Here is a 72,089-nt window from a genome sequence, read left to right as displayed (position 1 = left end):
GAAATGACTGTTGAGAAAGGCAAGAGAGGTCGCCCGAAAAGCAAAGCAATAGAAATGGTTTCCGAGAAAAGCAAGACAAATCTCCAAGTTAGTGATTTAGTAGAAACAGATGTTGAGAAAAGCAAGAGACGCCGCCGGAAAAGCAAGGCTGGAGAAATGAGTATTGAGAAGATTGGTCTCCCGGGAAGCAAGACAACAGAAATGTCTGTGGAGAAAAAGGCAGGTCGTCCAAAAAGTAAAGTAATAGAAATGGCTCTTAGGACGCGAGGGAATGTAGAACTAATGCAAGCTATATTGAGAGGAGACCTCAAAGAGACCAAAGTCAACGCTTTTAATGGTTCGAGAAGTCCAGCTATGTTGCAGATGGAATCAGTGAGGCAACAAGCAGATGATTTGATTGATGTCCTTGGAAGTCTTGCTGTCGATCTTAATGAACTCACCAATATGGTCCGAGAACGAGGTCAGTTACTCAATAATCAGGATGGTAACTAATCTTGTCTTTCACTAGTGTAAATTGTAGAGATAGTACTTGTTCTGATATCTTATTATGGATGATGTGGGTAGGTCAAACCATTATAGATACCATTCCATCTATAATGGTTTTCTTCTCATAACTTGTGGAAAACTATTTTATTTGAAGCTAGAGTTGGCCTGAACAACAATTTTATCCTCTTATTCTTTCTTTATTTGGTTTAGGAAATCGACCGTTTTCTCTCCACGAGGGAGCGCTAATATCATTTGTGGTGTATTTGAATGAAGGAATCGTGAATCCACTTATTTATGAGTCCAAATGAGTTTTTTTTTGTTTACTAGGTTCCCTCCCCGTACTACGAACGGGGAAGATCCCTCTTGGCTAACGCCTTCGAGGAGAAGAAAATAAATTTAAATCACAACATAAATCAGATAAAATTACAGGGGAGAGTGATAACCATGTGTTTGAAGAGTAGAGAGGGAGAACCGTATTTATACAATTTTGAACTGACTTACAAGTCTAACCGAATCACTAAAATTAAGGGGAAAGTGGATGTGCAATCGTGAGTGAGAAGATGCCCAAGATATAGTTATTTTAGGGAGATTGTATCCGAATATTCAAAATAATTAATTGTTTACACTAATACCCTTATTTTTTAAGTCAAATTACATTAAAAAGGATTTTATATCAGTCGTTCGATCTAATTAAAGGTAAATCTCGTAAAGAAAATGAACGGTTAGACTTATCCCCTGGATAACCGACTGAGCTGTTTTAATATAATAGATTTGGTAACTAGTAAAAATCCTAAGATTTATAATTTGTGTTATAAGATGGTGCGGACCAAATTTGCTAGTGATATTGTCCGTTTAGTTCAACTAGGCCTCACTGTTTTAAAAGGCCTCGCCAGGGAATGGTGCCTAACCTCTAAAAAGGAGTACCACAATCTGTTTCACATCGATGTGGGCTTGCTTTACAACACACCTTCCCAAAACCACATCGGAGACAATGTCTTAAAAAGTGAGTGATGCGTGCGCATCAAGACGGGCTTCGCCTCGATGCAGACACGCTTCGAGACAAGGCGTACGCTTTGTGCATGACTTTTGAAGCGTGTGCCTTTAGACACCGACTCGTATGAGTTGGGCCGTAACGCCTCAAAGTGTACGAGTTGAAATAGTTAGGTGCCTTTAACTTTTTAACTTCAAATTAAAACAAAAGGGAGAAAATGAGTTTCGTGCTTAGGGTTTGTGCTAGTTCTCCCAATCTCTCTAGCCTCATTTTCCGTTCTACAACAGATAATCCCTCAGTCTCTCTTTCTTAACTTCATCTTTTTCACTGTTTTTTTCTCTTTCTAGCCTCCATCCAGGGCCGTGCCTGGCAATTTAGGGGCCCAGTGCCAAACTTAATTTGCGCCCTATATAGATTGGTCTAATATTTTTCAGATAAAATTTTTCTTGATTTATATAGATTTTTAATCAAAATTAAGAACCTAGTTTCTTTCTAACACGTTAATCCAAAATTAGATCATAGAGAGATATCAACGGCATATATATATATATATATATATATATATATATATATATATACATAGAGAGAGAGAGAGAGAGAGAGATAGAGAGAGAGATAGAGATAAAATTTTGTAAGAGAAGAATGTTTAGAGAAATGTATTGAATATTGCAAGATAAAGCTTTGCATGAAAGGAATGAGAAAGTGAACAGAAAAATTAAATAGTAATTGCTCTCCATTGAGTTCGAAAGTAACATCTTTATTTACTGCGCTACCTAGGTTTGTTGTTCAAAAGTAACATCTTTATTTACTAGTAATAACTAGATCCAAGCAAAGAACATATGAAAATCTAAAGTAGGCCCCTTGTGGTGGGGGGCCCTGTGCGGGCGCACGGCCCGCACCCCCCACCCCCCACCACACGGCCCTGCCTCCATCTTCGTTTTACAACATGTACCTTCCTCTCTCTCTTTCTGAACTCTGTTGTTCTCTCTTTCTGAACTCTGTTTTTCTCTCTTCCTCTCTCTGCACTCCAACTTACTGTTTATTTCTTATCATCGTCTGTAATATGTACGTTGTTAAATAACATCATCAAGGACGTTTATACTATGCTTTTCTCTCTTTTTGTATCTACCTTCCATCATCTTTATGACTGTATTTACACACTGTCATACACTAGTAGTGTATAACATACAGTGTATATATACAAGGTATAAATAGTGTATAATTGTATAATAATGCAAATCATACATTGTTATAAAGCGTATAAACAGTGTATGTTATACTGCGTATTTAACGCGTCGAGGCATACGCCTAAAGGCACCGCTTCGCTTTTTGAGAGCACACTGCATTGAGGCTTAAAAACGTATTGTAAAACAAAGATCACAGTAGAGCGAATCGTGTTGATAACGTGTTATAGGATGGTGCGGACCTGGGCCTCACAGTTTTAAAAGTCTCATTAGGAAGGGTGCAAGGGTGCTTAACCTCTTAAGAGGAACACCACACTCCGTCTCACCACCGTGGGATTGTTTTACGACAATTTGAATTTTTTTTACAAAGTTTCTTTAAAATTATTTTGTAATAACCATTTTCTTCGAAAATAGCTTTTTCTCGAAAAACTATCCGTTTTGTTTTTGTTCCGAAATTTTTTTTATTTAAACGTTTTTCTCGAAAACCATTTTCCTGAAAACATTCTTTTCTCGAGAGTTTTTTTTTCATGAAAACGATTTTTTTTGTGAAAACTGTTTTTTCACGAAACCGTTTTTTGGCACGAAAATTATTGTTTTTCACAAAAATCATTTTGCTTTTTCACAAAGTTTTTTTGGAGAATTTTTCTGTTTAAGTGATATGGAAAAACTAGTTTTCATGAAAAAAGCGTTACACAAAAAAAAATGACTTACGTGGAAAAAATTTTTGAAAAAGAAAATAATGGTTTGTGAAAAACAGTTTTCGAGAAATAAGGTTTCAAAAAGAAATTTGTTCATAAAAAAAACTGTTCCTAGAAAACGTATTTTGAAAACAAAAATTTCTGTAGAAAATAATTGTTCTTAAAGAAATATTTTTTTTTGGTTGGTTTTAAGTTTGAAATATGGGTCTAATAATCTAAAAATGCTACCAAATCTTAGGGGTAAAGTGGAATTTCATGTATGAATTTTTAGAGTTTTTGTTAAAGAACCTTCTCAATGGGCAGGTCGGCCCTAGGTTCCTATGGACCTAAAGCGAACAGATGGACCAAAATCATAAGTTATTCTCTTCCTCCACGATTTGTGATGCATAAAGTACTTAACGAAATTGTTAATCTCCGCGCCGGAGGCACATGCCCAGTAAAATTACATGGTGAATTTATAGACATCGATCAAAAAGTTATTTTACATGATTTGTTCCAGTTTTATGCGATGTCGAGATCGACAGGGATTTACTCCAAACGTCATTTTAAACGAGTTTTCTTTAAAATGCGATTTTGCATGTCTGAGCAATGTAATTAGCCCATAAAATTACAGTGTGAGTTTATGGATAATGATCTAAAAGTCATTTTACATGATTGGTCCTAATATCATGCAATTTCGACCTCGACAGAAACTCACTCCAGGCATCATCTTGCACAAGTTTTCTTCAAAATGTGATTTTGAATGTCTAAGCAATGTAATCAACCAATCAAATTACATGGTGAATCTATAGACATTGATCGAAAAGTCATTTTACATGATTTGTTCCAATTTTATGCGATATCGAGATTGACTGAGATTTACTCCAAACGTCATTTTATCCGAGTTTTCTTCAAAATGCTATTTTGAATGTCCCAGCATTGGTATAATCTTACATGGTGAATCTTTGTATATTGATCGAAAAGTCATTTTACATGATTAGTCCTAATTTCATTCGATTTCGAGACTGGTGGAAATTTACTGCAAACGTCATTTTATACGAGTTCTTTTTTTAAATGCGATTTTGCATGTCTGAGCAATGTAATTAGCCCATAAAATTACATGGTGAATTTATGGATATTGATCGGAAAGTCATTTCACTTGATTGGTCCTAATATCATTTGATTTCGAGATCGACAGAAATTCACTCTAGGCGTTCTCTTACACGAGTTTTCTTTAAAATGCGATTTGAATGTCTAAGCGATGTAATTAGCCAAAAATACTACATGTTGAATCTATAAATATCAATTGAAAATTTATTTTACATGATTCGTCTTAATTTTATGCGATATTCAAATCGACATAAATTTACTCCAGACGTCACTTTAACGAGTTTTCTTCAAAATGCGATTTTTAACGTCTAAGTAATGGTATTAGCCCATAAAATTACATGTTAAATCTGCATATATTGATCGAAAAATCAATTTACATGATTGGTCCTAACTTCATGCGATTTCGAGATCGGTGGAAATTTACTCCAAACTTCATTTGATACGAGTTTTATGTGATTTTGCATATCTAAGCAATGTAACTAGCCCACAAACACTCTTTAGTTGAAAGTAGAGAAACTAAGGAGTAGAATACTCAGAAGCCCTCAATTATAATTAACCACCACACGGAAAACCACCCCACGACCAATGCTATAACAAAAATCCTAGGCATAAAATAGAGAATCAGTAAACGTCAGTCTTTCTAGCGCTAGAAGGGCCTGAACCACCAACAAGTATTAATAATTGAGAAAGAAAGAAACATTACTAGAGAATTATAGTTTAGAGAGAGAAAGAGGAATTATAAGCTAAAAACCAATAAATTTTTTGTAAAAGTTCCTGAATCTCCATAACTATCATGCTTCATTTCTCTGCACTCACAGGTAGATGCTTTCCAAATGAATGATAAGTGGGATGCAACTTTGATATTGGTCAAATGTTATTGGGTTGCGCAAACGTTGTTCATCAGGTGTAAATTATGATGATAAGTCTTTCCTTAATAAAGTTTTGCTTTGCTCGAATTATTAGCCTTGTTTGTTAAAAATTCTAGTCATTCACATAGAGGAAACCGCGATCTATAAGCATCCATTCTTTTGTTTTAATATCTTGTGATTGCCTTGGTTGCTGAAAATGCTTTGCCGGTGACTTTTATTTGGCGAAGCTTTAGTGGAACTTTGATTATGGAAGGGTAAAATGAGATTTTCTTTAAGTAGAACTTTAGAGATGGAATATTCTGTAAATATGTCAAATGAGAGTCCAAAGTGGATACTGGAAAAAGGGGACCAAAAGAGCAAGTCAATTATATAGAAAAGGGGTCCAAACAACAAATCTCCCAAGAACTTAAACAGATTATTAAACAAAGCATCAAAGTTTCCAGTATACCTGAACTAATACTGTGTCTCGTGGAGCTCTATTATTTTTCGTGTAACTTGAATAATTTGCCAGCGCTCCTTACGAGGTCTGCGTCGTGGAGTTATTTCTCTTGAGCTGCATTGTCGGGTTGTTTTGCCGAGCTTGATTTTTCCGAGCTCATTCGCGTGTCTGTTCGCATGATATGATCATCAAAATAATTACTTCAAAGGGCGAGTTTTATTCCTTTATTCTTTGATTTTATGACGTCAGACGCTTTATCTTCTGATCACTTATTTTTTGAGTTTATCTTTTGGGTAAGTGACCACGGTACCTTCCTTTGACAATCATGGAGTGCTTGTCTTCCTTCTTTTGGCACATGACCTTAATCGTTTCTGATGATGCATAAATTGTCTAGACATTGACTAACGTCAAAGAGTCAAGAACAGACCTGAAGTCTAACGGGTCAACCCGGCTTAAGGCAACAGAACAGCTAAACCCTCAAAAACTCCGCTACCTTCACCCTTAACTGGGAGGTCAGCTAGAGGGAACAACTCTATTTCGCCCTCGGCACAAATAGATCAGCTCTAGAGTCTCCAAAGGAATGAGGGGGGTCCACTTAAGTTAGGCCGATGCCTCACACCCTAAATTAGGGAGGCAGAAGCGCACCAACAACTTACTGACTCAATATCGGAATCGCCTTAAAGATTTCAATCGGCTACAGATCTTAAGTGTTTAAGCAAGTTTGGACTTCAAGAGTCTCAAAGGAGGAAGCATCTTTTAGAAGATCTATCACCTCGGCAAGATATCTACGAAGGGTCCTTGAACTTAGGAACTTTTATTTATCCTAGATACGAGATAAGCATTAAGGGACAAATTTCCCTCGACAGCGAATCACGACCGCCTTGTTGGGGTCCCTCCTTATAATAAAAGGACTCCTAGTTGGAATAGGATTTCCCTTATTCCTTGTTTGGGGAAAAAATAGAAGTTTCTATTTTTTCAAGCCTAAAAAGGAATTCCTATTTCTATTGGTAAACCTCCCTATTTATCATTATAAAAGGGAATGAAAGGGAAGAGATTTTACACAACAACTTCCAGAACAAAGAGAAGTCAGAGAAAGAGAGATTTCTGAAGTGGTTCTTTCAAGAGAGATTGAAAGAGCAGAATATTGGTTTGAAGAAAAGAAAATTATTAATCTTGTGAAGCAATTTAGTTTGTGGTTATCTTCTTTAACCTTTAGTAATCTTGGATTTGTTCAAATCCTAAGGAGTAAGAGATTTATATTTCTTTGTTTCTTTGTCCAGTTTATCCACCATAGGTTTGGTGAAGAGTTGTGTAACCCATTATTATCATTATAGTGGAAGATTTCTGGACTAGGTCCCGTGGTTTTTTACCTTCTATCTTGGAGGGGTTTGTTGCCACGTTAAATAATCTTGGTGTCTCTACTTTTACTTTCGCATCGTTTATCTTCATATTCCTGAACAAGTTAATTAGGTTATTTTTCCTAACAAGTGGTACCAGAGCTTAGGTTGGATTTATTGTTCAGAAATATGGAAGTGAATACTAATCGCATGATTAGTTTAGATGGAGAAAACTACTTGATGTGGAAAGCAAAAATGGAAGATTTGTTATACTGCAAAGACCTAGCTGCACCCATTGAAAATCACGGTACAAAACCGATGAAGATAGATGAAGAAGACTGGAAGGTATTAGATCGTAAGGTTGTTGGATTTATTCGACAATGGGTAGAACCCAGTGTTTTTCATCATGTATCGACGGAGACTTCCGCTTTTAGTCTATGGAGGAAATTAGAAGAATTGTATGATCAGAAGACAGCTGCCAAAAAGGCTTACTTGTTCAGAAAGCTAGGAAAATTACAATATAAAGAAGAAACCTCAATTGCTCAACACTTGAATGAGATGAAAAGTTTAGTAAATCAGCTTTCTGCAATGAAGTTAGTTTTGGATGATGAGTTGCAGGCCTTACTTCTTCTAAATTCTTTACCAGATAGTTGGGAGACATTGGTGGTGTCTCTTAGCAATTCTGCTCCTGATGGCATAATGCGTATGAATCACGTAACAGGTAGTTTGTTGAATGAAGAAACAAGAAGGAAATCATCGTCTGACGAGTCTCATTCAGAGGCACTTGTTCCAGAAAGACGGGGGAGAGGTAAAAGTAGAAAACCTCATAACCGTGATAAGTCAAGGGGTAGATCAAAACCAAAGAAAGAAGTTAGATGTTTTGGTTGTGGAAAAATGGGTCATTACAAGAGTGATTGCAGGAAACCAAAGAAGGAAAATAAAAAGGATGATGAAAAACAAGATAATGTTGCGGCAGTTGCCTCAAGTGATGACATTATCTTACTCTCAGGTTGTGGAGACACTTGCTTAAGTATGACTGAGTCAGAACCAAAAACAACATGGTTGGTTGACTCAGGTGCTTCGTATCATGCTATTCCATGTAAGGATTTCTTTAACTCTTACAGAACTGGTGACCTTGGCAAAGTCAAGATGGGAAACTTAGGTTTCTCAAAAATCGTAGGAATTGGAGAAGTGAAAATTGAGACGAGCACAGGAAGTACATTGATTCTTAAGAATGTGAGGCATATACCAGATCTTCGATATAACCTAATCTCTACCGGAGTATTAGATAATGAAGGGTACCACAGTCACTTTGGTGATGGAAAGTGGAAGCTCACAAAAGGGTCAATGGTGATAGCAAGGGGGAAGAAGTGTTGTACTTTATACAGGACTCAAGTAAAACTGTGTAAAGGAGAATTGAATGCAGTTGAAAAAGATTCTTCCACTGATCTTTGGCATAGAAGACTCGGGCACATGAGCGAGAAGGGACTTCAAATCCTTGCTAAACGACAAGACTTACCGAACACAAAAGGTATAAATTTAAACACTTGTTCTCATTGTTTAGTAGGAAAACAACATAGAGTTTCCTTTCAAAGGAATGCATCTGAAAGAAAATCCAGTGTTTTGGAGCTCGTTTATTCTGACGTTTGTGGACCTTTAAAGGTCAAAACACTTGGTGGTGCTTTGTATTTCGTTACTTTTATAGATGATGCTTCCAGGAAAGTTTGGACATATGCCATAAAGACCAAAGATCAGGTACTTGCAGTTTTCAAGAATTTCCACAACATGGTAGAACGGGAGACAGGAAAATCATTGAAGTGCATTCGCACTGACAATGGAGGAGAATACATCGGGTCGGTTGAATAGTATTGCAAAACCCATAGTATTCGACATGAACAGACAGTTCCTAAAACTCTACAACAAAATGGTGTAGCAGAACGCATGAACCGCACTATTGTGGAGAGGATCAGATGTATGCTCTCAGAAGAAAAGCTGCCTAAAAGCTTCTGGGGTGAGGCAATGCATACTGCATGTTATCTGATCAATTTATCACCTTCAACACCATTAGATGGAGATGTAGCTGAGAGAGTGTGGGCTGGGAAAGAAGTCAATTATGAACACTTAAGGGTGTTTGGTTGCGGGGCTTTTGTGCATATACCTAAAGATCAAAGAGCAAAGCTTGATGATAAAGCCAAGCAATGCATCTTTTTAGGATATGCAGGTGAGAAATGCGGATACAGGTTATGGGATCCAGTCGATATAAAGATTATTAGAAGTAGAGATGTGGTCTTTCTTGAAAATCAAACTATTGAGGACTTCGGGAAAGTTGAGAAGCATGAGAATCATAGTAATGATCTCATTGATCTAGATCCACATATCTCTTCTAAGGTTATGCATGATAATGCAGGTGAAGAACAAAATCATGAAGATGAAGCTCATGAAGATGTTCCTATGGGTGATGATGTTGAGCAGAAAGTGGAAGTTCAACATGAATCACCAGTTGAATTGAGAAGATCGACTAGAGAGAGAGCACCATCTACCAAGTATCCTCCACACGAGTATGTGATTGTTACAGATAGTGGAGAACCACAATGTTATGAAGAAGCCATAGATGATGAACACAAGGAGTGGTTGAAAGCTATGCAAGATGAGATTGAATCATTGCATAAGAACAACACTTTTAAGTTGGTTGAAAAACCTAAGAATAAGAAAATTCTTGAAAATAAGTGGGTGTTCAAAATCAAGACCGAAGAAAGAAATTCACAACCACGGTATAAGGCACGCCTAGTGGTGAAAGGATTTGGGCAAAAGAAGGGTATTGATTTTGATGAGATTTTCTCCCCGGTGGTGAAGATGTCCTCTATACGGTTAGTATTGGGATTGGCTGCAAGTATGAACCTAGAAATTGAACAACTAGATGTCAAGACCGCTTTCCTTCATGGTGACTTGGAGGAAGATGTGTATATGGAACAACCAACAGGGTTTGAAGTTAAAGGTAAGGAACACTAGGTTTGTAAGTTAGAGAAGAGTTTATATGGGCTGAAACAAGCACCAAGATAGTGGTACAAAAAGTTTGAATCATTCATGAAGGATCAAGGGTATCACAAGACGGCTTCAGATCATTGTGTTTTCGTTCATAAATTTCCTGATGGAGATTTGATTATACTTCTACTTTATGTTGATGATATGTTGATTGTTGGTCAGGATGCTAATAAAATTAGCAGGTTAAAGAAGGAACTAAACAAATATTTCGAGATGAAAGACTTGGGTCCAGCAAAACAAATTCTTGGCATGCATATCTCTCGTGATAGGAAAGCTGGAAAACTTTGGCTATCACAAGAAAGATATATTGAGAAGGTTCTAGATAGGTTCAATATGGACAAGACAAAACCAGTGAGTTGTCTATTAGCCAGTCACTTCAAGTTGACTCGTGATCAGTGTCCATCAACTAGAAGTGAGAAAGAAGAAATGGAGAAAATTCCTTATGCTTCAGCTGTAGGAAGCTTGATGTATGCAATGGTGTGTACAAGACCGGACATTGCATTTGCAGTTGGAGTAGTAAGCAGATTTCTTGCTAATCCTGGCAAAGAGCATTGGTTAGCAGTGAAGTGGATTCTGAAGTATCTTAGAGGTACGTCTAAAGCTCGTATATGTTTTGGTAATGATAAGCCAGTATTAGTCGGTTACACAGATGCAGACATGGCAGGAGATGTAGAATCTAAAAGGTCCACATCAGTCTACCTATTTACTTTTTCAGGGGGAGCAGTGTCATGGCAATCTAAATTACAAAAGTGTGTAGCTTTATCTACTACAGAGGCAGAATATATTGCCATTACAGAATGTTGCAAGGAGATGTTATGGATGAAGAGACTGTTAGAAGAACTTGGTATGAAACAAGATAATTATGTTATTCATTGCGACAGTCAAAGTGCCATCCACCTCAGTAAGAATTCTAGTTTCCATTCCAAGTCCAAGCATATAAATGTGAGATACTAGTGGATCCAAGATGTTCTTGAAGAAAAGGTGTTGAAGATCGAGAAAATCCATACTGACGACAATGGTTCAGATATGATGACAAAACCATTACCCAAAGGCAAACATGAGCTATGTAGCAATGTTGCAGGTTTGGGGATGGTAGGTCCCTCTTCATAAGTCGGGAGGGGGAATTTGTTGGGGTCCCTCCTTATAATAAAAGGACTCCTAGTTGGAATAGGATTTCCCTTATTCCCTGTTTGGGGAAAAAATAGAAGTTTCTATTTTTTCAAGCCTAAAAAGGAATTCCTATTTCTATTGGTAAACCTCCCTATTTATCATTATAAAAGGGAATGAAAGGGAAGAGATTATACACAACAACTTCCAGAACAATGAGAAGTCAGAGAAAGAGAGATTTCTGAAGTGGTTCATTCAAGAGAGATTGAAAGAGCAGAATATTGGTTTGAAGAAAAGAAGATTATTAATCTTGTGAAGCAATTTAGTTTGTGGTTATCTTCTTCAACCTTTAGTAATCTAGGATTTGTTCAAATCCTAAGGAGTAAGAGATTTTTATTTCTTTGTTTCTTTGTTCAGTTTATCCACCATAGGTTTGGTGAAGAGTTGTGTAACCCATTATTATCATTATAGTGGAAGATTTCTGGTCTAGGTCCCGTGGTTTTTTACCTTCTATCTTGGAGGGGTTTTTTGCCACGTTAAATAATCTTGGTGTCTCTACTTTTACTTTCGCATCGTTTATCTTCATATTCCTGAACAAGTTAATTAGGTTATTTTTCCTAACACGCCTCACAGGCCTACAAAAGGCTCCTCCCATCATCCTCTACAGGACAAACTTTTCATATTCTCGACAAGCTTTAACACGATCTCTCAACCAGAAAGGTCACCACTTACACTGAGTTCCCATAACTCGCCCCCCAAAAGGTACAATCAATATTCAATCTTTCACTGGAAAGAGCAACCTAACGATCTTGAGCGTCGGAGCGGTTTTCGAACCCTTTGCAGGTGCCCCCCCCCCCCCAAGAATCTGGAGCAAGGAACAGGAGCTAGAGCTAGAAGCAGAAGGTAGGATCAGGTGAAAGGAATCTCAATCAACTTAACAGAATATTCGATCATAACGGACGTTGTCATGCATCAAGTCCCTGTTTCATGCTGATATAACGGAAGGCCATTTTTTGACATCAGCATTTGGCGCTAGAAGGAGGCCATTACTCCAGCAATATCACCAATTCAGTAACCTGAATTCTCTCTCAAACGCAAAACTAATTGTTTTCTTAAGCCCTTCAGGAAACTATGTCTTCAGACGAACACACTCTTCAAGGGTCTCAGGCCAGGCTTCCTGATCAGGTTGTACTCATTGCCGAAATCGAGCAACTAAAGGCTGACCAGTCACAGAAAGGGGAAGAGGTGAAACAACGACAGAAAAGCCTCCGCAAAGAAGAGGCGGCCAGGAAAGAGACCACAACCAAAGAAAGAATGGAAGCAATCAAGAGTCGAGCTCGCCAACTCTTCTCCACGCCGACTAATGTTTTTTTCGCTTGGACAGGCCGCCAAACAATCTGTGCCCAGCGAACAGATGTATCTGGAGAAGACATTAGACGATGCCGGAGTACTTAACACGAACCGACCGTATATCCCAAAACCTTCAGGGACCGGTGGATGCACAAATGATCCAACCATCAACGAAATACTTATACACCAGGTAGCAGAACTGACCAGGATGAGGGAGAAAGAAAAGATGTCATCAAGAGCCATAATCAACCAGCCCCCTCTCAGCAAGGAAATATTGGAGGATGAAAAGCCCATGAATTTCAAGTGTCCGCGCTCGAACATTATCACAGTCTGGAAGATCCAGTGGTATTTGTTAACAACTACGTCGTGGTAATGAATCTCTGCACGACCAGCGCATGACCAAACTCGAAGAGTTACTTCTACTCCTCAGTCTGTCTACTTTCGACTAAGGAGTGGCGGGACTCATGATCATGCATAAATTGTCCAGACGTTGACTAACGTCAAAGAGTCAAGAACGAACATGAAGTCCAACGGCTAAACCCCCAACACTCCGCTACCTACACCCCTAACTAGGATATCAGCTTGGAATGTCAGCCCTGTTTCGCCCTCGGCACAAACATATCTGCTTTGGGATCTCCAAAGGAATGAGTGGGGTCCACGTAGGCTATGCCACAGTCGCACACCCTAAACTAGGGAGGCTGGAACGAGCTGCAGGCTTATCGACTCAATCCCGGAATGTTCTTAAAGATCTCAGTCGACCACAAATCTTAAGTGTTTAAGCAAGTTTGGACTTCAAAGAGTCCCATGGTAGGAACCATCTCCCAGAAGATCTATCACCTCGACAGGATATCTACGAACTATCCTTGAAGTTACGAACTTCTATTTATCCTAGATACGAGATAACTACAAGGGAAATCCTAACAACGAATAGTGAGAAACTTCCTTAAACGGTGGATCATCACCGCCCAATCTAGACCGTTTAAACACAGTCGGTCTACTTAAGCCTATAAAAGGGCCCCCCATCGTCCTCTACAAGACACGAGCTTTTTACACAAGCTTTTTACCGAAACACATGCTTTTTTCCCACTAGACAAGCTTCCTTCACTCACTCACACACGATCTCTCAAACCAGAGAGATCCCTCATTCAAACAAAGTCCCATAACTCGCCCCCAAAAGAATCAATCAATATTCATTCTTTTACTGCGAAGAGAAACCTGATTGTCTTGAGGGTCGAAGCGGTTTTCGAGCCCTTTGCCGGTTTCCCCCCAGGAATCAAGGAGCATGAGCAAGGAGCAGAAGCAAGGAACCAGAGCAAGAGCGAGGAACATGAGCAGGAACCAGGAACCACAACCCACTTAACAGAATCTTTAACCTTGACTGGCGTTGTAATGCATCAAGTCCATTTTTCATGTTGATATAATGCAAGACCATTTTTTGACATCAGCAAAATCTGTGTCTAATTCTCACGAATCTCTTGTGTAACTTGTTTGCTTATCATATGTCTCACCAACCGTACAACGTAAATCTCTTGTTTTCCGTGTGATTGTTCTTTATTTCCTATTGCTTTTCTTGGATTACTTGGTTTTAATCATATTAAACCCCAATTGTCATAACAAACTGGTATCAGAGCTTTGCTTTTGAGGTTTCTATGATGGCCAAATACGAGATAGAGAAGTTCGATGGAAGTAATGATTTTAATCTTTGGAATATTAAGATGCGAGCAGTATTAGCAGGGTGTGCTGAAAACGTTAAATGGGCTCTCTCCATCAGATCTTCTTTCTCTGCTTCTGATAATGATTCAGCGAGTGTAGCCTTCCCATTCAACGTTTTCAGCAAACCTAGATTCCAACCTTAGAGACGAATCTAGAATTCGTACTTTATTATATTATGAAGGTCATATTATTGTGTATGTATGTTTGTGAATGCGGAAACTAGTATGACCTTAGAAGATTGCCTTTTGTTCTTGTTTTAAGCACAAATGTGTGCACGATGTAATTAATTTCAAGTTTTATGCGATCCGCGAGTCGTTGAGTCTTGTAATTAGAGTTTAGGGTCATAAGTATCCATTGAAGAACCAAAGGATGAGATCATGGTTCAAGTGGAAGAAACCAATGCAGGTTCGAGGATGGAGATCCCGCCAGACGAACCAAAGACGAAACAAGAAGAAATCGAACAAGATTAGATCTTTAGGTTAGGGGCCATACTAGGATCCTTATGTGATTAATTTACTTTCTCATGCATTTACTTATTTATTTATGTTTTATGTCGTGAATGGTTATGTTAGAGTTTGCAGTAATGCATGTATGATAAAAAAAAAGAATTTTGAGTAAAGCCTACCCAGATTAAGACACCTTTTGCCCCCTTGTTCATCGATGGTGGGTCTGCCTCCGCAGGGTGCCATCTTTTACCTCGGGACAACACGGGTAGACCTATGGCAGAGTTTTACACGTCTAAATGGTTATTCTGAACGAGTCAGTAAAAGGGTTTTCAATTTCGAGGCAAAAGATGAGTTTAACACACTACAGTGTAACTGATCAACCAAGAGTCATAGAGTATGTTATGACAAAACCAAGTAATCAAAGAAAAGCAATAGGAAATAAAGGACAATCACACAGAACAAAAGAGATTTACGTGGTTCAGTGGGTGAAACCTACTCCACGACGACAACGGCGCAATGATTTCCACTATGATAAGCAAACAAGTTACACAAGAGATTCTTGAGAATTCGACACAGATATCTCCTCGGGTTTTAGTTTATATAGCCACTAAAATCCTAATCCTACCGACTCAGTCCTTTTAAATCCGAAAGACACATGGATACGATAACACTAATAACCGACATAAGCTCTGCTATGCATTCCACCTCTATCTCAGAGTCCAGCTCTGCCTTGGAGCCCTGATTCACATACCAGTCTTGTCTCAGTAGTCAACTTTGCTAACAAGTCCACAATTTCGTGCCGAAAACGAAGGTTTCGGCAGGCAATTACCATTGCCTTGTAAACGGGTCGGCAGATCGTAAATCGGGTTCGATATCAACCCATATTCAAGACACTTTCAATAGTCCTCTATTCAGGGTTATGCGGATGACTTTGGAATCCTGATGGGGTATTTGGACCACCCTATTTCGAAACTTTCGCCAGTAGATGTCCAACGATTCACCCTTTCCTTGAACATGTTGAACAAATCCTGGTCAGTTTTGTCCATCACATAGCTGAACAAGCCACTTATAAACGACTCGTATTCTTATCCTGTCACTGTAGTGAAGAACTCAGCTTCTCCTGCCAGAATATGCCACAACAGATATGCCAGAATAAAAGCAGCTCAGGTATGGCGAACGGCTACTACATCATCCTATTTTATTTTTAATTCATTTTACAAATAAAGCCGTTAGGCGAGAGAGTAGCACTACAAGCTAGAGTTTTCTTTCAATAAATGGTATTTTTTTTTTTTTAAATACAACTCGATAAAGGACAAGCCCTAAGTAAACCAGTCGTCCTCTAGCCGACGAAAACAAGTAGCTCTGGTAGCCCAAGCTACGACCAGAGGCCTCAAGGAGAAGTCCTAACGAAACTAGTTGAGCTCAAGCCAACAAAAATAGCTCTGGTTGCCAAAGCCACGACCAGAGGCCTCAAGGAGAAGTCCTAACGAAACTAGTTGAGCTCAAGCCAACGAAAATAGCTCTGGTAGCCCAAGCCACGACCAGAGGCCTCAAGGAGAAGACCTAACGAAACTAGTTGAGCTCAAGCCAACGAAAATAGCTCTAGTAGCCCAAGCTACGACCAAAGGCCTCAAGGCGAAGTCCTAGCGAAACTAGTTGAGCTCAGCCGACGAAAACAACCCTGGTAGCGAAAGCAACGACCAGGGGCCTAAGGAGAAGTCCTAACGAAACTAGTCGAGCTCAAGCCAACGAAAACATCCTTGGTAGCGAAAGCAACAACCAGGGACCTAAGGAGAAGTCCTAGCAAAACTAGTCGTGCTCAAGCCGACGAAGCAGCCCTGGTAGCTAAGGCCACGACCAAGGGCAGAATTCAGATCTGAATATAATTCGAAAACAATTAAAAAGGTCTAATTTGGGCTTTATTTTGCAGAGGGAATTAGTCAGTTAGGTCATGTTAGAAGAATTGCATTATTAGATTAGGGCTAATCAACTATAATGTGTATTTGTTCCATGATCTTTTTATACAGAAGCAAACAATAGAGAGACAAACAAGTAAAAGGAATAAAGGTGACAACCATTGACGTAAGATCACTAAAAACAGCAGAAAGCTATAATAATTACACATCGGAAGAAGAGGAAGGAGCAGCAGGAGGGCCGCTGATGTCCACCGAGGCCTTGACAATTACAGCAAGCAGCCGACTTACTCCACGACGGCAAACCAGAAATCCGACTGATGGGTTTCGCCGGAAGCGTGAGTACTAAGTGAAGGTAAAATCGTAACAAGTAACTAGGAAGATCCGGATCACCACACTTGATAAAGTTGCCACCACAAAGTGATAAAGAAACCGGTTGAGCTAACACCACACCTAGATAAAGTTTCCACCACCAAATGATAAAGAAGCTCGAAATCCACCACCAATGGCTCTTCCAAAACTAGAGGATAAAGGAAATGATCTAAACAGATCCAAACTCACAAAAGACTCTATGTTTTCTCAAATTCGTTTTCTGATTTTTCCATTGATAATAAGCCTCATTAGATAGAGGAGAATACATTAAATGGGGCAATAAAAGATAGTCTAAATGCATAGAAACTAGATACAATGGAAACAACTTAGTTTAAATGGATGAATATAGAAAGACTAGATTAAACTTAATGTTGATTAACAAAACGAAAATGACTCTTCAAGTCTTCGAGAATCTTCTTTAAAGACCATAAATATCCATTTGATTGGTCCAGCTTCAGTAAAGTAACGCTCGGACCGCGGGTAGGAATATCGTCGTATCCCAGCGCTGCTTATTCCAGACCTATTTCATGATCCAGAACTATTTGCGTCAGCTCGGGTTGATCTAGCTCCGATGCTCCCGCATCAGGCTCTCCAGGTTGCAAAGGATTTGTCCTCAAATCTGATAGCACCTCGTCTTCAAGATAGGGAGAAATATCACCCACATTGAAAGTACCCGAAACACCATAGTCACCCGGAAGCTCTAGTTTGTAAGCGTTATCACCAAACTTCTCAAGTATCTTAAAAGAAGCCTCTCCTTTCTTAGGTGTATTGGTTCAAAAGACTTAGCACATCTGTTTTAATTTGTTGGTATTTTTCTTGTACTTCTCATTGGCTCTTTCAATTTCTGCCCGAACATTCTAATGTAGCTTCTTCATTGTAGTAGCCCTTGTCTTTGCTTCGAAATCTGCCTTAAACCCCTAAAGGTAGTGAAATCAAGTCAATAGGAGTAAGTGGATTAAGACCATACACAATCTCAAAGGGTGAATGTCTTGTAGTGTAGCTTGTTGACCTATTATAAGCAAACTCAGCCTGAGCTAGCTTCAGATCCCATTCCTTCAAGTTCTTCTTTATCAAGCCTCTCAAAAGAGTAGTTAAGGTTCTATTTGTCACCTCTGTTTGACCATCAGTTTGTGGATGCCAAGAAGTACTAAAAAGGAGCTTAGTATCCAGTAATCTCCACAAAGTCTTCCAGAAATAGCTCTAAAACTTTGAATCACGATCAGAAACAATGGTCGTAGGAATACCATGAAGGCGTACAACCTCCTTAAAATACAAGTCAGCAACCATACTAGCATCATCAGTCTTGTGACAAGGAATAAAATGGGCCATTTTGTTGAACCTGTTAACTACCACCATGATAGAATCTTTACCCCTCTGAGTTCTCGGTAGTCCCACAATAAAGTCCATGCTCACATCATCCCAGGGCTGTATTGGAACATATAAAGGAGTGTACAGACCTGGTTGGAAATGACTTTTCATTCTTTGACACGTGGCACATCGTTCTATGATTGAATGAACATCTCGTACCATCTTGGGCCAGAAGAAATGCTCCTGAAGCATGTCCACTGTTTTGTTGATCCCAAAATGACCAGAAAGACCTCCGCCATGTGCTTCACGAATCAGCAACTCCCGAACATAACTCCTTGGCACGCAGAGCTGGTTTCCTTCAAAAAGAAATCCATCTTGCAAATGGTATTGATTTGTAACTCCCTTTTTGCACTCATTATAGACTTCAGTAAAGTCTAGGTCTTCATCATATAAAGTCTACAACAAATCAAATCCCATAATCCGAGAATCCAGAATAGAGATTAAACCATACCTTTTTGAGAGTGCATCAGCAACAATATTCGTTTTTCCAGCCTTGTACTTTGACACAAATGAGAAGGATTGCTGAAATTCTACCCAATTAGCATGTCGGTTGTTCAACCTGTGCTGGTCATTTATGAACTTCAGTGCCTCATGATCAGAATGCAAAACGAACTGACCTAGCCTTAAATAATGCTCCCAATGAGTCAAAGCTCTCACAATAGCATAAAACTCCTTATCATAGGTTGAGTAGTTTTTCTGTGCCCCTATAAGTTTCTCACTAAAATAAGCAATGGGACGTTGTCCTTGGATTAAAACAACTCCTATACCAACTCCACTAGCATCACACTCGATTTAAACACATGATTAAAATCTAGAAGTGCTAAAATAGGTGATTCGCATAGCTTCTGTTTCACCACTTCAAATGCCTTTTGGGCAGCACTGCTCCATTCGAACTTGTCCATCTTCAAGCATTCAGTTAGTGGTGTCACGACAGTGCTGAAATTCTTCACAAAGCATCTACAGAATGAGGCAAGTCCATGAAAGCTTCTACTGAAATGCCCTTATCTGAAACAATATAACCAAGAAACACAATGCTTGTTTTTTCTCAACACCTTGAAAACTTCCCTGAGGTGTATAGCATGTTCTTCTTCAGTTTTGCTGTAGACAAGAATATCATCAAAATAAACCACCACAAACTTTCCAATTAGATCACGCAGAACCTGATTCATAAGTCTCATGAAAGTGCTGGGTGCATTGGATAATCCAAATGACATGACTAACCATTCAAACAGTCCATTCTTCGTCTTGAATGCAGTCTTCCACTCATCACCTTCCTTCATTCTGATCTGGTGATATCCACTCCTTAGGTCAATTTTTGAGAATACCTTTGATCCATTCAGCTCATTTAGCATGTCATCCAACCTAGGTATAGGATAACGATACTTGATGGTTATCTTGTTAATAGCTTGACTGTCTACACACATCCTCATCGAACCATCTTTCTTTGGTACAAACAGAGCTGGTACAGAACATGGACTTGTGCTCTCTCTGACATACCCTCGATCAATCAACTCTTGCACTTATTTCTGCAACTCCTTAGCTTCTTCTGGATTGCATCTATAAGTTGAACGATTTGGCAAAGGTGCACCTAGAAATAAATCAATTTGATGCTCAATACCTCTGTTTGGAGGTAGACCAGGTGGTAAATCTTTAGGGAAAACATCACTGAACTCACTCATCAATTTCTGCATCAATGGATGAGAAATCACTTCAGCTCCGCCATTCTTTTCAACCACCAGCAAAGCAAAGACCTCCTTGCCTTTACCCATCTTCTTCATGATTTTGGTTTCACCCAAAAACATGTTCTCTTTGGGTTTCTCTGCTGCAGATTTAGCACACATAGTAGGTGATAATGGTGCCAATGTAATGTGCTTCTTATCCTTATAAAAAGAATAAGTGTTCTTGTACCCATCATGTACAACTCTTCTATCAAACTCCCAAGGTCTGCCAAGCAATAGATGACAAGCATCCATTGGAATAACATCACAGACCACCTTATCATGGTAGTTTCCCAATAGAAAAGGAAATTGCTACCTGTTTAGAAACCTGCAACTTGCTTCCATCAGTCAACCACTTCAGCTTGTAAGGTTGTTGATGCTTTGTAGTTGGCAAACTCAGCTTTTCCACAAGTGTACTAGATGGCACATTAGTATAACTTCCACTATCAATGATCAAACGGCTGACTTTTCCTTTGATTGTGTACCGGCTTTGGAAAATAGCTTCTCGTTGCTCTTCTTCTGTATTAGGAACAGAATGCAACACCTTTCGAATCACCAACAATTCTCCTCGATCAGGTTGCTCAATGACTTCATCATCTTCCTCGTGAACTTTCTGATTAGCAACTTCTAAATCATGATATTCCTGCCTTAGCTCTTCCTTAATCTCCTCAATCTCTTGAGTTGTCATAACTCTTCGATTAGGACATTCAGCCTGAAAATGCCCAAATCCTTGACACTTAAAGCACTTCTTCTTTAAATTCAAGTCCATAGGTTTTGCTGAATTCTGAATTTTTGGCTTTTTGCTGCTGCTACTAACATTAGTCTTCACAGTTCCTTTTGGAATCAAAGAAGAAACTGGATTGTAAGGTCTGGTATATGGCCTTTTGCTCGTTTTTATCTGCTTCTCCACCTTGATAGCAAGCTTCTTAACGTTAGCAAGAGTTCAGAAAGGTTGCAGCTCTACCTTGGTTGCAATCTCATCATTCAAACCATGTACAAAGCGTACAATAGTCATCTGTTGTGGTTCTTGAACATCACACCGTAATTGCAGAAGATCAAACTCTCTTGTATACTCTTCTACAGTCCTCTTCTCTTGCTGCAAGTGTGTAAGCTTTAGGTACAAATTGTTACTTGTAATCATCGGGTTAAAATCTCCTATTCATAAGTTGTTTCAGCTTCTCCCAAGACCTGATTCTAGTCTTGCCTTCTCTTAAACGTTGCGACTTAAGAGTATCCCACCAAAGGCTAGCATAACCCTTCAGCCTTAATGTTGTTATCTTATACTTCTTCTCATCGTCATATGTATTATACTCAAATACCCTCTCCATTGATCTTAACCAATCAAGAAAGTCATCTGGATTTAGATTACCTTCAAAATCAGGAAAATCAACTTTGAATTCTTCTTGACGATGTTGTTGTTGTGGACGATTGTCTCTTCTCCTTATCCCATGTCCAGACCTAACACTAAGATCAAAATCAGAACTAAGAGAAACACGTTCGTCGTTGCTAGAAGATGAACGGTCATCGTCTCCTCGTTGCCTCCTATGCGGTACTTGCATATTCATGCCATTAAAAGCCTGAACCATTTGCTGCATTTGCTGCCTCATTTCCTCCATTTCTCTACCAATACGCTCAGCGTGTGCTTGGTCGAAAGTCGATCCTCTTGGAAATTCCATTTTCGATAAAACAGGGTAAATAACGTCACTCCACCAACCAGAATTATAGCCCTGATACCAGTTGATGCGTTTTGCCCGAAGCGTGAGTACTAAGTGAAGGTAAAATCGTAACAAGTAACTAGGAAGACCCAGATCACCACACTTTGATAAAGTTGCCACCACAAAGTGATAAAAAAACCGGTTGAGCTAACACCACACCTGGATAAAGTTTCCACCACCAGATGATAAAGACGCTCGAAATCCACCACCAATGGCTCTTCCAAAACCGGAGGATAAAGGAAATGATCTAAACAGATCCAAAGTCACAAAGACTCTATGTTTTCTCAAATTCGTTTTCTGATGTTTCCATTTATAATAAGTCTCATTATATAGAGGAGAATACATTAAATTGGGAAATAAAAGCTAGTCTAAATGCATATAAACTAGATACATTGGAAACATCTTAGTTTAAATGCATGAATATAGAAAGACTAGACTAAACTTAATGCTGATAATAAAACAAAAATGACTCTTCCAGTATTCGAGAATCTTCTTTAAAGACCATAATTATCCATTTGATTGGTCCAGCTTCAGTAAAGTAACGCTCGGACCCCGGGTAGGAATATCTTCGTATCCCAACGTTGCTTGTTCCAGACCTGTTTCATGATCCAGAACTATTTGGGTCAGCTCGGGTTGATCTAGCTCCGATGCTCCCGCATCACCGACGACCGAAAAAGGGCAGGTTCGGATGCGCTCGTGGAAGAGTCACCGTCGTTGAGAGACATGTAGAAGGTCACCCTTATGTCACCAACAGGAAGAGTCCCATTAACCATCAGGATATCCATAGCAAAAATCACAGAGCATTCGTACTGCACTCGCAGGCTTATTTATAAGACACAACGGCAGTCATGAACAGAGCACGACCATCGAAGAGTCGCGGTAAACTGAAACGGATGGAAAATAGAAGATTAATAGACTTACGCGCAAAAAAGTAAGGGGACAGCAGAAAATGAAAAAGGTGATTCTATTTAATTCTCAAAGCAGGACCTATTACAGAAGAAATTGCAACCAAAATATATCAAGAAGAGTGTGACCATTCAAATCTATTACAAAAGAAATTGCAAAAGAAAAAAAATAAGGTGGATATAAAACCCACAAAACGAAGAGACAGGGCAAGAAAAAAAACCAAAAAACGCGAAAGGCTAGAAGAACAGTCACATAATTCAGTTAAAAAGAGCTGAGAGGCCATCTAGAGTCACCTTCCAAAGGACTGCCAAAGAGAAAAGACAACCAAGGAAGAAATAACCCTCTTTCCACCTCCGTCACCTTCTCTGCATCCCAGTTGGAGGTGGCACTGGTTACCACACACCTCTGTGGAACTCCCCAATATGGCAGATAGGGTTACCACGACCATTATTGGAAAAGTTACCCTTTAACTATCTCCATCATCAGAAAAACATCACCAAAGAGAACACCAAGCATAAACTGGAACAATGGCCTCATCTGAAAATTCCAGTAATTGAAAACAGAGATTAGAAAGTTTAGTAAAACAAGAGAAGAATACAAGGGGAAAGCGTTGATGAGACATCAGGAACTAGAAGATTTTATTTATAGTCACAAAGGGATCTCCCCAACGAACGAAAATCATTAAGACAGAAGAATAAACGCATCTCGGGAACACGCAGAGTCATAATGACTAAGAGAAACTCGCGGCTCGAAACGGTCAATTCGAATGAGGCGTTAGAAGAGCTCGAGGAGACGCGCTGGTTTCTCCACACCAAAACGCCACGTGTCCACACATGGCAACAGAGCTATTGTGCGCAATTGTCCAAAAGATTATCATAAAAAATGCGCGATCAGAAGATCAAACCTATGACGTCACAGAATCACGCATGGAAGGAAAATTGATTCGCTCTAGCAGAGCCCGAGACGTGTCACACAAGAAAAAAGACGTGTACCTCGTCTAAGAAAAAACAAATACCTTTTGAGATCAGCTCTGGCCAAAAATAGCCAAGTAAAGAAGACCTTATCAGTACTGATTAGAAACAAGATTTTAGAAAGCACCCTGAGCGGCTCGGTACAAATCAGCTCGGGAATGTGTAGCTCCGGAAAACCAAAAGGAAAGACCAAGCTTCTCAAAACAGCTCTGGTCCAGGTAAACCCTCTGGCTGCAGGATCTTCAATGTTTAAAAACATAGGTTACTTCTACTCCTCAGTCTTATTACTTTCGACTAAGGAGTGGTGAGACTCGTGATGATGCATAAAATGTCAAGACGTTGACTAACGTCTGAAGAGTCAAGATTATAACTGAAGTCCATCGGGTCAACCCGGCTTAAGGTAACAGGTCAGCTGAACCCTTGACGATCCTTCACGTACTCCTCTAACTAGGAGGTCGGCTAGAGGAAACCAGCCCTGTAACGCCCTTGCCATGAACGGATCAACCCTGTGGTTTCTAAAGAAATGAGGGGGGTCCACGTAGGTTTGGTCAATGCCTTAGGCCCAGAACTGGGAAGCAAAGCTCACCAGCAACCTACCGACTTAATCCCAGAATCTCCACAGAGATCTCAGTCGGTTACAAATCTCTAAGTATTTAAGCAAGTTTGGACTTCACGCATCCAAGAGAGGAAACTTCTCCCCAAAGATCTACGACATCGGCAGCATATCTACCAAAGATCCTTGAACTTAAGAACTTTCATCTATCCTGGATACGAGATAAACACAAAGGGAAAACTTCCCTCCACGGAAATCACTGATGCCTCTTAAGCCTATAAAAGGCCCTCAAATCGTCCTTCAAAGGACACGATCTAAAAACCCTAAAAGATCACAAGGAACTTTGAGTTCTCACAACTCGCCCCCAAAAGGATCAATCAATATTCATTATTTTACTGCAAAGAGCACCCTGGCTGTCTTGAGCGTCGGAGCGGTTTTCGAACCCTTTGCAGGTTTCCCGCCCCTTGGGAACAGACGAACGGGAGGAAGGAGCAGGAGCAAGAAGCTAGGAACAGGAGCAAAGGAGCGAGGAGTAGGAGCAAAGAAGCAGAGAATCATAACTGCAGACAGAGACACTCGGCAGAATCTCACTTAACTTAACAGAATATTCATCACAACGGAGGTTGTCATGCATCAACTCCCTGTTTCATGCTGATATAACGGAATGCACATTTTTTGACATCAGCAGATACATCTTTCAGTCTTCCAATAGTGTTGATGTCACCAACATATATTACAATGATAACAAATCCAGTGTATGACTTTTTAATAAAAACGCATGCACAAATAGGATCATTTATATATTCTTGTTTGATTAAGTATTCATCACAACGGAGGTTGTCATGCATCAACTCCCTGTTTCATGCTGATATAACGGAATGCACATTTTTTGACATCAGCAGATACATCTTTCAGTCTTGTTTGATTAAGTATTCATCACAACGGAGGTTGTCATGCATCAACTCCCTGTTTCATGCTGATATAACGGAATATTCATCACAACGGAGGTTGTCATGCATCAACTCCCTGTTTCATGCTGATATAACGGAATGCACATTTTTTGACATCAGCAGATACATCTTTCAGTCTTCCAATAATGTTGATGTCATCAACATATATTACAATGATAACAAATCCAGTGTATGACTTTTTAATAAAAACGCATGCACAAATAGGATCATTTATATATTCTTGTTTGATTAAGTATTCATCACAACGGAGGTTGTCATGCATCAACTCCCTGTTTCATGCTGATATAACGGAATGCACATTTTTTGACATCACCAGATACATCTTTCAGTCTTGTTTGATTAAGTATTCATCACAACGGAGGTTGTCATGCATCAACTCCCTGTTTCATGCTGATATAACGGAATATTCATCACAACGGAGGTTGTCATGCATCAACTCCCTGTTTCATGCTGATATAACGGAATGCACATTTTTTGACATCAGCAGATACATCTTTCAGTCTTCCAATAATGTTGATGTCATCAACATATATTACAATGATAACAAATCCAGTGTATGACTTTTTAATAAAAACGCATGCACAAATAGGATCATTTATATATTCTTGTTTGATTAAGTATTCACTTAGGCTATTGTACGACATTCGTCATTTATATAAATCACGAGTTAATTTAAGTGAATACATAGTGCATGGTTTTTCTGAAGGTAATTTAAAACCATCAGGGACTTTCATGTAAATTTCATTATCCAGACTGCCATATAGATATGCGGTAGACATATAGTAGATGCATATCGAGTTCTTCTTGAGTTGCTAGACTGATTAAATATCTAAATGTAATTACATCCATAAAAGGTTTCTTCATAGTCGAATCCAGGCTATTGGAAGACACCTTATGCCACAAGTCGCGCTTTATATCAGACAACTTCATTATTTTCATTACACTTTCTAACAAACACCCATTTGTAACCAACAGAATTCACATCCTTGGTTGTCAAAACTACGGGTTCGAAAACACTTGTTTGTTAAGAGAGTTTGATTCTGCTTGAATTACTTCTCTCCATTTTCACTAATCAAATATTTGTGGACATTCCTCAATAGAGTGTGGTTCAAAATCATCAGACTCTTTGAGAATCTAAGTGGCCACAGTAAATGAAAATATATCGTTCATGGTTGTTCCATATTTATTCCACACAACTCTCGTGCATGCAAAGTTTATAGAAATTTCTTCATTATTATGTTTTATAGCTTCTTCAGAGGCTTCACCCTCATCAAGGGTGTCATCATCTTTAGCTGGTTTTGGTTCAGTGGGTGTAGATTTTTCTTTACTAGTCTTTTCTTGAGTACTATTACTCTATAATTTATTCTTCCCTTTCCTAAGAACAATATCTTTGGATACAATGGGTCGTCCACGTTTCGGACATGTCTTAGAAGATTCATTTGCTATAACATTTTCACTTGTTCCTCCCATATGAAATATCAATCAGTGCATGAGCATTTGCAACAAGTATATATGATTCAGTTAACCTTCGTGCATCATTAAATGCAGCTGGTTGCAATGCCTTGCAAATGTATTATTCTTTCCACTTCTAGCTCAGACTGATTTGTATAAGGATTGAGATGAGATAAACTTTGTGTACTCCAACATAATTCAATTTGTTTATTTTTCACTGTGGACAAATTTTCTCCCCCTAATGGTGAAAAAGTTGTCTCGCCAAAATGACAATCTGCAAATCTTGCAGTAAAAGTATCATTTGTCATAAGTTCTAGATATCTGAAAATAGATGGTGAATCAAAACCAACATATATCTCCAAACGTCGTTGTCCGAATTTTGTCTGTTTAGGATGTGTAATTGGCACATGCACTGCACATCCAAAAATACGCAAATTCGCAATGTTTGGTTGATGACCCAAAACAAGTTGCAAAGGAGAATGTTGACGTCATAGGTTGTAGGCGGATTAAAGCAGCAGCATGTAATACTGCAGATCCCCATGTAGAAACAGGCAACTTGGTTCTCATCAACATTAGTCGTGCAATCGATTGTATGTGTATTATGAATGATTCTGCTAGACCATTTTAAGTATTAACATAAGCTACAAGATGTTCAACATAAATATCAATTGTCATACAGTACGCATCAAAAGCCTTTGATGTAAATTCACCTGCTCCATCAAGGTGTATGGATTTAATCGAAAAATCAGGAAAATGAGCTCGTAATCGAATAATTTGGGCAAGTAACCTTGCAAATGCATTATTTCGAGTAGACAGAAGATTAACATATGACCATCTCGGAGAGGCATCAATCAATATCATAAAATATCGAAAGGATCCACATGGTGGGTGAATAGGACCATATATATCTTCTTGGATCCTTTAAAAAAATTTAGTAGATTCAATACGAACTTTTGCATGAGATGGTCTTAAATTAATTTCCCGGCGAGCAAGGTGTACAAGCAAACTCCCATCTTTCCAGAAACTTTTGATTCTGTTATGGGTGTCCCTAAAAATTTTGAACTATTCTATTCATCATGGTAGATCCTGGGTGTCCCAACCCGTTATGTCAAAGTGTCGTCACACTTGGATCATAAAAATTTTGGTTTATGCATGACAACATAAGATTCAATCGTTTTCATCCTTGTAATATACAATCCTGAACAGAGAGTCGCCAGTCTCTCTAAATCGTGCTTCCAGCCCGAAACAATTGAAGTAAAATGGGAAATTTGGCCAAAACTCCCTAAAAAATTTGAGTTTTGGTTAAAAAGGATTTATCAACTTTTTGTAGGCTTCAGCTCCCTATGGCATTTTTGTAAATAATCTAATGTAGGAAAAAGACGAAACTGACCTTATTGCAAACCAGTTTGCAAACGAGTGTACAAACCAGTTTGCAAACCAGATTGCAAACCAGTTTGCAAACGAGATTGCAAACTAGTTTGCAAAGCTTTGCAAGACAAATCAAATTGCAAAGTAGTGCAAACTAGTTTGCAAAGCTCTGCAAATCAGATTGCAAAGTGATTGCAAAGTGTGTGCAAAGTCATTGCAAGGCAAACCAGATTGCAAAGCAATGCAAACGGGATTGCAAAGCTCTGCAAACCAGTTTGCAAAGCTCTGTAACCAGATTGCAAAGCAGTGCAAACCAGTTTGCAAAGCTCTGTAAATCAGATTGCAAAGCAGTGCAAACCAGTTTGCAAAGCTTCGCAAGCTGAGATTCTGCAAACCAGTTTGCAAAGCTTCGCAAGCTGAGATTCTAAGGGCAATTTCGGCATTAAAAATGGGAGTGCTTTTTGAATTGTCTTTCAAGCCTATTTCCAAATTATATATGGGGACTAAAAGGACAAAAAGATAACTTGTCTTTTTGACAAAAAAAACATGAAATTGGGGCTCCGACCCAATTTCCTGTATATAAATATTCTTCATTATTTTCATCCATACTCTCAAGATGATAACCATTTCGACTTATGTCCTTAAAACTTAACAGATTCTTTAAAGATCTATTTGAATACAATGTATCGTCAATGGTTAATTTCGTACCACTTGGTAATATATTATAATTGCTCTGCCATAGCCGTCAATGAGACTGAATGAACCAGCGATAGTAATGGCATTAACCTTAAACAATTTTAGAGTCAAGAAGTATTTTTTACTTCGAAAGATGGAATTCGTGGATCCAATGTCTACCAGACAAATATCTTCATCATCTCTAAAAAATGTACCTCTAGAATTCATACCTTAACAAACATAAAAATAAGAATAAGATGCCGATAGAGAACATGTAAATTTTATATATATCATATAGTTATACAAAACTCACAAGTAAAACACTGATATAATACAAAAGTCGCAATAACTAAAAATATTAGAAAACACTATTAAGGAGAGTTATGAATTTGACCTACCATTTTATCAAGCTCATCATAAAGTAATTGATCTGACTGATTACAAGTAATATGTTCATATCCATTACCATAAATATCATTTTCTTCAATGGTGCATCTATATCCAGGTTAATATCATAATCTGTTGTTTTTTACTCGATCCTGACTTCAGTAAGATATATTTCTACATCGCCAACTAAATAGTCAGATACATTCAATCTTGTGTTACATGAAGAATCGTCGATTTTCATATGATTTGTTTCTACATTGAAAATATGTTTCTTCAAAGATGCTTGATAAAGATCTACTAGATGTTTAGCAGTCCTACATATTTTTGTTAATGTCCTGTAATACCACATTTGAACATGCTTGATTCTTCATTTCAGAAGGTTCATTTACCACCTTCTTTCCTTTATTTTGCCAATTATATGATTTCTATCTGTTACCCGAGTTATTTATCCATCGGCCTCGGCTTTAGTCACGACCGCGCCCCCTAGAACAGTAACCATCGCTTTTGTTATCTTTATTTTAATCGTCACCACGACCACGTTCCTCCGCATTTTTGTGGTGGTAGTTTCCACGATCACGACTCTTTTGGTTCTGTTCCAGTCTTTCAGTAAAGACGAATGTGGAGTAAGTTTCTGAAAAATTAACATATCCAGTTGGACGGACTTCTTGGGTTGTCATTAAAATTTCATTATTTTGTTCTGCCACCAGCATACAAGTAATTAGTTCTTAATGACATTTAAAACCTCTATTCCTGTACTGTTCTTGCAAATTCAAGTAAGATATATGAAAAGTGAAAAATGTTTTCACTAACATTTGTTCTTCCGAAATAGGATAATCACAGTTTCCTAATTTTGTAGTTATCTTAACTAAGACAAAATTATATTCAGAAACTATTCTGAAATCCTCTAGGCGCAAGTTTATCCACTCGTTTTGGGTCTTCGGTAAAATAACCTTTTTTAAATGACCATATCGGTTCTCTAAACATTTTCGTAATACAAGTGAGTCTTTTTTACTGAAACATTCTAATTTAAGTTCTTCACACAAATGATGTCGGATCACAATTAGGGTCGTTGAGTGTCTGTAAAGAGGTTCATTTTTCCCTTCGCAAATGATTTTCTCTAGTTTTAGCCTCCTGATGAGCTTCTATTTCAAGCTTCCAAGTGATATAGTTTGACCCCCGACCATTCGAGGATTGTAAAATCAACACTTGTTAGATTCGATATATTAAACTTGGAAAGTTACAAGTCACCTGTAAAGTCTAGATAGTCTGCTTGAGTTGAATGGGACCTCCTCTATAACTAGAGACTATCTTGTTGATATCGTATTAGATTATAGTAGAATAATAACTATGAGATGGAGAGAGGATATAAAACAAAGTATACGGTGAAAGCTTTAACTAAAGTTTAACCAATGTTCATATGTAATCTTAACTTTTATCTTTTTCTCTCTAAACAAAATCACCAACTTAAGATATATAACAACCCACAAGATAAGATGCATGTGATGAGTTGGAGTGTGTACAAAACATCTCATCTCTTCTTCCTTACACATCAAGCCTTCACCTATAAAGAAATGATATATGAGGACCCACCACTTTTTCCTTACTTCTCACCTCTTACTTACTTCCCACCTCCTAGTAGTCAGAGGATGGCCAATTTGGTCACTCATATTACACAACAAACAAAACTTTCTTCAGTAAAAGCTGATTCATAAACTTCTCTTTTTTCCCTTAGATTTTTGTAGATTTTGCAACAAGTTGCATGAGTTTAGGATGGATTTGCATTGGAATCATTTGAAAAAATAAGTGGTGTCAATAGAATTTAATGTCTTTTTAACCAAGATGACCCACAAATTGTGTTGATTAGATGTCGAAGATACTTCCCTTGTATTGTAGTTTCAAAGAGCAAAAAAGCTTCATAAAGAGAAGAGTGTCAATTCCTTTTTCACTCCATCCTTATGAATAACTGGTCTTTTACAAAAATTGATGTGTAATTTATACATTTCAAGTGAGGGTATAGCCGAACTTTTACAAAAATTTACTTTCCTATGCTTATACGAACCAAACACCATATTAAGAATCCATCAAGAATTGAATTCCTATTCAGGAATCCCATTATAGGAATATGATTCCCTCTAATCACATTTCATTCCCGCGCGAAACATGGCCTTGGTGATTCTACCGCGGTTACTTAGAGTGCTTATGCAGTACTAAATTAGAAAAACTCAACAACAAAATAAAACCCAGAGACTTATAGAACCCGAAAAAGTGTCATAACGATCCAAATTATTGTTATTTTAACCGAAAACATCACATAAATGTACAAAATCCAGCAAGTTTCTGATAAACAATATCAGGAGGAAGGAAGTGGTAAATAATTTTGAACTACCAAACTAATTTTGTTAACATAAATTTAGTCCAAAAATCAGGTTTCCAACTCAAAAACGTCTTTTTACCTGGTTTACTACTTCCCTGTGGTGGCAATTACAAGTTTACAACCAACCAAACATGTTGATTTGAAAAGGCGCTAAAAATATAAATACCAATATTTTCGAGCATCGAGTAATCATCTCAAAGCATAGGTTTACTTTAGCCATCCATATCTTTCCTGATAAACTCCAGGATAAAATAGGTAACTCCTAGACACCATGAGGACAGCTTTTATTCATAATTTCCAAGATTTCTGAGAATCAAGGTGGAGTTCAATAGACATAATCCAATTACAAACAAAATTCCACAAAATCCTAGTTGGTGAGAAACAATTACAAGAAATGCAGATATTTCTCAGTGAGCCAGTAGTACCCGACATCGGTATTCTCCTAGGGCCCATATAGGAAATATGTTTCTGTAAGCAGAGTAGCTGATCATGCAGTTTCTGTTGAAAACTCCCATTATAGCCTGTAACCAGCACACAAAAGCAATTCGATTAAAATCAAATTATAAACTTCATACAGCTGCTTCTATATTCTATTTGTGGGTTCCATCGGAATTCCTTTTTCAGGGTCATTTCATTAACATTAAGATAATTCTTATCAATCACTGTGATCTCCTCAAATGTTGGTTGACAGAAATTGTAAATTGATGATCTAAGTAGTTGGAATCGGCTAATATCATGCAGAGGCTTGTTGTACAACAACTATTGCAATGACTAAGTATATATATAGTTTGAAGGGTAACATGTACCAAGCCGAATCCGAAGGCAACTGCTTAAAAATTTACGTTACGTGACCGGCAAATTTGTTTTGGAATGATGTAGTTGTTTATTTGTAAGATGATCAATGTTGTGAGGTGAGGATCTTCATAGATAGCCTTGTGGATGATTGGAGAAGGTCAAAAAGTGATGAAAAGATTTAAGGTTTTTAAAAATCTCAATGTGCTTGAAGTAAAGACCGATTTAGGAGTGAAATGGTCAGAAGTTACCTCTTGTGGAAAATCACCATTCTCCATTTGTGAATTTATCAATACTCTTGCCGCACGATGAAGTGGAGTTGGGTCTCTCTCAGCCTGCTCCAACAAGGATTTGAAAGAAAACATGAAAACATAAGAGTGCTATTTGCCATTTAGAAAAAAAAAATGTAGTATGGGAAACACAAGAAACAAAAGCTTAGAGTTCCCTTTATCAACCGTGAAGGGGGGTTTCAGGTGGGAGTTGATGCATTTCTTTATTTTAATGCAATTAACTTTTGGTGGATATGTAGGAAAAGAAAGTAAAGAGATTCATATGTACCTGACCAGCATCAATGAGAGACAACAAAGCCCATCCTGTATTTACCACATGACTTTGATCACCCTCAAGATTCGAGTAGACCTGTTTAAACAAGCATCAAAGAGATTTGTCATGCGGGAAGTAATTGGGGAAGAAAAATTTACTAGTTGTATTCTTTATCTTAGTCATGGAGTCGTTATGCAACTTCAAGTATTAGACATGCTCACATGCTTGGTATTACCGATTTTGATCCAATAATATTGTATGAATCAACTAGTAGGCCACATAATTTAGCCGGAAAAGGTAGAAAATATTGGAGTAATTTTAGAACCATAACTATTTGAACCTTTTCGCCCAACCCAAATGATTCAATGCAAATGCAAACATGCTCTTATGGCTGACCTAAATAGACTAATTCCAAAGCATAGAATATTTTCAAGTATTTGAGGAATGACAAGACGTTTGATTTCTTCTGGAAATAATAAAAGAAATAGAAGCAATCTAAAGATGATTAGGTGAAATGCAGTAAGTGAAAGAAATAGATAGCGTGAAAAAAGCAAGCTATCTATACAAAAAAAACTGCAAATATTGAAGAGAGAAGACTATGGCTCATGATTAAAGATGGATAAACTTGAGGCCATGAAAACAACACGCAAATTTGATGTAGGATTGAAATTGTAACCTTTTTTTGACAAGAAAGATAGCTCTCTCCCCAACCACCAGAAGCCACCTGTTTCGACAACAAAAAATCACAAGCTTTACGGATGGCAGAACTAGTTTTGTAGGTCTTTCCAGCAGTGACCAATCCCTTTATTCCAAACCATGTGGCGTAGGTGAAACATACAGCCCAAGATCCATACCTATTGAAAATAGTTATATAAATGAAGTAAGCTTCCATTTTTAAACATAATTTGTAGAGAAAAATCTAATCATAACCAATGTGATTCTAACATCCATTCAGCTAATTTGAAACATCATGCATTACAAAATACTACATGAACATTAGTAAAACCACAAGAATAGATTATTGAATGGATAAAAGAGGAATAAAGAAACAGACCATGAACCATCTGGTGCTTGAATCTTTTCAATGAACTTAACGGCTTTGTCGATACATTGTTGTATTTCATCTCTCCGATGTCCAGGATATAATTTCTTAAATGATGTGAGTGCTTGAATAGCTGCAGATGTACACTCCACATACCTACATGGTTGTTATACTTAAGAGTCACTTAGAACATTCAAAAATGGAAGTAGATACTCCAGGGTGCTAATATCTTACGGATAATCGATTACTATGTCGCCAAAAGTTTCCGCAGGGTTTATTAACTGCAAACATAAAATAAGTAGGATTATGTTCTTAATGGGTGCAAGTGCCTGACATAATTGCTGAAATGTAAAGAAATACCCTGCAAGATAACAAAGATATTTATGTTGTTTAATGATTCAGTAGTAAATGTTGTGGTCTGTTAAAATTAGAAGCATCTCATCCTAAAAGTCCTCAGGGAACACTGATGTATTTTCTCTATTAAAAATTGCAAGTTAGTGTCCACGGAGAAGTTGAGAATGAGTATCATAAATAGCAATCCTAATTATTCTAGCACTTTAATAATCTTTTTTCTTACTGGCAGGCTGCATCTATAATTTTATTTCAAAATGTTCCCCCATCAAACCTTACCATGTCCTAGAAAACTAGTCGTGTCCAAGAAACATAATGCCTTACTACTACTTGCTTACAGACTCATAAGTACAAATCAACTTAATAGGAAATATGGAAAACAAATGTATCTTATTCCGCATTACTTAAATCCATAGAGAAACTTCCTGGAATATAGATTGCCAGAAGAGTAATACATTAAGGCTTGGAATATCAAATATTTACCTCCAACCACGCGTAGGATCTTGTCAATTCATATGTTGCAAAGCCACCACCATCATTCTGTTGATCAGAAGGAAAGAACAAATAATATCATTGGACAAATGGTACACGGACAAAACCAAATGTTAGGAAAGCTTCAAATGTAAATTATAGGTAGGCTATCCAGGAAGTGTGTAAGAAGTAGATATGACGATATATTTGCAGGGCCCAAATAAGCAGCAGGAGAAAATTGACGATAGACAGAACTATCCAGAAGCACACACCTTTTAATGATTTACTTTTCATGTCATGCATGGAAGAACTTAACTTATTAGTCATGATAATAAGTTAAATGAGCTATTCTCTAATCACTGGCACCATTGATACACTTGGAAAGACGAAAATAAGTAAAACCGATCGTTAGGTTGTCATTGTGTGAATGTTGTTTTTTGAAACTTTGAATTAACATTTATTGAAAAAGAATGTACACTGGACTAGGGGGGACTATGTTACATCATCAAAACCTCCCAATCCAAAACAAAATCATAGTATGATTTCGACTTTGCCCATTTCATAGTCCTACTAGAATGAAACAATAGACCTTTTACATCTTCTACTCCTAGAGTACCTTTTAGGTTTGAGTCTTTGAAGATCTTATCATTTCTATCCTTGGGCTCCAAATGATCGCCATGGGTATAATTATCCATAATTTTTTTTCTTCCTTTGGGGATTTTTAGAGTCGGCCTTTGATGCATTGCTTGGTCCACTGAGAATGGGGTGCACCACTGGTTTTTAACGGCTTCGATGAAGTAATTCGATAAGCACCTTGCGATGTACAAATAGGTGTTATGTTATCTTTTTCTTTTCTTTGCATAGAGTGAATCAGCTGGCAGACTGTACCCTCTCCACTTAGGAATCTCTGTTTTAGGAAAGTTGTTAACTCGTGCTGCCCACACAGTGAAGCTCACCGTAGGGAGTAATGGTTTCTTCCATATCACTGTTTTTCACTCAATCACTATCCTTTGGCTGGGTTCGTTCGTCCTACAGTAGCACTTCACCGTAGGGTCTTCCTTCTAAACTGCAGTCTTTTTCTTCATTTAGGCTTTGCTCTTCCAAGATTTCCAGTATTTGTGTAAGAATCGGATTTTCCAGTCTTTGAGGTTACTACAGAATTGGATATAAAAATGCTTATGATGCTCCCTGAGCCAAAAATTATAATCACGCGGGGCTATTCCTGTCAGAGAGTCTGGACTATTTGTGGTTGGACCTTATAAGTGCCTCACGTGGTTCTCCTAGGGACATTAGATACATATAACGTTGAGCTAGAGAATCGTGCAATTTGGGTGCACAGTCAAGTTTAAAAGGTACCTACCCTACATGTTTAAGGTCCTTCACAGAATACTCCAAATAAAGCACCTTGTTCATGGTATGGGGGAAGTATAATTTTCAAAAAATGAAGTTAAACAATAAAAATACAGAATTAGGTCAAATCAATACTGAAGGCCTATAAACTCATTGCTGTAAATAGCTATTGCTATAGATGAATGAACCAGTGTTTGTTTTGAGCGTCAATGACTACAGAGGCCCTTTTATAAACACAAGTAGCATGTTATGCAAATCTGAGAAGGCTGTTCAAACTACCTGCAGTGAAAGGATGACATTCACGGAATCATAAAGCCGCTCTGCATTGACTGGCTCACCTACAGTTTCTGATGGGAGCATTGATAAGAGAAGAGCAGCCTGCATAATAATAGGGGAACTTCTAAGACGGTTAATTGATGAAGAGAGACAATTTCATGATTTACCTTCAATCCTTCAGCGGTACAGTCTGAGATGGGCCATCCATGATCTGCAGTTGAGAAAGGCCATGCCCCTTTGGAAATGTGACGATAATAGAAATCAAGATCCCCGGTGCAATCTTCTAATACCTTACAAATAAAATTTTGAAAAAGAAAATTGTGAGAAACAATGATTGAGATACAAATCCTGATATCTGTTGGCAGCTACAAGAATATGAAAAGGAAAACCTGTGAGTCCTTTATATAGCCATGTGCTTTCTTTAGAGTTGGACCATATTCCTCAAAAAGGTTTGTTGAGATTATTGCTTGAACAGCAAAAGAAGTGTCCCAACATTGACTTCCATTATATCCCTGGAGTTGGTTAAAAGTTACTTTAGTTTCCTTTATGCACCAAGAAGGGAAATAAAGCCTAATTCTCTAGTCTACAGTGGGACCCATAACCTGAGTAACACTCATATAGACGTACAAACAGAATAATGCAATTTCTGACCTGCATCTTCATGCCATCTTCAGCAAGCCACAAGTAATCATGTATTCTTGGAAGGTGCAGTTTAAATGCTTCTGAATTTGGATCTTCAACCCAGCAGCACAGCATATTTAATACCTAAAGTGGAGGAAGCAGGTCATGACCAAGGAATAAAACTTCGGTTATGATAGAATTTTTGGTCAGTCCGGAAATTGAAATATTTCGTAGAAATATTTTGGTTAGTCTAGAAATTTTACAAATCCATCGAAATAATAGAAATATGATGTAATTGTATATAACAAGATTACTAAACCATAATGAAGCATAAACGTGATGTATATAAAGGATTAACAGAATTCAGAATCTATTAGTTTGAGGGGGTCTTAACAATTACACAGTTACAATTGGGGATAAATTGAATAACTTCTTGACAACAATACCAAAAGATAACATTCTTAGTTCTAACAGTTAATAGTTATCAAACTCTGTTAGTTTGAGAAGGTATAGCCACAAAAATCAATTTAGACAGTTAAGTCAGGTGGTAAATCAATCATATAGATTAAAAAAACATAACACAAAAATCAAGAGATATCCACGAGAAAGCAAGAAGAAAATTAAGATGAAAAAGATGAAGGAATGAGATGTGTTTTTAGTTTTAGTTTCTCTGGGTTTTTTGCTAGATTTCCATTATGTTGGTCGAAATTTCCACCAGTGGAAATTTCGTAATTTCCAACAAGTTTGGTTAAAATTTCCTTAATGTCGGTGGAAAGTATACACGAAATAGTTGCAAGTGTGATGTCATGCACCTAATATGAATTTTCGAAATATATCGCAACCACCGAAATTTGTCTAAATTCCATTCCTTGGTCATAACCATTGGGTGTACATGAAAATAATTTATATATATTAGTTCAATTAATATATGTTTAGTTATCTAAAACAAGTGAGAATATTATTTACCACTAAATAAGAAGTGTCGCTAATGTTTAAACTTCAAAGTTCAAACCCAGTGTTTAAATACTGGTAAAATGGTCGTGTAAGGTTCTGGTGTTATTATTGCAACTGGTAAAATGGTCTCTCTTTCTACTATTTAATTTTAAAATAAGATGGTCACTTATTAAGAAGTGCTACGAAAAGCAGTAATGCAAGTACAAAGCTGGAATGTTTCACTGTTTTTTGCTGAAATCAACCGTTTCTACTGAGTCCTCAAACTACTATTACGGATGTCTAAACTTCTTGAGAATCTACTAGTTCAAAGAATCAGTTATATAGCAAGAACAAATATTACACTTGAGTTGGTGAAAAGAATACTTGCTCCCTGCATTGCTATAGTTAAGTAGTTAAGAAGTGCATTATGTTCTCTTTTCCTTTTTCATTAAACAATCACTTCACATATCAGCATTAAAGATGAACAAAGTCATATGCATAGTAAGAATGACAATCAACGACAACCCTGCCATGCATACCTTGTTTACAGGTCCTATGCATATATACCGCGTATTCTCATCTTCGTAGTGGATATGTTGCATTGTTGTGACTAGAGCTTTCTCTCTCAACCTCTTTGCTGGCCAACGCGTTAGAACAGGCTCAACAGCCTTATGAAGAGTTGCCCAAAGAATATCCTGTACTAGTGGGTGTGGGTAGTATAGGTCTTCCTGCAGAATGAAGTACAATTGAATAACGAAGAAGAATAAATAAGTAAATAAATCAACAAGAAAGTTAATTCCTTAAGCATTTGAAGTTCTTTCGAGTCCCATTGACCTAAATAATCAATTATTTTATCACTCTCGATCAGTAGAAAATACTTTTGTTAACCAAAATATATATAGCTTGGTGAATTCCTCCAAAGCACCATGGACGACCACTACCTTGACCATCAACATTACCAATATCACCACCACAGAGACCACAACATTGTCCAAACTCATCTTTATTCTTCTAGATTATCTTGAAAGAAATAACATGGTTCTAAATTCTAATTAAATTGAAAGTTGATTGAAAAATTTTCGCTTTCTGAACCAGATATATGCATATAGAGCACATATCAAGTGCAGTAAGATATGATGAATGTCAAGCAATATCTCACCATATTTTTGGTGATTATGGTCTGCCCGATATAATTCGATTTCAGTTAAGTATCCAAACCCAAGAAAATTATTAGTTTAGTATTTTTTTAGTTGTTAAGGGAGAAGTTATAAAACGTTACATTTTTTTTTTCTAAAACCCCTAGCTTCTTCTCTTATCATCCACTACAATACTATATACATATTTTACATTTTGATACAAATACATTTAATAAATTTACTAGTAAGATAGATACCAATATTTCCCCTTTATGTCCCTGATGTGCACACATCAATGAAAGCTTCAACCGAAGTTTGCGATCTTTAAAGTAGAGATACTGAATAACTTGTGCTCTAAATTCATAGTCAAAAATCATATCTCGTAAACAAACTTAAACAAAAATTTATATCCAATTCCTAATTTGAAAATTCGTGGAGAGCTCCTTACATAAGTAACTCCATCAGAACACTCCGCAAACTCCTGAAAATAACTACCGAGGATATCTAATGCCCTCGTGATTTACAAAGTTACCAAAACTAACAGACCATGACCTCTTAAATACTACCTATCAACAATTACGAAAATCCTAAAAATGGAAGCTACAAATAGGAAAAGCAACAAGAAATTAGAAATTCTTCAATGTTGTAGTTGAACAGTTGAACCACAAGCAAGTGTCAACAAGGTCCTATGTCTCTTATGGCCCCTTAATAGATATTTGTCTATATCCGATACGAACTTCTTAGAAAATGAATTTTGTAGCTGTCCTCTCCTAATTTTATATGAAGGGTTTTGAAGTGATATATCTAATGAAATACATTGGGAGGACATTGTCCTAAATATACTCGGTCCTTGGATCTTCTGTCAATGGACAGAAAACATAATGTATACAATTCATAAACGTTTAGCTCTTGAAAGCAAGAAGGGTTTCAGAACAAAAATTATACCTACCTTTGCACACATATTTCGTGCTTGATCCCAATCTACTTTATGATAAGGGACCGCAAAGATCTCCTTCCTCAGAGCTGAAATTACTGGTGTGATTGGACCGACAAACCTTTTCCCATATAAATATGACATTGGTAAGTAAACCATCCGACAGTGACACCACATCCTTCCTGTAAAATTAGAACTTCCAAGGATTTAAATATAAAAAGTCAAGTTCAACCCAGAAGGCTATTACTCAAGCAAGTCACCATGTAAAACTGCACTAATTTGTGCAAAAAAGTGAACAGGACAGAGTAACAGTGATTCCTAATTCAGAAATCTATGGTTCTTTCAAATATTTTATATTTGTTGGTCACTCAAACTAAAATAAGAAGAAATAATGAGTAGAAACCTGGGTGGATAGGAAGTATATAAGGGAGTAGCCATATCTCTGGGGGCAGCGGATTGTTGCCAGACCATTCAAAAACTCCAAGAACCTGTAACCATTAAGAAATAAGTGACCAAACGGAAAAGATAAAAACTAAATGAGCAAAGTGAAGCTACTTCCAAGAGAAGAAAAAAAAAACAAAGTTTATGTACCGAAAGCCACATTTTTCCCCATGATGTTATAGCGGTAGCACTGCCATGATCAAGAATCCATTTACGCCCTTTCTCCATCGCCCCTTCCCCGCCATCAGCTCCTTCTCCAAGCAACCTCAATGTAACATAATTAAGGGTGGTACCAAACATAGTACTTGGGCCTTCAATATGTAGACCCCAACCCCCATCTTTGTTCTGCAATTCAGATGAGCCAACATCTACTCAGTGTTTGCTCCTCATACAACAAACACATCACATAGGAATTCTCAACAACTTCATGGAGAATTCAAAAATATTAAGATAAAGAAAGATGCAGAAGTATATTATATTGTTAGACAAGGAAAAGCTCAGACGCAAGATATGCAAGTCCAAAAACAATTGCTGGAATAGGAGTAGAAAGTTGTGCCCGACGAATCTTCAAAAAAAAAATGAAAAGTATACCTGATGATTGTAAAGATAACGGCGCATCTCTTTTTGATGCTCTGGAGATAAAACTGCATTCAACGCTCCTGTAATATGTAGAGTAATGACCTGTTGTATCAAATAACATCAGAAGCCAAATTATTCCTGAACTTTATAATTTAAGAGGACTACAGGGAAATATTTTAACGTAGGAAGTAGAAAGAGCACTTGCATTTTAACATAAGTAGCACAGCAGTGTAAGTGGGCCATGGAGAGATTACACAGGAAATCACAAAATGAATGCATGACATAAAGAATTATAAGGGGTCACAGGTTCGAAATTTGCTCCTCGTATGTAAAACCATTTATCTTAAGATGGTTACTAAAGAAAGATTTTACAGGACACATTGTTGAAAGAAAAAGAATACATCCAAGAATGAATTTGCAGACAAGAAAACAACCAGATGGTAGTTTAGAGATAATTTTCTGTTTATGCATCACATGACTCCCCTGCAGAAGTTGAAATACCCATAAGTCTGAAAAAAAGTCTCCACATGTTACAGAACTAAACCAGAACTCTTTGATCATAGAAATTAACAAAACAAAGATGAACCATAAACAAAAAAAATTTAAGAAGTCTGATAAAAAATTAGTATTCATGAAGCATTGAAGAGCACAAGGAAACACAAAAACCGGAACCTGGCCCAAAAGAAGACAAACAAAAAACTCCCAAAAGCAGGAAATACATTAACAGATCAGAGCAAATTTAAATGTTTAAGGGGTTAGCACTTACCAAACCAGGCATAAGAAACATAGGACCTCCGTAATCCCCTGGCCAGTGCCCATCATGTGCTTGTATAGTTGAATAAAAACTGACAGCCCTTCTTAAGGTGGTAGCTACTGCCTCCTCAGTAACATCTTCTGTATCTTTTACTTTCAGTTGAGGTAAGACTTCATTACACGGATTCTCCTTCGCGAACTATTTTTCGGAAGGCAAAATGAAAATGTAAGGTAGCTGAATGTACCCTCTTGCAAACCAATCTCAAGTCTCAACTCATAAAAGCAGTAAAACTTCCATCAAGGGCCAAATTTATATTCTCTTATAGTTCTCAGTAAGTCGTGTGAAATTTTCGGGTTAACCAATACTGTTATGTAGAATGAGAGATTTACCAATGAATTCCACCCACATTTATAAGCTTGCCTGAGAATGGTCATTGGGGGGTTTAAAGTGATGTCATGAACCTCTAGTTAACCAAAAACACTATGCAACGTGAAAGATCTCAAAAACATCTACATAGGGTTTCAAGTGATATTTTGGAAGCTCCAAGGATACCCACATGATTCTATTAATGGCTTTCGCTGACGAAAAATGTAGAAACTGTGTCAATTTTGTTTCGACTACTCACTCTGAAAGAGTTACTCTTTCCAGCATCAGGTCCGACGGTTATTGTGACAAACAAGAGGAGCCAGTGTGAAACGTAAACTAAAGTTCAACTACATCATACTAAACTAAAGCCCTGCCATGATATTGGAACATTAGTTATGTAATATGAACTGAACTTAATAAGGAAATTTAGAGCAACCAATAACTTGAATGTCTAATGGATTGAAGATAAATAACTCCTTCTCTCTCTCTCTCTCTCTCTCTCTCTCTCTCTCTCCTGCAATTCTACTCAAGGAATGGAACAGAAACCACAAACCATCAATATGGGTATATAGCAGCTTATTATCAATTATGTCAAAATCATATGCATTTTACCAAAAATCAACAAAACCAGATAAAATTTCATTTTGAAGAAATCCATCTAAACCAAAACTAAAATGAAACCAATCTACAATGAATCGAACAAAAAAACAAGCAAAAGCTGACCTGAATTCGCATGAGTAGATCTGAACTATGCTTTTTCTCAAATCGATTGTTCTTGAAAATTTCACGAGCCTTTTCAATCTCCATAAGTTCCTCTTCTGTTCCAAGATTCGGATCGTACTCCCAAGTTTGTCTTCCAACATGATTATTTAAAGTCCTAAGCCATGGATTTCCTCCTTGAGCTATCTTAAGCTTCCACATTATACTCTGGTCAAACAAACAATTTCAAGTTCGAAATTACTTTATTATAGATCTTCAACAAAACAGACTTTCTTATTTGTTTTTGCCCTAATTGCTCTCAAAACAGATGCAGAATCAATCAAACACAAACATTTGGAAAATATTTTGAAATCAAATTATAACTTGAAAATTGAAATGTAGTAGTAGTAACAACCTCAGTGATTAGTTCGTTTGAAGTTGATTTTGTAGTCAAGATCTAGAATGAACCAAATATTAATCAAAAGGGTGAATTTTTCTGTGTGGGTTTTGCCCTAATTGTCTTCCAAACTGGCTGGATGGCTGGCTGGCTGTCTGGTTGTTGATCTATCTATTTAGGACTTTATTTGTTTAAAGAGAGAGAGAGAGAGGAAAAGAATAGTTTTCAAATCTCGTCGTTATCTGTTAATCATTTTTACGTTACACCTGACTTGCTGTTTTATTTCGGAAAATGGGACTGTGTAAGCCTATAGAGTAGGAGTACTAATTAGGGGGCAAATGGCAAAAGTAAACCACAAATTGTTATATGTCTATTACTACTTTCAGATAGCAGTATGTCCCTTTCTCAAAAAAAAAAAAAAAACGGATGAAAAGTTTTGAACGGGAGGAGAGAGAAGCTCTTAGCTGACGTCATGTAGGCGATTCTTCTATCTTCTTTGTTGCATAACCCTAACCCCTCTTCCACCTTCATCAAACCCCTACACCCACACCATAAAGGGGGATCATCGCTGAACACATCACAAACATCGCGCAAGATTGAAATGATCGTCCAAATCTAGCCACCAACTCTCGGATCTGAGTAGTAAAACTTCTCATAACAAAGGAATCCCCTCCATCAATCTCAGGGAAGGTTTTCAAACTTCATCTCTTTGCCTTATAATCTTTCTACTTTTATCTTTTAACTCTTTCTATATGCATAATCTTTTAATCTGTCTCAGTGGGGACCGTTTGCATGTTCATTATACTGCTGGTTACACATAGTTTTTTTTTTTTTTTTTTTTTTGAGTAAAATCACTACATATAACTAAGCAAGATTACAAAGTCTAGTACTTTAAAGTACTCAGCCAAAAATAGAATACCAAAAAAGGACTATCTTGTAACAAATTTAACAGCTTAAGGATTAAAAGCTAAAAGCCTAAATGTCTTGGAGTAACGCCAAAGCCGCGAGGTTATGTGCCTCCGTATTGCATATTCTCGGACAAAAGCTTAAGATAGCATCAGCTTGACACGTGAGTTGTCTAAGTTCGTTGATTTCATGTGAGATTCTCCAAGGGACTTCCGAATCAACGGATGAGATTAAATCTAGAATCACCTTTGCATCCCCTTCTATATAATAAGAGTTCAGCCCTAAATCCGCCGCTAACTCAACTCCCTCTCTAAAACCCTTCATCTCACTGTATATGACCGATTTAGGGTTTGGTCGTTTCATTCTTGATCCCAATATGCATCCTTCTGAATCTCTTGCAATAGCCGCACATGATGCTTTGTCGATCTTGAACGCTCCATCAAAGTTTATTTTAACTGACCCCATCGGAGGTGGACACCACTGTTCTATCTGAAAATCTTCATTAGAGTTTGAGTTAGTTAAAGAAGGAGAGACATACCTTAGATTCAGCTTCGTAGTCCACCAACATCTTGTTAGATCCAACTTTTTGTTATTGAAGTGTAGATCATTTCGTTGTTTCCACCATTCTCACATAAGCTGAGTAATATTGTACCATAAATCATCATTATTTTCATCTTGAATCAGGATCTGCTTTAAATAGTTAACTGGTTCTATGTTTTGATGTTGAGGATCTATTAACCCAGTAATAGTAACAAGTTCCTTGTATTTTTTGCAGCTGCCGAATAGATGATTGGCTGTTTCTATATCTTCTTCTTCGCACATTAAGCAATATTGAGGTAAGTGTTGAAGAACAGATCTTATTTTCCCTAATGTTGGTATACCATCGTGTATCAATTTCCATATGAAGTTTTGAACCTGTGGTATCATATGTGTTTTTTTTCAAAACCTTATCCATGGAAAATTGTGTGCTTGATCCGAAAGAACTGGGTTGGATTTAATTTCCTTATAGTATGATTTGGAGGTGAATCTCCCTGTCGATGTTGGTTTTCATATCAGTTTGTCCTTTTGATAATGATGAGGTATAGGAATGTTATGTATTGCATCTTTTGTAGCCTCATCAAAGTATCTAGATATGATATCATCATTCCAGCATTTAGTATCCTGCAATATTAGATCAGCAACCCAAAATATATTTGGTGGAAGATCACCAATAATGGTAGGCATATGGTTAGTTATATCGGGAATCCAAGGATCAGACTTAATTTTGATAGAAGTCCCATCTCCAATAATCCACAACACATTTTGTTGCATTGTATGTTTGGTCTGAATAATAGCTTTCCAGAAAGATGACTTAGATTGAACACTATTATTGGACCAAAAGTCATCTGTCGTAACATATTTAGATTTTAGAAGTTTCACCCAAGTTGTATTTGGTTGAGTTAGTAACCTCCAAGTCATCTTAGCAATAAGAGACTTGTTCACTTCTCGAATCGATCTAATTCCTAATCCACCCTTGTTCTTTGGACTGGTAATTATGTCCCACCGGATAAAATGAAGTTTTTTGTCCTCTTGGTTATGACCCCACCAAAAGTCCCTTTCGATTTTCTCTAGTTGGTTTATAATATTGATTGGAAGCACCTGATAGCTACAGGGGTAGGTACAAAATGATGCTAGAACTGATTTAATTAAAACAGTACGACCCGCTTGTGACACTATTTTATTTTTCCATCCAGACAATGAATTTTTAAATTTGTCTACTAACCATGAATGACTTTGGATACGGTTACCTTGCTTGAGGATAAGAGCTCCCAGATATTTTGCCTCATTTGTCATCGGCGGGGCGTTCAGTTTGTTCGTGAACTCTGTCTTGATTGCTGTGGGAACTCCTTTGCTAAAGAAAATAGATGACTTTGAGAAGTTGACCTGCTGTCCTGAGAAGCTTTCATAAATTTCCATTAAAAGTAATATTGTATTTAAATTATTATTTGTAGCTTCTCCAAACAAAATCAGATCGTCGGCGAAAAGCAAGTGAGAGATGCTTGGGCTAGAACAATTGATTTTGTAACCTGTGTAAAGTCCTTGATTTACATAATAAGAAATTAAGAGCGAGAGTGACTGGGAGGTTAGGATAAATAGATAAGGGGAGAGAGGGCATCCCTGACGGAGACCTCTAGATGCCTTAAAATCTCCTTCTAACCTACCATTTATCTGAATTTTAAAGCTGGCAGACCTAATGCAAGACAGTATGAGACTAAGAATCGTTCCTTGGAAACCAGTAGCCTTTAGGATTGTTTCCAAAAAAAGCCAGTTAACTCGGTCATAGGCTTTTGCCATGTCCATTTTAAGTGAAAAAGCCCCCTTCTTCGTTGTCGATTTGCTCATAGAATGTAACAGTTCCTGGGTGATCACTATATTGTCCATAATTTGTCGATTTGGTATAAAAGCATTTTGGGTCCACATTATACAGTCCTCCAAGTAAGGTCGAATTCTATTGGCAATAAGTTTGGTGATGAATTTATAAACCGAATTGCATAAGGCAATAGGCCTGAACTCGGTGGCCATACTCGGGTTTCTAACCTTAGGAATTAAGGCGATAGTTGCTAAGTTGAGGGACGGATCAATATTACCTGAAATAAAAGTGGATTGAATATATGAAGTAAGCTCTTACCCTATTACCTCCCAGTTGTGTTGGAAGAAGAAGCATGGCAATTCATCGGGACCCGGACTCTTTGTTGATCCCATCTCCATAACGACAGCCTTTATTTCTTCTGGTGAAGGAACCCTCGAGATGTAGCCTAATTGTTCAGGATTAAAAACCTTATATGCATTTAATATTTCGGTTGGAGGTGAGCTCACTGATTCACCTCTAAATAAATTCTGAAAATGCCTTACTAACTCATTTGAAATTAAATGCTCATCACTAGTCATTTCACCCGTGCTAAGTTGTAGCTGGTTGATTTTGTTTTTCTGCCTTCTCATGGACATAGCCGTATGATAAGCTTTTGTATTTCTGTCCCCATTTTCCACCCATTTTGATTTAGCCCTTTGCTCCGCTTTTGTTCGCTCAATATTTTCTAAAAATAGTATCTCCTCTTGAATAGTGCTTTCAACCTCCTGAATTTCCCCTGATGGAGAGGTAGTTTGTATATCTAGCAATCTTTTCCTCAAAATAACCAACCTGTTTTTTATAACTCCAAATGCTTTTTTGCTCCAAATATTGATAGTTTCTTTAGTTTTGTCTAATTTGTTCAGGAAATGACCTTCAGCCTGATCCCAATTGTCTTTGAAAAATTTTTTATAATCTTTGTGGTGAGTCCAAAATACCTCGAATTTCGTAATGGTTTTCATAATGTGGCCCTGTACTTGTAATTTAAGCAAAATTAGAGCATGATCGCTATTGTAACGTGGTAAATGAAATACCCCTGCCTCTGGAAATTGAATTAACCAGTTTGAATTACATAGTACTCTGTCTAACTGTTCTTTTGTCAAGTGGTGAATCGATTTGTTATTTGTCCACGTGTATGCTGGTCCATTAAAATCGATGTCCAAGAGATTTGCTGAAGTGATAAAGTTCTGAAAATTAAGTAGAAAAGGAATATTAGTACTTCCGCCCCATTTTTCTGTTGTAGAGGAAATAGCATTTAAGTCGCCGATTAAACAAAAAGGATTATTCAGACCATTGATCCGAATTAATATGTCATCCCAAAAAATTTGTCTGTCTTGGACCCGAGGAGGTCCATAGATGCAAAGCATATCCCAAGGGTCTGATGTTATCGAAGACTTAATAGTCAAATGAATGAGATTGGGAGATGAAGAATGAATATTCACATCAATAGTAGGGTTCCAATGAATAATTAATCCCCCACTTATACCAATAAAAGGTACATAAAAGTAACTACTAAGATTGTATTTATTAACCATAGATAAAGGTACATAATTAGTAATACGAGTTTCGGAAAGAAAAACCAATAATGGTTTTGTCGATCCTAGGAACTGATGTAAAGTTTCTCTTGTCGGGGTGTTCCCAAATCCCCGACAATTCCACGCAAGTATACTCATAATGACCCCGGCATTTGGGTTGCCGGTACCCCCTCGATGGATGCTTCCACTGCCATTTGTTTTGCCGTCCTTTTGTAGTGTCTTTTTGCTCTTTCTTCCTGTGGGATTTGGGCTGCCTTGACTTATGAGGTTTCACCTTTATGATATTGTTCCTCAAGAAGATAAGTCAAGTCCCTCGGAATTTTGGCCGACGGTATTGCATTTGATTGAGTTTTAAACCTCTTCACCTGACACAAACTGTTAAGCAAGTCTCCAAAATTAGCATTAATAGAAAAATTTGGGTTCTATATTATCATTTTCACTGCCTCCTGAATGAACATTTTTTCCTAGTGTTTCTACTAATGGGCGGTCCAATCCATATGACCCTAGTTCCTTCCCTGAATTTCTAGAATAAGGAACTTTGAAATCCTCACTGTAAGTAGGAAGCATGGCCTTATGTATTTTACGAGTTTGTTCTGGGGTCAGATTCTCCTTAAGTAAGTCTCCAAATGCTAGAATTGTTGAGCAAAATTTAATAGTATGCCCAGTGAATCCGCAATAAATACAGATCTAGGCAATTTTTCGTAACGTAATTCAATAGAAATAAGTTTATACTCAGATAATTTTAAATTAACCCGAGGAGTAAGTTTAGTAGTTAAACTTGTTTCAATTCTTACTCTACCGAACACACTCCATTTTGATGCTTCTTCGGCAGTAGTAGGAATGAAGTTTCCAAGCTTTCCGGCTAATCTATTCACCGTGGTACTAGTTAGCAGACCCTGTGGAATTCCATGAAATTGGACCCAGAACCATGCCGAATCAAATATATGGTCTTTAGGAGATAAATCATTCCTACATTTTTGAAGAATCATTAATTCCTCTTGAATAACCCACGGTGAACTTTCAAAAGCCAAGTCCAGTTCTGATGCCGTCATAAATTTCAGAAGAAAAGTATTGTCTTTAACCTCGGTTAAATTGAATTTATTAGGACCGTGAATAACTCTTGTTAATCGCATCATTGCCTGGCCAATATCAATTTTCTTGGTACTTTGTATGTGAACTACTCCATTTTTGATTATTTCCGACGAACATAGTTGTAAATCTTCACCTTCCACCTCTACCGGTGGTGTTTCATTTGTTGTCAATGCCGCGAACTTGGTAATGAACTGATTGTTGGCTTCCTCCATATCGAAATTGCTAAAATACTTTGTAAACACAGACAAAGAGAGACTGATCTCGTGAATAAAAGCTCCTATAGAGCGACAGATGAAAGGAAATAGGCTTTTGTAGCCTTTTCCGACTAGAAACTGCCTATAAAAACCGCTGTAACTGCTCAAAACTGCTAAAAGTTCTACTTTAATTCAAATGTATTCGAATTTTGAAAGGAAAACCACCGCTAGTGGTGGCGCCTGTAACTGCTAAAAAATCGCTCCGCCCCAGACAATTGAGTGTTTGTTGTACTTTCTGGTCTTGAGTCGCTGGTTACACATAGTTGGTTCATGAAACTTGGTAATTAGACCGATTCTTCTTGTAGTCGAGCTTCTAGCTCATCAAATGAAAGTTTTTTTTCATTCCTCCCCCGTCTACCGATGAACAAACCCTAGTTTCAACATTATCTTCTATCTTAACAGATCACCACTCGAACCTTAGAGCTCATTTTTTCGTCCGTGACGACTGCATCAAGAAAGGTTTTAATGCCCAATACCTTGTTATGGATAGTTGGAATCATCGATTGACCTCGTGGCTCAGGAGCCCATTTCATCTGTCATCAAAGAGCTTTAAAACTAGTATTAATCTTCCTTTCGACCCCGGAGGACACTGTGGCTCGAAGAATCTTGTCCATCTTCGTCGCCCACTTGTTGGTTATCTTCTCTCAGCTCAATGTTTGTCGATTACTTTTGTTTTTGGTGTTTGAATAAATTTATCTCTTAATCCTATTTCCTTGGCATTTTCTCTTCCACCCCTCGCAATTCATTTGTTGGATTAGCTGGGTATTTATACTCACGCTATGAAGGTGATCTCATTTTCCAGGTGTCTGACCTGATTCTACTTTGTAGAACTCGAGCGGTCATGGTCTCTTTATATGGAGAATACTGGCGGGATATTTCGGAATCATCATATGGTTCCATCTTGCAGACATCCTCGTTTCTTCAGGGAACTTTGGGTGTCTGTCTAATCCATCTTCAATGTTACAGGAAGTTAGATACAAGGATCATCTTTCAATCAACCAGGAGGACTCTTGAGATCAGGTTTCATATTATCTTTAATTTGAGCTGTCAGACCTGCAATCTTCAGAACGAAGAAGGCGCTACAAATAGCAGTTATATTATGAATTTCCTCAGTTCTGTTATTTTGTACTGTTACTGTGTTTTTTGCACTTTACTTTCTTACTTTGGTTATTGTAATAGACTCTAAATTTAATGCATTTCCCTTTCAACAAAAAAAAACAACAAAAAATAAGCAGTAGTATGTCCCGATGGACATCCCATCTGCCAACACGGCAGTGAGACGGGGGGCAGGCAGTGCCACCATACCAGGACCCCCTCTCTTAAGGGCCCTTTCCCTGATAAAAATTGAAAGGTTAAACATAGAAAGAGTTTGTTTAATTTTGTCGGTAAAATCTTCACATCAAGTCTTAGAGCGCAAATATTTTGCTAATCAAATAACGGACCCCAAGTTGCATAAGATCTAAAGCTTAAAGCTCAAATTCTCATAATTTAAGAGGCGGATGTTACTCCGACTTTTTCTCTTAATTTTGTCGTCTCTTTTTTTTCTTTTGTTTCTCTTTATTTTTGTCTATCTAAAGCATAATCATCAGTTTTTATGCAAAATATAATTATTTTTTACTGTACGTAGTATTTTTTTTGTCATATACCAATTTTGTTATAGTTTTTAGATTTATTTAGTTACAGTATTCAAATATTTAATAAACTTGTTATTCAATTCCTAATACGAAATATTTTCAGTCAAATTAGTGCGGGGAAATAATCATGCATACTTTACATAACAAATTTATATGATAACAATCTATTTGATAATATTAACAACTAATTTATTTTAAATATTGATTTATTAAAACAAATTTTAAGCTTTTAAATTATAATACGTAGGGCCTCAGTTACAAGTTCGCACTAGGCCCAAAAAAATAATGGGTCACGCCGCGGACCGCCAACAACTGTTTGCCCAGTAGGTTGTGCATCTTTTCCAAAAATTCAGATGTCACAAGTTTGATACAAGCTTCTCGACAATGGTTTCCCAAATTCTTTTTTGGCCGAAAGACTGAAGGTTTTTTTCAATCCTTGTCAGAAGATTCTCTTTTAAGTTACTTTAATGATGCGGGGGACCATTTACATTCTTGGCGGTGGAAGTGGAATCCGCCATCTCTTAACTTGTGCTTAAGGATATTACTTTTACGGTAGGGGTTCTTCACTAAGATTCATTTTTTCCTGTTATTACAAGAGATGTGTTGAAAACTCTGTGAAGTGAAACCACGTGAAGCCTTGAATTGTCCATTTAGGTATTCAGCATGCACAAATGCAAAGTGTGATGGCATTCGAAAAGTTCTGGTGTCAAGTACTTCAAGAAACCCGAGAAGGAAGCATCCTAGGTGCCAATACCTGAAGTGTGATAGCTTTCAATGACTTCATGAAGCAATACCTCTAACTCTATCTGAAAAACATCATATAAGACAACATTTAACAGTGGAATGTTATGGATGTTGTGATCCTGATCATTGGAAGAAATATTGCCCAATGACTAAGAAATCTTCTTACCAACAGAGTTCCTCTCTCAAACTCAGATTGTAACCAATACAACTCTAAAAGATTTTTGCAACACATTTAATAAGAATTGTAACGTAAGAACATGAATCAAATGAAAGAGATGTATCAAACCCATTATATAATATAAAAGAAGTTTCATTATTTATTAAAAGACTTTCAAAACAAATAGAGTAGTCGTGTTTTCTGTTTTAGAACGCAAAATACTTTCAAGTTCATACTGGGCTTGTTTGATATACCACATACTTATATAAAGGTCGCTGATTTGGGAAAATAAGAATATTATCGGGGGTGAAATTTTTTTAAGGGAAGATGTAAAATTTAGTAGATTATCTGGAAAAAAAATTTTAAGGAAATTTTTTTTTCTTCTTTATTAATTCTGGCCACCACCACCATCTTTCTCTTATCTCTTTCTTCCTCCCCTTCTCTCTTTTTCTCTCCACTTTAAGGTATTATTATTATCTTCTTTATAGATCTAATCAATTCCTCTCTATTTTAGGTTTTTGTTTCATTCTCCTCTTTTCACCTTGTTTTAACTTCATTTCCTGTTCTTCCTTCTTGCCTCAAATATCGATTTTATAACCTCCAAAGTTGGAGAGTGGATGCAGTAATCTATATTGTCAGCTAAAACATTGGTTTGAAATTTCATTTCATTTTTAAAGGAAAAGAGAGTGAGGGTCATGTGTGGGGTGTCAAAGTTGATAAACTAATATGGTTGTAATATTCTTCTTCTCCCCCTAAAATAATCAAACCTCATATCTTCTGTGGCACAACATCCTTTTTCTCTCTCTCTAAACTCTTTCTCTCTCTATTCCATCGAGAAGGAAAGAAAATATTGAAGAACCCAGCAGTAGATCCACTTTAAGGTATTGTTATCTTCTTCACAACTCCAATTAATTCCTCTCTATTTTAGGGGTTTGTTTTATTCTCCTCTTTCTTCCACGAAGCATTTCGTGAAAGTACCGGCCACAAAGACTAAAACTAGGGTTTCAAGAGTGTGAGTCTCAGCGAGACAGATAGGGAGCGAGCAACATTGAGAATGAGAGTGAGATAGCGAGAGAGTGGCAGTGAGAGCGAGAGAGATGTGGGAGAAAGAAAGAGCGATGCCGAAAGAGGGAGACACGACGAGAAAAAGAAAGAAAGAAAGAGAGAATGAGAGAGGGAGAGAAATGATGATGGTGGTGGCCGGATTTGGTGATCGGAAAAAGAGAGGTGAAAGAGAAAGATTTGAGAAAAAAAAATTAAGGTCGTCGACCCTTGTCGGTGTGGAGAAGAAATTGCGAACAAAATTTTATTCCCTATAACAATTAGGAAATATGTTGGTCAACCAAAGTTGGCCAGCTTTCTAAAGTCTTTGCACCCCAGATAATTTTCTTATTTCCTCAAATCAACGGCCTTATATAAACTAGACAAAATACTTTCAAGTTCATACCATATGTAATATATACCAAATACCAATATAAACTAGACAAAGTACTTTCAAGTTCATACCCATTTGCTTCACAATTCAATAAACTCAAGTGACAGACTTACTTCCCGTTTTTTTTTTTTTTTTTTGCACCAATTTGGATGGCTTAAACAGTTGACAATGTGGTTAGTTGGCCTCCTGCCAAAGTATGTCACACATCCTCCTGGGGCTTGCAGACCAAACAGTAGGTTGTGAAGATCCAGCTTGTAAAATAGGTGGTTGTGAAGACCCAACTTGTGAAGTAGGTACTTGAGAAGCAGGTGGTTGTGAAGAAGGTCCTTGACTTGAGGTGTTTCTAGCTCCTGCTGGTGTTGCACTTGCAGCCTTGCATGTCCTGTTGTTGTGACCATATCCCAAACATTTCTTGCACCTTTTCATTGGTTTTGGTTTTGAAGGCCCTTCATCAATATCTTTTCTCCTATGTTTCTTTGGTCTTCCAACAAGCCTTAATATAATAGGGGGCGTGACCTCATATGATGACTATCAAATAGATGAAAGTAAGTGTTAAAGTGAGTAGACATTCATCAATTTGAAATAAATATGCATCAAATAGATGAAAGTAAGTGTTAAAATGAGTAGACATTCATCAATTTCACTTAAATAAGCATCAAATAGATGAAAATAGGTGTTAAAGTGAATACACATTCATCAATTTCAAGTAATGTAATGACTATGTGATTGATGATTACTATACTTACGTCATCCCAATACTGCATTTATTTCATGGGGGTGATAAATCCACCACTAGTCTCCAGACAGGGACGGATCTATGTTGAGGCTAGGAGGGGCCATGGCCCCCCTTGGCCTCAACATAGTTAAGCTTGGGAGAAAACAACTTGTAAAATTATTAGCAGATTCTAACTGCAATCAGGACCTAGTCCTGTGGTTGAGCTATTGTACCACGCACTTGATGATTCACTTTCGAGTCTGACTTGGGACAAAATTCACTTTTACTTTTTCTCTATGTTTTGAGAAGAGACTATTTCTATAGAGAGTTCTTTCTGTAGTACAAAAAGGGTTAATCAACCAATTTGTTTTGCTTAACCTCCCTAAACTATTTACAGTTTAACATGGAACCTTTTATAATCATTTTTTTTCTTGAACTCCCAAAATGATTTACAGTTCAATAGAAACTGTTTTTCACCAAAATAATATCACATGTTCTTAACCAAACATGTAATCTTCTTAAACCTAGTCCATCCCAAACCGAAATAAGTGGTCTTTCGACATCCTAATAAAATTAGGATCTATTCCATGATCAAAAATAAAAAATAAACCCCAGATTTTCCACAAGCTTCGCCATTATTTCCAAGGTTGCACACAAAAACCACCTAAAACAACCGAGAGATGTACTACAAACAAAGATCCCCTTATCATTTCTTACCTCATAGATATATGGTAAATTTGATGCATAGATTCTACAATAATCGATGAAAATTTACTTGTACGTTTTTTTTATCTCGATCAACTATAGTTTATATATTTTAGTTATCAAGTTAAGCTCTTGCTGTCTCAATTGTTGTATCTTATAGAATGTTTATTTTGACCAATTGAGGTAGTTTGAAATCTTTATATGTACTCGAGATATTTCATAATAATTGTCTTCACAAAAAATTATATGTAGTTGGCCCCTCCTAACTTGAAATCTTGGTTCCGTCCCTGTCTCCAGATAAGTGCTTACTATATGAAATGGACTGTAAAACGTACAAAAGACAACATTCATAACATTAGTTCTTATCTTAATGGCAAATAATAGAGAAAACCATACAAGACAAATAGGTTAGATATACTCACTTTGCCCATGATATCCTTGTTTGCAAAATGATAGGGACAACATGCATTCAAGGGATGTCAGTTACGTCCCACACACAACAAGAGCAGCTGAAATTAGTTAAGTTAACTGTCCATCTATTTGGAGTATTCACCTCATAGACATTGAATAGATAGTTACTTTCTCTTGAATCCTAAACTTATTTATACTCTTCGTGAAGCCATCTATAACCCTTTGATCTCTTGGAACAATACCATTTCGATCTCATGCTCTAGCTATCTTCCTTCTCTCATACAACAAGGGCATCAACATCGAATGAACCTTGTCAACCATCGATGATAGTGGAAAATCCCTCGAATCCATAATCCAGCTGTTTAAGCTCTTTGAAAAGTTGTTGGTAATAAGCTCACATTTTGTTATATAATTCAAGAAGGCCCTAAACAATGTACTAACATCTAATCTGTGCAACCATTGATAGGCCTTTTCATCATATTTCTTCATTATATCATCCCACTTTTAGTAATCTTCCTTCTTATATGACTTTGCTGCAGACCAAGCTAAATTCATAAGATGATCACCACCATCTTCTTAGAATTCTTGTATATGTGTCTAAAACACAATTTGTGATGGTTGTTAGGAAAAATCTATAAAACAACCTCTATTAAACTTTTTTGCCTACCAGAGATGAAAGGTAGAAGGTTTGGATGCATTTTGACATGGTCACTAATATGCCTCAGGAACTCATGCCAATTCTCAAAATTCTCTGAATTACAAATGTAGATAGCAAGTAGATAAAGACCAATATTCCCATCCAAAACAGTTGTAGTCAAGCAGACCCCACAATATTTTCCTTTGAAAAAACAGTCATCCAATCCAATAACAGGTCTATATCCTTTAACAAAACCATCCAAAAAAGTTTTGAAAGTAATACAATAATTTTTGAATCTATGGTCGACGTCATAACTTGCACAAGTAGCCACACTACCAGGATTTGCAATCAACAAGATCATACACATATTTGTTACCATTTTGTACCCATCTTCATAATTGGCATATATTTTATCTAGAGTTATGGCTCTAGCTCTCCAAGCTATCCAATAGTTAATATTAACAGCAAATTCCTTCCCAATAGCATTTATGTTGTTTCAGGATTAAAATTGTTCCTATGTTAGGCCTTAATTGTCTCCTCTAGCTCTTCAACTACAAAACTACAATGTGTCATCTTGTTCTTCAATTTTGAGTTATGTTTACCAGTATGTGTATTCTCAATTTGCTTCAAGAAAATTGAGAAGTTATCTTTTAGATTTTCCTAGCATAAAAGAACCAAGGACAACCACTATTTGCTTGACACACTTAGCGCTCAATCTGTAATCCTCATTTTTAATGTACTTGTACTCAAATCTATTGAGTACAACAGACCTTCTTAAGGATTTCCTTGCTTCAACTATATTGTCCCACTACAGACCTTCAGTAATCACATCCCTTAGCACCTTAGATCTCTGATGCTTCAAAGACTCTTCACTATTATAGATATTGGTGGATGACTTTACAAAGTCACTAAACTCAGCAGACGGTGGTTCCATTGGATCAACATCAGAATCTGACCTATCTTGTTCACTGTCTTTGGTTGGGTGATACTCATTATCACTTGATGAGTTGTAGCTGGAGTACTCAACTTCTACAAGGATATCATCTAACTTAGGTGGTATTCTATCTGTTTGAGGGTCTTGAGGTTCAGACGTGAAATCACAATGAAAAGGTTGAGAGAGAAGAATTCCAGACACATTGTTTCCTTCATCCATAGGATCAATCCCATCACGATTTAGAATATCTAGTGCTTCATCAAAAGGATCATCAGACTGTGGAAGCTGCTCCTCAGAAGCTATCTGTTTACCCTTCTTATTTGCTGCCTTCAAGGGTGGACTATGATCTAAGAACAACTGAGCCCTTCCCTATTGATCTATATCACCCTCTGTCCACAATTTCAAAAATCAACCTCTTTATCTATAGTGTACTTCTTTCCCTTTTTCAAGTACAAGAAGACCATACTATGCCCTGTTAAATTCATGTCTTTTTCCCCCATACCTTTTCATATGTGAATCACAATGAAAAGGTTGAGAAAGAAAAATTTCAGACTCATTGTTGCCTTCATCCATATCATCAATCCCATCAAGATTTGGAATATCATCCAGTGCTTCATCAAAAGGATCATCAGACTGTGGAAGCTGCTCCTCAGAAGCTATCTATTTACCCTTCTTCTATGTTTCCTTCAAGGGTTGACTATGATCTAAGAACAACTGAGCCCTTCCCCATTGATCTATATCACTCTCTCTCCATAATTTTTAAAATTAGGTTTTATCTATAGTGTACTTCTTTCCCTTTTTCAAGTACAAGAAGACCATGCTATGCCCTGCTAAATGCATGTCTCTTTCCCCATACCTTTTATCAAATCAATCAAATTTAGCTCATCACAATCACCCTTTTTGAACGGAGCAATCTTACCCCTCAAATAGTCTTCACAACTTCATTTGTCAGACTTCTTATAAACCCTCCAATAACCATATAATGTACCACAAGACTTTTATGCCCAAGCTCTGTCCTAGGTCTGAGTAATAGTAATTTAATAACAGAAACAAATGACATAAACAATCAAAGCAAACAGTGTTACTATCCAAAGCAAATAGGAAATAAATCAAAGAAAATAATCAAAACAAAAAGGAAACAATCAAATGACATTAACAATCATAGACAAAACCATATTCAACTGAACAAACCATGCAAAGCAAAAAAAACTAGTGTTATTCAAAACCCCTAATCAGTTATTGTTTGTATAAAGTAAGTAAAATCTATTAAAGGATTCAAGTTGAACAAACAATCAAGTTAGGTTTAGGATACTTACAACCATACCAAGATGAACCTTCCACCATTAGGCCTTGTCGATCTTTAGAAATCGCAAGCTAGAATCCACCAGACTTGTTTTTGGTGATGAAATTAACTATACAAATTGCTGCAGAGAGAAAAATCAGAGAAGTAAACGAACTAAGAACAAAATCTCATGAAAGCCCTTTGAATCTACTTCGATTAAAGCATAAAAAGGTTTAGAAAAAAACTTTAGGGTTTCGAAGGGGTTACTGGAATGCTCGACCTGCACTTCTTTTCCCGCGTTTTTCACCTTTAATGGTGCAGTTGGGAAATATTAATGGGAAAAATAATGTTTTAAAATTGAAATCAATGTTAAAGCCTTGATTTGGACCTACTCCATAAGCACCGTGAGATGAATGCAGGGCAATTTCGTCACAAGAAAACCACGTGTACTTAACGGGTGTTTGACGGTAAAATAGGAAATGGGGGTTAACGCCAGAGACATTACCATTTGGGGGGTGAAGCTCAAATATAGCTAAATAAGTAGGGTCTAATCACTAAATAACCCTAAAAAAATGGGCAGTACGTCCAAAATATCTGATGTAGTTACACTTTTGTCCAAATAATTTGTATATCTATGTGAGTTATATTCACTTTTTTTCATAATAGCAAAACTATCCTTCATATATAAAACAATATATTTAAGATTTTAAATGAAAATTCAAGCGAAAAACTCATTTTTTTCGTTACTCTATTGTTGTTTATCAACAAAATTCAAGTTTTTCAACAAAAAAAAAAAAAAACAAAATTCAAGTTGAAGTTGGTTGATATGTGGTGTTTGATTTGTCCATGAGCTTCTCCTATTCATTTTCTCCCTCTAGAATTTTTTTTTATTAAGATGACATTGTTTGTTTAACAGGATCTATAGATTAAAAGGAACAATACCCCAACCAAATTTATTTTTATTTGCGATGTTTTGTGTGTACGGGGTTATGTTCTTTGTCTTATCTATTAAATCTTGGATAAAGCTTCTTTTGTGAAATAATCTACCGGTAAACCATAGAGTTGTATATTGAAATCTACTTTGTTACACATGTAATCTGTTGGTAAGTTGTTGTTTTTTTCACATTCTCTATTATGAGTAAATCATCATGAATATGTGAAGGTGATCCTTCTAGTACTAGATGCAAGTACGATTCACCATACAATTCTTTTATTGTTATTTTGCCTGAGGGTTTTCACATTTTTAATACTATATCTTTTAGAACACTTGAGGAGAAAGTCTTTTTTGTTATGAGTTGGACTGCTATGATTTTCCTCCAATCAAAAGTTGGTTTTGTATCTGAATTCAAATGGAGAACTTCAACCGGACTTGTATTCTTCCTCATTAGAGAACTCATAAGCTTCACTACTTCTTCCTAATCTTCTTCTTCCTTTGATTTCTAGCTAGATTTTTCCTGATGTAGGTTTTCTGGTGATGAAGATGACTGCATATTTATGTTAGGCTAATCTTTGCACTATGGTGGTAGAGAACCTAACAATTCAGAGAGCACGTTGTTCCAGCGCAGAGAAAGGGAAGGAAAAAATACAAAAAAAGTAGAGATAAAGAAATTTATTCATAGGTTCTAGATTGAATCAATAAACATTTTTAGGGTCATTAGATCGAATGAGCACGAAATAGATTTGTTACGCCTAATTAATAAGTAAACAAACAAAAGAACAAGCTAATGGATATAAAGCGTAAAACATGAACATGATGTTGGGTAATTCAGTCACCCCTTTGGTCGCCGATAGAGAATGGACGAAGATTCGTTGAAAAGGACAATCAAAACCCAAACCCCATTTCTTTTTTCGAGGAAGTAATAACAAGAACTTCAAATTAGTTTTAGGATTATGGTTTTTTTGGGTATTTTCAAGGGAAACACATGTGACATAACGACAATAAATTCTCTCCAAATGTCTATTCATGCGAGATTACGACAATAACAGTTTTATAAGTATATGACAACATTAAGGGTCATTTTTAGGTTATATCATCTCCAATGGGACACTCAAACTCCAAAACTTAGAGTGCCACTTAAGAGATCTATATAGATTTTGTTAAAAAAATCTTCTCTAATGGGAGACTCTACTAGACACTCTATGATGATGTGGAGCCTTATTAATAGAGATACTCTAACTCCCTAAGTGTCATTCTAAAATTTTAACTAATAGAAACTCTTGTTTTTTAACTACTTTTTATCTATTGAAATTAAGAGTGACATGTGTATTAAGTAGAGGTACATTAGAAATCTCCATTGGAGATTAAAAAAATTTAGAGTGTCTATATATTGACACTTAGGAAAGAGAATTTTCATTAACATTTGATAACTAGGACTTTTAGAGTGTTTCTTAGGCCTCGTCTCAGAAAGTTTAAATTTTCTATAGTTGCTTTTGTATGAGCACTTTATTTGAAGTGCTTAAAACAAGTTAATTTTGGTTGTTTGGTAATCTCTTTAAAAAGTGTTTTTTCATACGTAAAACTAGTAAAATACCTTTGGTAACAATAAGTTGAATGTGGTTTTATCCAATCAATGATATACTGAACTAAATAAGTAATGAAAATACATATTATAAAAAATAAAAATAATGATTATGGGGTGTGAGATAACTTTATTCTTAGATTAATTTTCTAGTTTCTAATTTTTTTTATTATGTTATGATACATTAACATATTCAGCAATAAAAAAGTGAATCTTCGTTTTGGAGTTACAGTTATGGATTATAGTAACGAACCCAATAGGATTGCCATTTGTCTTTTTGTAAGTTTTTTTTAATCTTTTTAATGCTCCGCCTCTTGAAAATTAGATCAAATTTTTAATTTAAATATTATATTTCAAACGAATAATCTATAGTTAGAAAAATGGAATCAGAATTTGAGATATGTATGTCACACATGTACATAACAAATTAAATTTAGATTAGGAGTCCATCATTGGGAAGCCTATATTGAACTTGATAAAGTTAGATGCTCCTAAAATAAGATGGACACCCTGTATTTTAGAGTCCGAAGTCACTATTGAGTTTGTTCTAAAAACATCACTATTGAATTTACCACATTCCTCTTTATATAAAATACTATTTAAAAATGATCTACATAATTAAAAGAATTAGAAAAGGGTAAAAACTGTTGTATATGAGATTTAACCTGGGTGCAAAGGTATAAAGAGAAATAATGATTAGAGTATTGAAGGAAAGTACAATGAGTCATATTTCAACAAAAAAAAAAGTACAATAAGTCATTAATAGTTCCAGTCTTCTAGTCAATGAAAAGAGGGAGTTTTAGAGAGAGAAACAAAAAAGTCTAGTGAGATGTAGAGAAAAAGAGTAGGAAGTGACATTTTCAACCAAAGAAGAGAAAAATATAAAGTGACGTTTTCAAGCAAATTGGAGGGAAATGGATTCGAACCTGGGATGTGTATGTGTGATGTCAACCCTGTAAAAGTTTCTGGAGAAAGCCAAATGTAAAAGCCACAAATGGTGGCTTCTGCTTTTTGGTTAATAAAGTGATTTTAAAGTTTTTAAAAAGCTGTAAAGTATTTTGCCAAACATGAAAAAAAATTTTAAAGCACTTAAGAATAAGTGAAAAGCTACTTTTCCATAGCTTTTAAGCTCGACCAAACGCGACCTTGGAGTGTCCCGTCGGAGATGCTCTTAAGTTTAGACGGAAAACTAGGTCAATGTTAGTCAATTCTCCAAACTCATAAATATTTAATTTTTTTCTCAAATTCATGACTTAAAACATTGTTTTGTCACTTTTACAAATTAAATATCTTTTTTGATTATAATTATCAACAACCTCCTAAGAGCAGGTCCCACCCCAGTCACCTGAGGCCCCACAATTCAAATTTTGGGTCTCAATCGACTGGTCCAACCCCGGTCGGTTGGGGTTGAGCTCCAATTGAACTCTTCAGTCGACCCAGAGTTTAGGGTCGGTTGAAGTCCCCAACATGACCATTGACGACATCCCAACGATCATGTTGGGAATCACATCTAGCCGTTGGATGTGATCCAACGGCCAGATCTGGTTGTTGGATCAACGGTCCGAATTTAAAATATATATGTATCGTCCTTAAATTTTAAAAAAATAGTTACTTTTTTTTTTTTTTGAAGATGATTTTACTACTCACACATTAATAATTAAAATGCATTAAAAATCCAACTTTTACATTAAGAATCCAACGATCCAAAATACATTACTAATGACCAACAACCAAAATTTATTCATTGTCATTGTTAGATCTCGTATTACACAAGTGTTCAACAAAATCTGCCTTCAACCATGTATGAATTTCCTGGCTTCTAACTCGAAGACGTTCAAGCAATTCGTCCGGTAAAGTTTCTCCAAGATGTATCGGACCCATTTCACATACCTCAATATTGGTTGTAGCATTTGGTCCTCTGTCTTCAATAATCATGTTATCATTATGATACACATCTTCATGATATCACTCATTGTCTTTACATCCCACAAACGTGACGGTCCCCGAATAATTCTCCAACGAGTTTGCAGTACACCAAAAGCTAGTTCAACATCTTTTTTAACCGATTCTTGTCTTTTGACAAAGTATGCTTCTTTCGGACCATATGGATTAGAAATAGTTTTGACTAAGGTACCTCATTGAGGGTATATCCCATCAGCAAGATAATAACCCATATCATATTTTTGTGTCATTAACTACATAATTAACCTGGAGATTCTCACCCATTAACAGTTTATCAAAAACCGGTGAACGTCTAAGTACATTAATGTCATTGCAGGATGATAGTTGGAGCTTTGACATGACCAGTGTAGGTTCCGTGTCATGCGAGAGGGCATTTATTCCATTCCCAATGCATACAATCAATACTCCCTAGCATTGTAGGAAATCCTTGTGATTCACTAAGTGCTAGGAGTCTAGATATATCTTACTCGATCGGATCCCTCAAGTATCTAGGGTCGACGACAAGGATGACTCTAATTACAAATGCTTTTAAAGAGTCAACGACAATAGAATTACCAATCCGATAATATTCCTCTTGTGAATCGGTCGGATCTCCATATACAAGCATACTCATTACAGATGTAATTTTTTGATGAGGTGACAATCTGTTTTGGCCCATTGTATCAATTTTTCCGGTGAATTTGGGGTTGTATTTCCCAACCGCATTGAGAATACACATAAATAAACCACGATTCTTCCTGTAGAGTGAGCGAAACATTACATCATCATACGTATGATTTTCATTGAAATAGTCTCTCATAATGGTTTCATGACCGAGTTGTCTACTACGATCTATCGTTTGGTGACCCGAAACAAAACCAACATGACAAAAACGTGTAACTTTCATTTTCATTTCTTCAAACATTCTGCGATCATCATCCTCCCCTTTTCGAGTCAATTCGTTTTCTTCAAACATCAAGTTCAAAAAATTAAAACTGGTATTCATTGTAGAGAAAGAAGGAATGTATAGAAAAAGAATATGGAAGATGAGGTATGATGAGTTTGAAGAAAAAGAAGAAGATGAAGTTTGATGAGTTTGTAGAGATAGTTGTATTTATAGATAGATAATAAGAAATTTAATATGGTTATTCGACGGGTAGAAAAAGAGGAAAATTCAAATACAAATTTTAGGCTTCAAGAGAGGCTAGGGTTGGAGCTGAATTTTTGACAATGAGCTGAGGTTAAAAATTTTGGGTGAAAAAATACTTTTTTTGACCTAAGACAGACTGAGATTGGAGTTGCTCTAATCCAGTAATCCACTCCCTCGCCCCAAAAGAAAACTATATTTCTTCTATTACAATTGTGAACAGTTACGTAATTAGTCCTTATTAAGCTTGAAATACACAAAAATGATTTTCTTGTATTGGTACCTTTTTTTTTTTTTTTTTGTTGAACTTGTATTGGTACCTTATAATGTGATCATGTGATACCATGTAATAGTTAATGATTTTCTTTAGCCTGAAATACACAAAAATGATAGAACTCTTTTTTCTCTTACAACTAAGACAGACGAAAATTAATTGATTTTCTTGACATCCTAGTTGAAACTGCGAAAGACCTCGTGTTTCTTCACATAAAACAGAAGTAAAAACAACTGATCAGCAGCATCGTCAGTTCGGTAAGAATATGAGTAATTATTGTTTATTGTAGAGGATCTCTTCGATGTTACCATATACGTTTGACCAATCGATATCTGAGTAAGCACCAGCAAGTAAATTTGATCTTCAACTAGCTAGGAATCCAACCTGGTTCATAATAAGATTAGGAAATTTGAGAGATTTTATCCAACAATTTTTGGAAGAATATATTTTATTCACAACATTTTGTAAAAAAAAAAAAGCTAAATAACAAAAAGAAACATACAAATCTAATATATTTATAGGTACTTTGCAAATTGACAACCATAGTACAACATAAATATAGATGGTTTTATTAACTAAGGTGCCACTAATAACAAAAATGAAGGTGATAAAATAGAAGGTAGCTGAGATTATCGTACAATTAATTAAGTTTAAGAAAGAACGACAACTTTACTTAATATCCATAGAACAAGAGAGAATTCAAAGGCGAAGAGTGTATGAAGCAGTCCGCGGTCTAAAGCAAACCCGTAAATTGTTATTCCTCCATTGTTATGTTGCAAATAATTCACTGCAAATCAATCTAAAAATATTAATATAATAATAAACAATTTTTAAATAAATAAAATTACAAAAAGTAACATATGAAGATAATTATTTAGTATTGTCCAGTTCACTAGATTATATGCTTATATTTGGAACCCAAAAGATTTTGCAATAAAATCATTAAGATTTGACCGCCCTTTTATACCAAAAACTTAATTTAGCGTTGAAAAAATATGCAGAAGTGCATAATATATCTAACATCCGAACAATTTGAGACTGACAGGCAACACATCCTAATTAGATATTATCGACAAAATATTTTCATTTTAAAGATATGGGCTACCTTCTTGACTTGTCTATTAATTGGGACTAAGTATTTATTAGGTTGCTCTTACATGAGGACGAGCTTTGTTAAGATTGTGAACATCCTATTCAAAATCAATTGAAAATGAGTGAATAGGACCTAGACATTATAGTCTTATTTAAGATTGTGAACATCCTATTCTGACTAATTTTTATTGAAAAAAGTCACTGCGTCAGAGCAATTCCATGGGGGACTAAATCCTTCAAATTTAGAGCCACATACAGTTTTACTTATGGGTTATTTCTCGAAAAGCCCCCTACTTTGTGACCAGCTTCCCGCAAAGTCAGTATTTTTTGAAACTATTAAATGTCTGTTACTCTCTCTCCCCCATCTCATCACCTCTCTCTGCCACGTCATATCTCTCGCCGCCTCATCATCTTCTCCGATAGGGTCGTCGGCCGGTCAAAACTTTCGACGAGGCGGAGAGATATGACCGGCAAATTTTCCGACCGACAACCTTCGCCGAAGAAGAGAGAGGTGAGGCGGAGAGAGATAATTTTTTTTTTAAGTATGAAAGTCGTCGGGCGGCGACTCTATCGGAGAAGATGATGAGGTGGCGAGAGATATGACGTGGCAGAGAGAGGTGATGAGATGGAGGAGAGAGAGTAACGGAATTTAACGGTAACGGAAAACATGGGCCCTTCTGGGTATTTTTCATAAAGTAGGGGGTTTCGCGGGAAGCTGGTCATGAAGTAGAGGGCCTTTCGAGAAATAAGCCTTCACTTATTTGTTTTTTTTTTTTGTTGAAGAGCCTTCACTTATTTGTTAACAAAAAAAAGTCTCCACTGGCTCCTATTGAAGATGCACTAACTGTTATAGGATGGTGTGGACGGCCCTTGTGGGCTGCGTGTGACACTGTCCGCTTTGACACACTTGGGCCTCACGGTTTTAAAAGGCCTCATTAGAGAAGGGTGCTTAACCTCTTAAAAGGAGCATTATACTCCGTCTCACTACCAACGTAGGATTGCTCTACAACACTAACTTATAAAATTCCATTGTCCCCTAAAACTTAAAGATAAGGGCTTGGTCTTGGCAAAAGTAGTGGTGCCTATAAAACTTCTTTCCTATGTTAACCTACTTACCCAAAGCTTGCCTAGTCTGGAAAGATGATGCTGAATCTTGTGAATATGGCATTGCAGTGCAACTATCCGGTGACAACTCCGAGTTACCGATGCAATTAGACTGATCATTGGCGGTTCCTAGGTTCAAATCTTTACCAACATTACGAGTTTCGAACTCGATTGCCTCCGTGGTGGTAGAAGTAATAGTTGATGATAGTGAAGAAGTAACAATCATGTTCCATTTAGAAGCAATTGCTGCAATTCCTTGAGCTCTGTGGGTTATTCTTGCAGCTCCCAGTAGTGATAATAAGAAACCACTTAGTTGAACTGCTGAACACACCTACAACACCATACATCAAAACAACAACAAAATAATGGAACAAAAGATTGTGTTAAGTGTACACTAGGCTATGAATATATAATGAATGGTACACCTAGGTAGTGTATATTTTTTTTAAGTCGGTTGTGAAATTTGAGTCGAAAGTCGATTAAATAAGATTTCATAATGTTTTGTCTACTCTTTATGTTTGACTCATCTTTGAATGGCTGGTATAAGTCTATTTTAGTCACACGGGTCAGATTCAGACAATGAGAAAGAAGGAAAAAAAAAACATAAACACTACCTTATACGATTGCTAATTTTCGCTTCTATAGACACTTGATAGGGTACAAACAAGCTTTTGTTTTATAAGTCGAAACATCTAGTTCAAAAAGCCTTGATCATTTCAAAGCCAAGTTTGTCACCTATACTCTAGATTATGGATGTTCTTCTAGGAGCTTTATTATGGATATTAGAGTCCTATAAAATAGAATGGTGTTTATATATTGGTGATTTGATCATTAATCATCATATCTCGACTATTCGATCTTGGTCCGAATATATTGAAATACATCTAAATATAAAAAATCGTTCATGTAATATAAGGAAAACAAATTCTAATTTATGAACCATATATTAAAAGAAAGATTCTAAAATTTTGAAGCTTTTTGTCAACTTACCACAAGATCACCAGAATTGAAGAAATTCTTCTCAGATTTTGATCCCAAAACCAACAACAGGACACCAAATTGGCTAACAGTGATTGTAATCAAACAAGCTATAATAAAGAACCGATACCGATGACTTGTAACTGATAAATGTTTCCTTATTCTCATATGTTCGCGGAAAATGACACCAGAATCTGACCCACAACCTTCTAACAATTTCTTAAACCCTTCAAATCTCAAAATTTGTAACTCACATGTTAACCTAAACAAACTACAAACTAATAAAAACACACCAGTTCTATAAACCCATGATACTAAAACTGCTAAAAACATAATAGAATTATAAGGCAAACCATGTTTAAGGTATGGTATTCGTACGGTTACGGTTGAAAAAAACAGTATTTTATGTGCAAGTTCGACGAAGAAAGAAGGTAAAAGAATGTAAACAAGATGACGGAATGATCTATCGAGTTCTTGAGTGTACCCACGTCGAACATACATAGAATCATCTTGAAGTTCATCTAGAAAGAGAAGATGGCGGAGTCCGAATCGTTTAAGGAAGGAAGATAGAGTGAAAAAGGCTATAATGGATAAACAAGATTCAGGTAATTGAACTAACTTGTTGAAAGAAACAGGGTCTTCAACAATGGAAGTGGAAGGGACATGTACAAAAATTGAGCTTAGAATTGGAATTATAATGTTAAGAAAGATAAAAACTAAGTATGATATAAATTTACTTGTACATGTTGAATGATCAAGTCCACACCATTTTAGAATTATACGAAAATTTCGTAATTCATGGAATATAGAAGATTTTGATGATGGAATATTGGGTGGATTTTTTATGAGTAATGGAACAGTTTTTGTGCTAGAGTCATTAGCGAATTCGATATCGACTATAGTGGGTGTTCCTGAATTGGTGGAGGGATTCATGGGTTCCATGTTAGAGAGAGAGGAAGAGAGATAGTCAAATGAAATTGTTGAGTTTTCTAGGTGAAGAAAGTTATACTATAGATAGCTTAGGGGGAGATGATTAGAACCCACTTTACATACAAAAAGAGAAATCTAAATTTCTACCAATTAACAACTAAGGTAAAAGACTTTCAACAAAAAAAAAAAAAAAAACAACTAAGGTAAAAGAGGTAAAAGTGGTAAAAGTGGTTTTTCTTTGTGAATGAGGGCAGACCAAGATAACAAAAGGAGCAAGAAAGGTATATGTTGTTAAAAAGGAGGCCATTTTCATTAATTATAAACATAGCTAGATGTCTTAAATGAGAAAAAAAAAAAAAAGTGAACTTCAATGACTTCATAAGAAATAATCTCCTTCATTCAGAGACCTATTTCCAACTTTTTTTTATTGCTGTTGAAAGGATCTATTTCCAACTTGAAAGTTACATCAAATTAAAACCATAGATTATCTTTAGAGCAAAAACCATATTAACTTTTTTTTCAAATTAAATGTTGTATTGTAGAACTGCCCTTTTATGTAATGATGATATGTGTGATGAGAAAGACATCCCAAATATGTGAGAACTCCACACCAAGTTCGAAATTGTGAAGAGGGGTGAACCTCCTGATGATGAATAAAGAGAAGAGAATTGATGGGGACCGAGAGAGAGAGAGAGAGAGAGCGAGGGGGGAGAGAGAGAAGATGTGAGACAGAGACAGACAGTTGTGAGAAATAATTGATATTAGATTAATTTTCTCTGTTACATTCTTATAAGTTACATTGATGACTATTTATATGATACAAGGTGAATTAGTGTTTCCTAAATTAAAATATATGGGTGCTAAACTAAAATATACATTAAAAATCTTTATGGACCAGGTCCACTCGATTGGCCAAGTGAAAACGGGTCGGTGGATCCTAACAGAAATACAATTCAAATCCAAATGTCAGGCCTGCACAAAATCAATTTTGAGGGCTAAAAAGACGAAGAGGGTGTTTGATTTTTTTGGCCAAGTGAATATGACTTACTAAGTGCTATTACTTAATAAGTGTAATGCCGTTTGTTTTCTATCACTTATAAGTGTAATGTTGTTTGTTTTTCATCATTTAGAAGCGCTATAAAAATGTGAATTGCCTAAATTATCTTTCCATATAACTAATAGTTAATAAACAAGTTTGAGATAGATTATACTGAAGTATTAATGACGAAAACATATATTTTGTTTACTAAAGTTTGTAATGAATTCTTTATGCCCTAAAAGATTACATTAGTCAAAGAACAAAGAAAAATAGAAAAGAGAGAGAAGTAGAGAGAGAGAAGTAGAGAGAGAGAGAGGGAGAGAGAGAGAGAGAGAGAGAGAGAGAGAGAGAGAGAGAGAGAGAGAGAAGAGAGGGAGAGAGGGTTGAAGAAAGAGAGGGAGAGAGGGTTGAAGAAAGAGAGGAACAAAAAGACCGCCGGAATTAGTGTTGGAAAGTTGTCGGAGATAATGGTCGCCGGAGTTGATGGTGGTGAAAATGAAAGATGGAGGAAGAAGAACAAAGAAAATATAAAAAAGTTAGTAGTGTGGAGGAAACAAAAGAAACTTGTTTCCACAAAAAAATTTCTTATTTTTCTAAAACTTTAATCTTTGGATGTATAGGAGTTTAGATAGTTATAGGTATTTGTAATTTTAAATCTTGTTTAGGTCTTTTTTTTAGCACTTAGAAAGTAAGTGCAGGAAAATAAGCTCCAAGTTAGAGCTTACCTTTTTGCACTTATTTTGGCACCACTTAGAAGTGATATTCACTTATTGAGCGAAAAGACAAACGACCTAAAATTGTCGGCCCACACTTACTAAGTGAAAATCACTTAATAAGTGCAAAAATCAAATACCCTCTGAGTTTAAGAACTATGTTTGTCTCAGTAGTAAGTATACAGTGTGCCGTGCTAAATGCACAGTGTTTTGTACTTAGCAAAATATAGCATACAAATTGCAATTTGTAAATTACAACTTGCATCAAAGCAGAAAATTTACGTTGATGCAAAAGTACACCGACAATGTTTACAAGACCTTTGAAATTATCGCTAATCAAAATATAGTGTGACCTTATAAACTCTTAGCCCAAAATGAAAATTTGGAAAATAAGAACCTCCTCGAATGACCCAACTTTGGTGTAGAAACTTGTAAAGAACAGAATTTTCGAGGAGTCTTTCTATCTGAGAAAATATTTACTCTACTGGTAGAAATTTGGGTAAGACACGAAATACTGTTAACTTTTTTGTCTAAGCATTGTTTCCCGTTCACATGTTTAAACCAAATTAACGGGTAGAAACTTAGTTTTAATCACGGAGTGAATGGTCTTTGCTGGTTGGATCGAAAGATTTCGTCCTCCTCCACCGTCCACCAATGTGTCATCACTTAATTAGGCCTTTGAGACATAATGAATGTATAAAACGAAGATACAAGAGTGAAAAAAACTAACAATTGATAATTTACTTAATTAGGCCTTTGAGACATAATGAATGCATAAAACGAAGATACAAGAGTAAAAAAAACGAACAATTGATAACTTTTGAGTAGTTGATTAGTTTTGTCCGTAGAGAAAGCTAATGATACCGAAGGACACTTGGGTATTGTTCATGGTGTTTTTGAGGTTTAAGGAAAAAAAATTGGGACAAAAATCATATTTTAGAGATTTTGTATTAGTTCTCAATCCTTTTGTTTTTGTTGAAAACTTTTCAATCCTTTTACAAATCATATTTGAGACACAAGAAAAACTGTTTATTATTTTGGTGTTCCCCAATGTGTAGAGAGAGAGAAAACCCAAAGCTAACACAAAGAAAAGGAAATCCCACAAGGAAAGAAAAGCCAAGGGTAGGCTGATTCCCCGTGAGCTTGAAGTTTCAATGAATCAAAAAAGTTGGAGGTTGGAAATAATAAAGGGATGAATTTTTTTTTTTGTTGAAGTATAAAGGGATGAACTTAATAATCAATTTTCGTACACCCTAATATATTATTCGAGTTTATGCTTTAGTTTAATTAAGTTTATGCTGATGGGGTTCTCAAATTGACTTTTCTATCTGAAGAAACATTACTACAAACATTTAATCTTCCATTGTCACAGGAAGGCGATAACATGGTTATAGAAAAACAAACAAGTGAATCATGTGACATATATTGCAACGAAAAAAGAATCATGTGACATATATGTTGGACAAACAAGTGGGCCAATCATTTTTTGCCGCGCACAGTTGCGTTATAACTCACAGAAGGCCGAGCAGCCAAACATAACATCTTTAACGAAATTGACATTGCGAACAACTGATAGCCCAGCAAGTATTGCATTTACGACGTAATACGAGGTCTCAGATAGACTAAATAAAATGATTAGATAGGCTTTAGGCCAGTAACTTTCTGAAGTTTAGACTAGTAGTTTCTGTAATGTTTAAGTTCGACAGTTATCGTGTTTATCACATTGTATTAATGTATCAATGCCCTTGCCCTTTGTAATGACTATCGTAGTCATAACTTTATTTCATTCATGCATTATCATTTTGAATACAAGTTACAATTTGGAACATTAACTCTATCATCCCAAATAAGCATTGTTGTTTACTGCTAATGCTGTTAACTCGTATGCTGCCGTATTGAAGCCCCTAGCACAGTGGCCGAATTGAATCGATTTGAAAGTAGTTTATAGCTGTCGGATATCGTTGAGTACTGGTCTAAGTTCCAAGGGATGAGTGTCATGATTTATGAGTGCTTGTGAGTCACTGGTCTAAGTTCCAAGGGATGAGTGTCATGATTTATGAGTGCTTGTGAGTCACTCTCTATTATGATTTTCAATTAATGCATGGTTCTTACGAACTCCGGGCCTAGCAGAATAGCACTCCGATCTACTTCGGTGGGGTTTTGACAATGAGTAATGCCAGAGAACAAGAAAATCTTGGCACACTCAGGGTAATAATCCGATGTAGCTTGCTATGATTCGTTGTTCAATGAATCAAAATCATCAGAAGCACAACTTCCTCGGATGTTAGAGAACGCCGTTAAGTTTAATGAAGGACTCCATGGGTAAAACCACTGTGGTTGGGGAGC

At 36.6% G+C, this 72,089-nt stretch overlaps 5 protein-coding genes and 1 pseudogene across 6 annotated transcripts in view; 1 reads left to right on the top strand and 5 right to left on the bottom strand.

The window, feature by feature from the left end:
* The window catches only part of LOC147531775 (sequence-specific DNA binding transcription factor), a 7,364-nt gene extending 6,702 nt beyond the window's left edge, over positions 1-662 (top strand). The window contains exon 3 of the mRNA XM_086647909.1: positions 1-662. This exon is cut by the window's left edge and continues 776 nt beyond it. Coding sequence (XP_086504035.1) covers positions 1-492 — 492 coding nt within the window. The 3' untranslated portion in view covers positions 493-662.
* Positions 663-17,545: 16,883 nt separating this feature from the next.
* On the bottom strand, positions 17,546-21,798 carry LOC147531774 (uncharacterized; annotated as a pseudogene).
* A 9,810-nt stretch (positions 21,799-31,608) lies between these two features.
* Positions 31,609-43,735, bottom strand: LOC147531773 (cycloartenol Synthase-like). Its single transcript, XM_086647469.1, has 19 exons — positions 43,198-43,735; positions 42,807-43,010; positions 41,730-41,915; positions 40,976-41,065; positions 40,535-40,729; positions 40,347-40,431; positions 39,959-40,125; positions 38,413-38,601; positions 36,971-37,084; positions 36,709-36,831; positions 36,487-36,609; positions 36,323-36,421; positions 34,706-34,762; positions 34,106-34,152; positions 33,884-34,027; positions 33,506-33,683; positions 32,845-32,925; positions 32,538-32,621; positions 31,609-32,015 (listed from the first exon to the last, which is right to left on the bottom strand). Exons 2-19 carry the CDS (start codon positions 43,002-43,004, stop codon positions 31,902-31,904), a joined length of 2,274 nt encoding a protein of 757 aa, XP_086503595.1. The 5' UTR covers positions 43,005-43,010; positions 43,198-43,735; the 3' UTR covers positions 31,609-31,901.
* A 265-nt stretch (positions 43,736-44,000) lies between these two features.
* LOC147531772 (uncharacterized) lies at positions 44,001-53,792 on the bottom strand. Its single transcript, XM_086647468.1, has 2 exons — positions 53,436-53,792; positions 44,001-47,658 (listed from the first exon to the last, which is right to left on the bottom strand). The coding sequence occupies exons 1-2, from the start codon at positions 53,718-53,720 to the stop codon at positions 46,750-46,752; spliced, it is 1,194 nt and encodes a 397-aa protein (XP_086503594.1). The 5' UTR covers positions 53,721-53,792; the 3' UTR covers positions 44,001-46,749.
* A 10,170-nt stretch (positions 53,793-63,962) lies between these two features.
* LOC147531771 (Ras guanine nucleotide exchange factor K) lies at positions 63,963-70,846 on the bottom strand. Of its 2 annotated transcripts, XM_086648218.1 has the most exons (4): positions 67,074-68,013; positions 66,096-66,414; positions 64,561-64,674; positions 63,963-64,271 (listed from the first exon to the last, which is right to left on the bottom strand). In XM_086648218.1, exons 1-4 carry the CDS (start codon positions 68,001-68,003, stop codon positions 64,255-64,257), a joined length of 1,380 nt encoding a protein of 459 aa, XP_086504344.1. In that variant the 5' UTR covers positions 68,004-68,013; the 3' UTR covers positions 63,963-64,254. The 2 variants fall into 2 exon arrangements, with proteins under 2 accessions (XP_086504344.1, XP_086504343.1); XM_086648217.1 differs by lacking the exon at positions 63,963-64,271 and having other exon boundaries at positions 64,374-64,674; positions 67,074-70,846.
* A 648-nt stretch (positions 70,847-71,494) lies between these two features.
* Positions 71,495-72,089, bottom strand: part of RPN13 (regulatory particle non-ATPase 13) — a 5,916-nt gene continuing 5,321 nt past the window's right edge. The window contains exon 15 of the mRNA XM_086648215.1: positions 71,495-72,089. This exon is cut by the window's right edge and continues 78 nt beyond it. The gene's annotated coding sequence lies outside the window, so the exon portion shown is untranslated.

This window comes from Eschscholzia californica, unplaced genomic scaffold, assembly GCF_041429995.1.
Source record: "Eschscholzia californica isolate CP2 unplaced genomic scaffold, dmEscCali1.0.p SCAF_6, whole genome shotgun sequence".
In the NCBI taxonomy this organism is placed as follows: domain Eukaryota; kingdom Viridiplantae; phylum Streptophyta; class Magnoliopsida; order Ranunculales; family Papaveraceae; genus Eschscholzia; species Eschscholzia californica.
Note: the sequence above shows the minus strand (reverse complement) of the source record. Positions and strands in the feature narration are given on the sequence as shown.

What these genes read in the sequence shown, in the direction of transcription:
- LOC147531771 (XM_086648217.1), bottom strand. Translation starts at nt 68,003, where the DNA reads ATGGAACCCATGAATCCCTCCACCAATTCAGGAACACCCACTATAGTC. An exon ending in TCAATTCTGGTGATCTTGTG is followed by an intron (nt 66,415 to 67,073) that starts GTAAGTTGACAA and finishes ATGGTGTTGTAG; the next exon opens with GTGTGTTCAGCAGTTCAACT. An exon ending in CCAGACTAGGCAAGCTTTGG is followed by an intron (nt 64,675 to 66,095) that starts GTAAGTAGGTTA and finishes ATTGATTTGCAG; the next exon opens with TGAATTATTTGCAACATAAC.
- LOC147531773 (XM_086647469.1), bottom strand. Translation starts at nt 43,004, where the DNA reads ATGTGGAAGCTTAAGATAGCTCAAGGAGGAAATCCATGGCTTAGGACT. An exon ending in TATACTTCCTATCCACCCAG is followed by an intron (nt 40,126 to 40,346) that starts GTTTCTACTCAT and finishes CTAATTTTACAG; the next exon opens with GAAGGATGTGGTGTCACTGT. An exon ending in AAGATGGCATGAAGATGCAG is followed by an intron (nt 36,832 to 36,970) that starts GTCAGAAATTGC and finishes AACCAACTCCAG; the next exon opens with GGATATAATGGAAGTCAATG.
- LOC147531772 (XM_086647468.1), bottom strand. Translation starts at nt 53,720, where the DNA reads ATGGTCACAACAACAGGACATGCAAGGCTGCAAGTGCAACACCAGCAG. An exon ending in AAAAAAAAAAAAAACGGGAA is followed by an intron (nt 47,659 to 53,435) that starts GTAAGTCTGTCA and finishes CTTAATTTTCAG; the next exon opens with AACTTTATCACTTCAGCAAA.